Here is a 72,089-nt window from a genome sequence, read left to right on the forward strand (position 1 = left end):
GTAAAGTTTATTCCTACATTGTAAAAAATATAGAAAAGAAGGTTAGCAATAAAATATTTTGGTTGTTAGTAGGAACGTTATTGTAATGCATATAGAGTACAAGAACTGTTACTTGCAAGTGCTAAATCAAAAGTGCAGCCTTCATCATGTGATTGAATGATAAAGTGGAAAGGGGATGGAAAGGAGGTAATAAAGCCAGGGGTGTGAAAGAGACAATGTGAAAAAATTGTTAGAGAAAGTGAAGGGAAAGTTTAAAGCATTAGTTTGTCATTTAATGTTGGACAAGTGTGTGATCCAAGCCTGAATGTGAAAGGTGTCTTTAAAACCCTGTGAAAGAACACAGACTAGTATTACTGTGATTAGGTAATGTGAAATGCTCAGCAATAGGATCTGTACAATATTTGATCATAACTTTTCAAACAAGCTTGCAGAAATAGTCTACAAGCTGTTTTTGAGTTTTACCTATGTAGATGACTGGAGTAATTTTGAAAGAAATGTACAAAATTGTATTTTTGGACTTGCAGGAGGCAGGGTTGTGTAATATTGCCTTTTTCAGGGAATACCAGATATACTTGTATTGTTGCTGAACAAATTTACAAATGATACAGCAGTTCTTGTTGCAAGAAGAAGTTCCGTAAAAGAAAGTGGCTCTGCATTGTGCTTCTAACTTTATTTTTATTGTTTTGTCAGTTTGGGAGTAACCTTTATCTGTTTTTTTCCCTTTTGCAAACGCACAATGACACAGCCCTTCACTAATTATATATATGTACGTATGTGAATATGTATATATGTTTATTTTTAAACAGTATATATGTAGTATGTACACTGTAAAAAACAGCCAGCATTTCACAAGAATTAACTGTAATTTTTCACAATAAAATACTGCATTGCAGAATGTATCTTGTAAACACAGCAGGCTAAACCATCTTCTGTAATAAGACAGAAAATTACTGTAAAATGGTATGTGGATTGGTCAATTTTGCATTGTGGGACATTTTCAGTTTGTGTATGTTCCCACCTTTTTACTTCTATGTGATAAGATAACAGTTACAAGTGAAATCCTAGCTACAGGGGCACTGTTGGAGACCCGTTTGAGGCTGTACAAACATTAGAATATTCAACTTTAAGATACTGAACCTTCACTCAAATTTTGACTATTAACATTTCAAGATAGATACCTGTACATTTCCACTAGTCAAAATTTAAATTAAGGATCTCATTAATTGGGTTGAATTAATTATATCTAAACTGTTATTTTGACTAGGATTTGGACCAGAAGTTGATTGACAGTATGCCAGGGTGAATTGCAGAGGTCTTGAAAAAGAAGGGCCATTACTGCAAATATTGACTTTTGATAAACTTAATGTAATTGTCAATAAAAGTCTTTGGAACTTATGAAGTGCTTGTAATTATACTTCAGTATACCATAGAAACATCTGACAAAAATATCTAAAAACACTGAAGCAGCAAACTTTGTGAAAACCAATACTTGTGTCATTCGCAACAGTTTTGGCCATGACTGCACAAACTCAACGTTTGTATCTAAACTGCATATACTTGTATTTAAATAAGTAAAATCACAATTATCAAATTATTATTCACAGCTCTCTATTCAGTTCTGTTCATTTCAATTTAACATCACTCATTACAGATTACAATGAAAACTATGTGATCATACAGTAGGTAGAGAAACTTATTTACAGTACTATGTTTGGTTAAGTATATAATAATGAATACAGTATGTCTTTTCTAGTAATGTGTACATTTTGGAGGCAAGTGGTTGTAAAATCTCATGAGCATGTAAAGGTGAATGCTTTAGTCTTTTTTGAAATACTGTACAATTTTCTTGGAATGATTTGATTAAATCATGAGAATGCAGTGCATAGCCAACAGGCCTACAGTAGTCTGAATTCACTGTTTTGGTCTTTATGACTAAATATTGATTTGGGTGCATGAATTCATGCTGATGTTTAACTTAATAATGGATTGTAATAATTAGCATCTTAAAGTCATGTGTGCCTAGTACCTTATTTCTGAAGAGCCTTGCTGTATAAACACTATAAGAGCAGTGCAAAAAGCAGCCAAGAGAAACGTGGCCTGGTCTTAATGTTCCATCTCTTAAGTGTCTACATCATTTAAAAGAGACCACCGCAGAGGTGCGCTCTGAACAGGTGTATAATTATGCAATTGAAACTTGCTGGTATGGTTATTAAGCACTGCTGTCTGCTGTAGACATAATTTTGGTTGGTGTATAATTACAAGGTGCTGCTTTAGTGTGCCTCATTTCTTTTGTAGAAGAAAATCACTGACTTAAACTTTATTAATTTGGAGATTTTTAACATAGCAGACATTTCTTGAACTTGGGCGTATTAAATCATTAAATTATATTATACACAAGCACATTGTTATCAGAATATGCCTCAGAAATTCTTAGTTTTTTACCAGATGTCAAAAACTTAAAAATACTGTGGAATTACTAGAAAATACTTCATAGTCCTGAACCCCGTTCTCTATTTTGCTTTTTACCTTAGCAAATGTCATTTCAACTGATTTTTAAATGTTGTGCCCTTAAAAGATACAACTGTTGCTTTATGAAAGTAAAATAATTTCCTGACATATTTCTGAGGCATTGATGTGTGGCATTTCGGTTTGGGTGAAGGAGTGGGGTTTAACATAATCACTACTACACAACAGTTGTTCCTTGAAAAGAACCTTTAAATGTAAGCTCCATAAAAGAGAAGTGTCTTATCAACTGTGAAGGATAATTTTAGTACTTCTACCTAATTTTCAACAACTCTTTTACTGAGCTCACCATTACAATCACTGCACAAGTTTAACAAACTTGATATCAGACTACTTCATACAGGAGCATCTTAACATAAAAGTGAGACACATCAGACCACAATTTGATATGGTTACATTCTTTCGACACAAATGTATCTAAATGAGAATTAATAAAGTAAGAGGAAATGGTAGACTTTGAATGCAGTGAATGAGCTGTGTGACAAAGTGAAACATGAGTCATTTGTCTTCTTTTGAGCAGAATTGTGAGGTTGAAAAGACAACCAGCATTGAAGCTCCTCAAAGCTTCTCCACTCACGTGTCTAGCTTTACTCTAACAAGAAATCGCCTTCTAAAATAAGAAACTGATACATTATTATAAACATGGCAGTACTAAATATTCTGCTGTCAATAAACAGAAAAAATGTAATTAAAGAAAATTGAAGTTAGCCTAACTAACAAAAAAATAAAAAACTAACAAAAAACTGGTGCTTAATAAATTGTATTTTTAGCCAATTATATATTTAGCTAAAAATGTGATCCAAGCCAAGGTATAGGTTAAGGATATTTTACAACAGCTTGCAGATATTTTACAGAATTGGTGCCTAGGCAAGTTAAGTAATTTACTCAGAGTTACATGGTTTGGCAGAGACAGGATTTAAACCAGCAACCTTGTAGTTTAAAGAGAAGGAATTGCTTGAAGAAGGAGAACACACAGCAACCAACAGAAACTGTGTACTTTATCATGGCTAGATGAAAGATAAATAAGTTCAGCTGACAGTTATAAGGTCACCAACAGCAAAAGTGAACCTTGAGAAAACTGAAAAAACATGGCCCTATAGGTCAGCAGTGGCTGTGGGTAGTGATAGGCTGCTTGATACTGATGTGTTGACACCGTGTCGAGCATTCAAGGCGTAGGTGTTTGAAGCACCGCTTCTAGGCTTGTTTCAGACATGCCTGTCACATGATCCTGAGGCACGCTAGCGCCATGACATTGCTGCTTATCCGCAGTCAGAAGCCCTATTGGTCTGCTAACCTGCTGGTCCTCTTTGGCTCAAAAAGTAAAATTAATGGCCGTTCTCCATCTGTGCAGTGTTCTGACATGAGTTTAAATTTTGTGGTTCGCGTAGGTGTGACTCGGACATGAAGCACAATCAAAGTATAATTAAACATATTTTTAAAAAGTTATATAGTACAGTACTTATCTATAAGCTAATAAATACATTTTAGAAACATTATGAAAGATTCACATAGGTTACTACATTTCTTGCTGTGGAGTCTTGTCTATGTAAATTGATGAGCATATTTGGCATATGGCAGCATACGTATTGTAACAGTCCAGCTTCTATTCTATACCATGTTGATCATGTCAGAGAGGCTGAGAGGTGCTTCACGTTACAAAGCCGGCATTGTCATCACAACAGTATATGTGCAAGACAACCCTCATTAAACATTTTTAGAATTCAGTGACTTTCAAATTTGTAGCTGATATGTATTGCAGATTTCCAAAATGCAATGTGAGTAAAAGGTTGTACTGCATCACTAATTACAACTATCTTCAAAACAGAATCAGTGCCATCAACAGCATCTTCTGCAACCTATAGGAGCCTCGGGACTTCTGCGTTAATGAGACAAAAAAAGTTGTAAAGAAACTTTGCAAATTCGTCCAGAGGTGAACGTAAAGATCACTCAAGTACTACAAGAAGGAGCAGCTGGATAAGCACATCCGCACCCAAACTTTCAAAAAAAGCAACTGACTTTGTCAGCAACATCCGTCACTTGTGAACGCATCTTGTCAAAGGCTGGCAAGGGATCAATAAATAAGTCATCTGTACTGCCTCATTGCAGATAAAATCATTTATGTAAATAGAATTATTAAAATACGGGGCTTTTGTCATTTTTGTATTTTTAAATCATCCTACAGTTATGCAATCCCAGTCACTGACACATTTAACGTTCCTTGCTCCTTTCCTGTTGTGTTACCCAATGCAGGCACCTGCTCTCACTCGTCACTGATCATCAACACTGACTTTCATTCAAGGCTTTACCGACCTTCCTGTCATGCACATAAAATAAGACACACAATTTCTCTACATACGTGTTCAATATTAATAATAGTAAAATGGCAATAAAGAGTAAAAACACAAGATTGGAATAATTATGAGAAGAGCCTGGGCATCTGGGTGAGGAGGTGTCTTCTCTCCTGTTACTTGATTGTGTCTGCTGCCCCTCAGTGTATCAACCATACTGACATGCATTACGCTGGAACCAAATGGAATGGAGAATACTGACAATGTACACGTTCAGAAGTGGAATAAGTCGACTGTATACTGAAACATTCCATTGCCAAACATAAAAATGTAGGCAATTCAGTATGCTGTATAATTTAAGAGGCATATGTGTGCATTTCTGTATCATTTTAAGAACTAAGTAAGCCATCTGTTATACTAAACAGTAACTCAAACAATACTTAACAGTATTGGCTAAAACTATTTATAGTGATTTGTCCTTAAAGGGAAGTGCCATATAGTGATCAGAAATGAAAATACACATTTAGGCAGGCTTGAATTAGTTTGTTATATTTTTCCACAGTATAATTTCAGTACAACACAAGTGGTATCCAAACAGTTAAATATGAAGTTTAATATGTTTTGCAGTGAAACTCTTAATATATATGAAATATATAATACATAATATATAATTTTACACTATTTATCAGACAAAGGAAATCACAGCAAGCCAAAATAACAATAATTAATTGGCAGCAGGTATTGGCAGAACTGTTATTTCAGTCTGTCACTGGACAACTGAAGTGTGTAATGTCAATACAAATTACAAATTATAACTAGTGGGTTAAGTGTCAATTGTTTGATAGACTTGAATTAATGTACAGCGCAAAGGCTTAGAATGTGTTGAGGCTTCACTAAACGTCCTTTGAACTTTGCAAGGGAAGCTCAGTGTTTTGAGCCGCACTCCACACTTCATTCTCAGTGCACATATCTGCTCAGTGCTTCAAACAGTGTTTCATTCCCAGTGTGCATGTCTGTTCAGTGTTTTGTACTGCGCTCCACACTCCATTCCTAGTGTTGCCAGGGTGGGATGGATCTTTAATTATGATCCAGGCCTTTTTCAGGCAGTGGGAATTGTAAAGATCTTCCAAGGTTGGGAGAGGACATCTGATGATCTTCTGGGCAGCGGTGACAACCCTCTAGAGCTCTTTCCTCTCTGCTGGCAAACCACACACAGATGCAATAAGTCAGTATGCTTTCTATTGAGCAACAGTAGAAAGACACGAGCAGTTTTTGGTGACATGGTTCTTCCTGATGATCCTCAGGAAGTAAAGTCTCTGTTGTGTTAGCACTCCAATTCAAGTCCTCCTGTATGTGCACACCGAGGAACCAGAAGTTCAAGGCCCTCATCGCACAATCCCTTTCAGTGAAAAGAGGCTGAATATTTATTTTCTTCCTCCTAAAGTCGATGATCAGCTCCTTGGTTTTGGTGTTGTTAAGAACCAGATTGTTGTCTCTGCACCACCCAGATAACTGTTCCACTTCATTCTGATAAGCAAACTCATTCCTCCCAAAGATGAGCCCCACCATGGTGGTGTCATCTGCAAATTTGACAATACTGTTGCTGGAGTGTAAGGTGGTGCAGTCGTCGGTGTAGATGGTGAAGAGAAGGGGGCTCAGCACACAGCCCTGTGGAGAACCAGTGCTGAGGCTGAGGGCTTAGGAAATGTGGGGGCCTAAATTTTCCTTCTGGGAGTGATCCGAGTCCATAATCCAGAGGCAGATGGAGTGAGATGATTCCAGATCTGTCAGTTTGGTCACAAGTTTATCTTCTTTCATAAATGTGGTCGCCTATATTATGGCACAGTAAAGGGTTAAACCTTTATCTTTTGTCTACTTAAATAAGTCAGTACACAGAAAATATTTGACAACAAGTGATGAGGCTTGTTTTCAATTTATTTTTTTTTTAGGGCTGTGGAACCCCAAACGACAGTTGATTAAATGATCTCAAATAACAGGAGCAATAATAATGATACAGTGTAAAAGGGGAATATTTATTAATCCACTCAATGAGTGGATAATAACTCCATAATCCTCACTCCATGAGTGAGGTGTGTTATTTTGTTTTATTTAAACTCTTTTTTTGTCATGTAATACGTACTGCCTGTCGGTATTAGTTATATTTTGTTAGACATCTGACACTGGAAGCCGCTGACAAACCATTCTCTTTGTTACTAATCCATAGTGGAGAAACATAAAAGAAATAAAAGTTTAACAGATGTCATTGAACTCGATTATGAGTTTGTGTACTGTGAAAGCAAATGACCAGCAGATGTCACTAGAGTGGTGAGTGTCAAATGCTTCTAAGCTTTGACGAGATTTCTGACAGAATCATTTAAAATATTTTGGTGCTTCATGAGGCTTCACTCTCAGGTTTTTGTTCCCACACAGTTGCTTAATTAGATCCTAAACCTTGCTGATAAGTGAACTTGTTATCTAATTTTATGAGCTTTTAGTGTTTTTGTTCTGTAACATTAGGTAATTTTTATATTGTAGATTTTCTTGTCTAATATATTATCCAAATTATTGTGGCCTGGAACAGATTAGCAATTCCCAGTCTTTCATTTATTAAAATATATACTTCATGATAAATATATACAGGTTTAAAAGAGATCCAGTTGACAGTAAATTGCTTGCTCCTTTATCATTTATTTGGTAGTAGGTTAAGAAAACAAGATGATATTAAAACAATGAATGCATCTATTTAAGACTTAAAGAAGCAATTAAGGGTTTGGGATTTTAACAAGCAAGTTAACTAAAATGAAGCAAATAAAGTTATGTGCACAATAGTTAGCTTCTAATTAAAAAAATTGTTGTGTAAGAAAAGCCAGCAGCCACTATGGCCCTCTAACGCTGAACTTCAGGATGCATGTGTTACACATAGTTATTGGCACTAGCCATGGTGAGCATGAACTGTTTTGTAAAGCCATTCATTGAGCTGAATATCACAAAGTCTCATACATTATTTGTAATATTAAACCTTGCCTGTCATACTGTAAGCTGGTATAATATATGCATATGCCTTCCAAACCCATTGGTGACATTCCAGGTCAAATTAAACACATGATACTGACTCAAAATTTTCATCACTGCTTCATAAAACTTTGCCTCTCGATCCTAAATGAAAGTTTAATGCATGTGTGATACCTACTGATTTCCTTACTCATGTCTCTGCAGCTGTTTTCTTACTATCAGGTAACACACAGTGTGGTGGATTGCCGGCTTCCTATTCCGGCCCTCACCCCCAGGCCGCCAGGAGGAGCTCTCCCAACAGCATGGACGTGCCCCGAATTCCAGCAGGGCCTCATGGACTATGTAGTTTTTATACACAGCCCTGCTAGATACCTTGGGGACCACTAGGAGTCGCTGTCGGGAAGCCCGTGGACTCATATGTGCCCTATAACCTGGAAGTACGTCCTGGTCACGTGAGCAGGAGAGATGACGTGCTTCCAGGTTGGAGATAAGGACTGTTTACCGTGACCCGGAAGGAATAAGGAACTGCGGACTGTTGGGCAGGAACACATCCGGGTCAGGGTGTATAAAAGGACTCTGGGAAAGCCGAGACACTGAGCTGAGCTGGGAGGTAGGGTGGCGAAGTGTCTGGGCGAGGAGGAAAGAGTATTATTGTGAGTGTATTGTTTATATGAGTAGTGTGGAGTGGAGGGTGCTTGGTGCACTGTGTTATTGTACAATAAAGAAGAATTGTACTATTACCTGGTGTTTGGAGTGGTACCTGAGAGTTCAAGAGGTGGACACACGCCTCTACTGCTACAACAGTTACACAAGTTTTTCCATTCATCTAACTGCTATTCACATTTCCTTTTAATGGGAAAAAGCAATTACACTGATGCCATTTAGTAATTTTGTAATGTATTTTAACACATATTATGCAATGATAATCCAAGTTTACTAGTGACTGGAAGTGAAAAAAAATTGAGTTCAGCTGCTGTGCTAATATTGGAGAATGTCTTAAGGCAATGTCACATTTGCAGTTTTCAGTTATTGCCTTCATTTAGAGGCAGTCGATGGCATACTCCCATGTAGGCCAGCTGCATAACTTGACATACAAGTGGCTCACTCCAAAGAGTCTGTGGCTCAGTTCCACAAAATCAAGCAGGTCTGAGTTTGCCTTTAGTCATGGGGGTGGTGTTGACAACCAGTAAGTGCTCATCTGGAAGTACAATACATAGAACACAATGTTCAGGATATAAGGAATGTAGGTGTTTTCAACCTTACAAACAGAAGAGAAGTTTGTCTGTCTGATGTCTCTTGTTTTATGTACCAGGATGGAATATAAAAGAGTAAAAAAGAGCTGAGATGGCATCTGAACTTGCCGTACTATCAGGGAGCATTTTATTGGCTGTAACAAAGAGTTGCAAGCAGGACTACACTGAAAGATCAGCAGGGAGTCACCAAATATGACTTACCCAGAGATTTTCAGTCTTGGTAATTGACATGCTCCAGTGACAAGAAGTCGTGTAATGTGACATTGGCTTTAAAGAGTTTGTTGTAATGCAAATTTTGTCCAAAAACATTTTCAGAAACCTTTCTTATGTTTTTTTCTACCCTGCAGAACTCAGTTTTGTGCTTATCTTTATTACTGTTTAACATTTTATTGACATTAATATTTTTAATCACTGCTTTCATAACATTGCAATGCCATTTAGTAGTTTGGTTTATTTTCATTAGTGCCAACATTTTTAGTTTTTGTCATCAGTCCCCAACTATTTGTCTATGTTTCTAGATAATCTCAAAGAAATTCACATGCATTATTGAAAATCTTTTAGGGAGTCAGAAAATTTGTGTGGTTATTTTGACTTTCATTCTGGTTTACATGTTGGGCTTTGGCTTTTGGAATCATTATTGTCTTTCTATTTGTTTATATATATTTTATTAATTTTATTGTAATCATTCCATACAAATAGATAAATTTTTACAAAAAATAGGATTGAAAACAAATCAAACCCCACCCCTGAGAAGGAGAGCATGGCCAAAGGAGTAATACTTAAAGCTTGTAAACATACCTAAATTGTTGAGTTTAACAGGGCAGTAAAGATAAATGGAGAAGAAAAAGAAATGCGGAGATAGTTATTTCTTCTTATCCTAAAATATTATTGATTAGATCCTGCCAGGTTTTGAAAAAGTTCTGTACAGATCCTGTAACTGAGAATTTCCAATTTCAAATAATATAAAACATCGGTTTCCCACTGACTTATAAGAGGAGAGTTAGGATTCTTCCAATTTAACAAAATAAGTCTGCGTGCCAAAAGTGTATGCAATCATAGTTTGCTTGTCCTTCTCCACTTCAAATCCATCTGGAAGAACACCAAACGCAGCTATTAATGAGTTAGGAGGGATTGTGACACCAAGGCTGTCTGAAAGTCACTTAAAAATTTTGGTCCAAAATGATGTTAATTTGGTGCAGGCCCAAATTAACTTTCTAGGCTTTTGACCTGACCTTTGTTATCTCTCTGATCTACTGGGGCCAGAGTTATAAAACTTGCATTCATACAAAAACAGGCCCAAAATGTGCGTACATCACTTTCCAGGAAAATGTTGGGATTTATAAAAGAACAATTTACAGGAGAATTTGTGTATATTTACAACAACTCTGAACTATCCATATGTAACATTTTGGAGAAAGTGGGAAATGATGACATTCTTGATAAGGTACGGAAATGCAGTCAAACTAGCAAAATGACTACTCCCGCATAAAGTAATTCATATTACCGAGCTGTTATTGTAATATTTGCTGAAGTGACAAGCATGTTAATCCTCAGAAGTGATTCATGTAATGTCTAGACTCTAGTTGCTTTTTAAGGGGGCCAGTGCTACATATTTGTGCATAAGAACTTTTTTATCAGTTTATATAGGCTACCTGATGTCACTTTTCAGGATTAAAAACATTTCAATCATTTGTTGTCAATAATTGCACATAATTGCTATAATTACAATTGAAAACACTGGCGTGATTCAGTTTCTTCCGTACTGAAAGCTAGAAATATCATGTCCTACAGCCTGTTCATAGGCTTATGGTATGAAAAAATATGGCTTGTTTAGTGCTGTCTTTAAAACGAGACAGATAGTTATATAAGTAGAGAACAAGCTTTTAAGAATTAGTAGGATGACGCCTATAATGATAATTCGCTTATGAGCCTACTTAGGCTTCCAAGGGCTGCTGTCTTGGAACTATGTACTGGATTGGGCCAGACATTAGTAAGGAAACAGACTCTACCTGTTCATACCCAGGATTTTACAATGGATGGCTTTCTAGCAACAGACACCTGCAAGAGGTAATTTAAAGGTAAGGAATATCTCAGCCAAGATTCACTTCCGTTATGCTCACTGTGCTGGAAGACCTAAACCGACTGATGATGTTCCACTTTCAGTTTCCATATGGTTTAAGTGTACAGGCCAACATAAAAAGGCAATTTGCAGCAATGTCCAAAATCAGGAAAATTGACTTAACTCATATAGCAATAAGAGCATTTAGCAAGAATGAAGCTGCTTTTCTTAACCATAAGCAGTTTCATTCTATTAATACACAAGTCATCTGTGATGCCAAGATGAGACAGATAAGTGTTGTGGCTTGGTAGCCTTGTTCAAACCCATGATTCATTTATTTTGAGGTAAAGTAGCACTGGCAGAAGACTTGCGATGGTACTGTATGTGATGACCTGCTTGTTGGTAAGGTAGCTGGCTAAACCCTCAATGTTTCAGGTGGCCTATACTATTAATTGTAACAGCAATCATGTTTTTACATGTGCCAGGTGATAGTGGCTACCCTCTCAGATGCTGGTGCCTTCTGCTTTTTCTCCGACCCCAAGAGTGGAAGAGAGGCGCTATAATGTCATGCATCCTTTTGCATGCTCAGTTGTGGAGCACACCATAGGACTCCTAAAATGCATGTAGCAGTGTCTGGATGTGTCAGATGGGAGGCTGCTTGTTGGTGACAACCCTGCTTAGTTTAGGTGCTTCTACTTTACAGACAAGAACTTCTATCTCACATTCTTCAAAGTTTTTGCTTTTTGTCTGTCTCCACTTGTTGCCATTGTCTCATTTTACAGGTATATCTGTTCATTACTGTATATATGTTGTAAGAAAACAATGGGAACAAGATAAAGGTTTGGGGGGATCAGGCCCCATATATTGTCAGGACTGCTGTTAGGCAAAATATACTTGATTAGAAAAGAGAGTAGCATTTTCGGACTGAGTCATATAATAGACAGAAGAACAGGAGGATTGTCGGGTTTATATGGTGGAGAGGGAGGAAGAGGCGGGTCGTCAATGGGAAGTAACATCATCCCAGGAGCAGACTAATGCTGAAACAGGAAGTGGAGTTATTGTTCTTGCAAAGAATGAGAGAAGGTATTAGTGCACATAATCAGTCCCATTTGGCGCTTCAACAATAACTAGACCCTACTGCTGTCTCTGATGCACGCGTGTATGACAATGTACAAGGTTGACTAACAATGTCCATATATGTTTGATTCAGAGTGGAAACTGGGCAGGGCTTCAGGCCTGTTCACGTATGCATATTTACAAGATGATTGTGGTTAATAAAGGGTAAATTGTGTATGCCAAGTTATATAAATCCTTTGCTTTTGGATATACACATTTTCCTGTTTTTTTTGACATGCGCAGATTTTCACCCTCAAATCTACACAAAGTTTTATAAATTACAACCCTGGTCCTTGTGCTAAATATTTTTCTCTGCCTTTTCCTTTTGTGTCGGAACATTATCATACATTTTGTCTAATGGTTGTGGAATTAGGATAGAGTGGTGTGAGCTTTGAAATTAAGAAGACCAAATCAGGGGGTTGTACTAGCACATGCCCCTTATGATTGAGCTTGAAATTGGGAATCAGGAAGGATTACTTCTTGATAATTAGATTTTACTTCTGCTGAAAGTTTGTGTTCATTTTGTTGGGGTGCAGACACAGGAAATATGGTTTTGCCTTGCGTACGGTTTTTGTGTAGATCTTAGAAATATTATCTTCACCATTGAGTTAAAATTTGAATCTGGTCTGTATTCTTAGAGAAGAGGGAAGAATGACGAGCCAATATATTGACCACAGGTCTTTGACAGCGGCGCATATTTCATCATGTCATGAATCTGAACATCTGCTGCATTCATCCAGACAAGAGAAGAAGCGGATGATGCAGGCTCAACACAGAGCCACTATAGCTAGATTGATCAAGAATGTGAAGAACATCGTTTGGTCAGATGGGAAAAGGTCCCCAACAAAGGTATTTACTGAATATATATTCTATGAAAAATTGTCAAATGCATTTATATATATATATATATATATATATATATATATATATATATATATATATACAGTATATATTTATATATATGTTGCATAGTTTTACTGTCAAATAAAGCAAAGAGTATGCGACATATATATATATATTTTTTTAAACTGTCTTCTAACCTCAGACTAGCATGTAACTCAACTAAAATGAAACACCAAATAGTTAATTTATCTTTGTCTTATTGACAATTAGATAAAAGAAAATCCCAATTAAGTAAAGCTTGGAAATATTTTCTCCTCCTGTATTTAAATATAATAGAAAAAGAGTTTGAATTATATTTTACCTTAAAAAACATGTTTAAGTCATTTACAGCTTACAAACTCGTTTGTAGTTTTGTATGTACTGTATAATGTGTGTATATGAGCAGAGATACATAAGAAAGTTTAAAACTGAGGTTGTGGGTACTGCATAGGCAATGCCTTATACATAGAATAAATTGAAGAGATAAAACAACATTCCCAACCAGTCTGGAGAAAGATTAAATTACTTGAGGGGCCTGGGGTCACTGATCCTCCTTTGGTTTGCTGACTTCTGGACTATGGAGGAAGCAGGCAAACATGCCATACTATTGGCAACTGAATCCAGGTGTTCCTGTGAGTTCTTTAATTTAGTTATCATCAGCTCAGTTGAAAGGTCACACTCCACCTAAAATATGAATGATTGTTTATTGGGACCTGGACAATGTCCATTTATGCAGGATTCAATTTTTTTCTCTTTTTTCACAGTGTCAGATTCTGATTGAAGCAAAGAAATTTCTACATCAGCAGGAAAAAGAGCTGGTTAGGCTTTTGAAACTAAAAGGTCAGAAAATCAAAAATAAACAGTAACGGCCTGAGCAGGAAGAAATGCACTACGAGCAATATAGTTGTTACTGTAGGTAAAATACAGACACATTTGCTTCCAACATCTGGAATGAATAATTTTTTGGAAGAAAGGCTGCATTGGATCCTTTAAATCTGGATGCAATATTGAAATGTGTATACTTATCAAAGGTTACACTATAATGTCTCCTATCTGATAACTGCCGAGTTTACCACTGACAACAGTTTTGCTTTTCTTGCAGAGCATCTTCAGTTGGGTGATAATGGCCTTCGAAACCTAGAAGAAGTGAAGCAGGAATTCAGAAAATTCTATTATACTAGCAGGTAGAACACAATACAGAGTGTTTTACTGCTATATTTCTGGGATTGACTTCTATTCTTTATGTTCTCTCAGGGATTTTTCTGATGTTTCACATTTGAGATAGGATACTTGGTGTCTGAATTTGTTTACCCTTAAAGCTAAGATGCCTTTTCACAGTCTGTGTATTTGTGGTACTGGTCTATGGCAGAATTAATATTGTATATGTATAATACATCAGCACCATGACTGACCTTTGTGGTGTTTTTTTTGTCTGTATCAAGTTTTTTCCATAGGCATGACAAAAGTCCAGTCCGTAAATAATTGGTATTGGTCTTCTCTATCACTGACTGTTATGACACACTGGTACCCTTTTTATCCATCCATCCATCCATTGTCCAACCCGCTGAATCCGAATACAGGGTCACGGGGGTCTGCTGGAGCCAATCCCAGCCAACACAGGGCACAAGGCAGGAACCAATCCCGGGCAGGGTGCCAACCCACCGCAGGACACACACAAACACACCAAGCACACACTAGGGCCAATTTAGAATCGCCAATCCACCTAACCTGCATGTCTTTGGACTGTGGGAGGAAACTGGAGCGCCCGGAGGAAACCCACGCAGACACGGGGAGAACATGCAAACTCCACGCAGGGAGGACCCGGGAAGTGAACCCAGGTCCCCAGGTCTCCCAACTGCGAGGCAGCAGCGCTACCCACTGCGCCACCGTGCCGCCCCCCTTTTTATTTTTTACATAATAATTATTAAATGACAATCACTGAAAATACTAAACCGGTATTTTCAGCTAGTTTACTCTGGTAATAGCAAATAAAGTGCATTAGAAGCAATAACAAATAAAAAGTGAATTTCTTATTTTACAGAACTCCTTGTATTTGATTTGTCTTTCACAAGCTGTTTTGTCTTGGTAGTGTCCTATTTGACTCTTCTTTCCTCTTTTGTACTCTTTATTGTGTATACTTTATCAGAATTTCTCAAATCCCATAGACTTACCACTGTTTATAAGGTATTTGAGAGGTCTTCTCACCTTCTCTTCTACATCTATAACCTCAACAGCAACAACATTTATTTATATAACACATTTTCATACATATGATGTAGCTCAAAGTGCTTTACAGGATGAAGAAAGAGACAATATAAAAAATAAAATTAGGTAGTACTAATTAACATAGAATAATAGTAAGGTCCGATGACCAGGGAGGACAGAAAAAAAACCCCCAGAGGGCTGGAGAATAAACATTAAATCTGTAGGGGTTCCGAGGCCACAAGACCGCCCAGCCCCCGCTAGGCATTCTACCTAACATAAATGATCTCAATCAGTCCTCATGGTTTTCAGGCTTCACATGGAAGAACTTGATGATGATGGTCATGTGGACTTCTGGCCTTTAATCCATCAATGTAGGGACATCAAGGTGCTGTGATCGGGTGGTGGTGGCGCAGATCGCCACCACAGAAAACTGGAAAAAGAACAGCAGAGAAACTAGGGGTTAGTATGGATTTTGGAGCCACCATGAATGATAATGATAATTAAATGCATATACAAAATATCAGGTTTAAACTAAAATTAAGCTATGAGAAAGCCATGTTAAAATAATGTGTTTTTAGCAGTTTTTTAAAGTGCTCCACTGTTATTATCCTGGTAAATTTCTATTGGTAAACTAATCCAGATTTTAGGTGTATAATAGCAGAAGGCTGCCTCACCACTTCTTTTAAATTTAGCTCTTGGAATTATAAGCAGAGACTCATTTGAAGATCTTAGGTTACGATTTGGAGTGTAAGGTGAAAGACATTCTAAAACATAGGATGGAGCGAGATTATTTAAGGCTTTGTAAACCATAAGTAGTATTTTAAAGTCAATAATAAATGATACAGGTAACCAATGTTGTGACATCAAAACTGGAGAGATGTATTAGGATTTTCTTTTCCTAGTTAAGATTCTAGCAGCTGCATTCTGCACTAGTTTCAATCAATTGATATCTTTTTTGGGTAGTCCTGAGAGGAGTGCGATATAGTAATCCAGCCGACTGAAAACAAAAGTGTGAACTAACTTCTCAGCATCTTGCAATGTTATAAGAGGTCTAACTTTTGCTATGGTTCTTAACCTCAGGCAATTAAGTAGAGTAAAAGGACAAGCAGGAGTTAAGTTACACATTTTCATAATGTACTATTGATAATATTCATAAAATAATAATAATGAAGCAAAGTACATGTGAATATTGCCAACCATGCAACCTGATAAATGCTAGATGTGTAGTATATTTACTCAGATGTCTCTGGTCAAGTCATCATTTCTAGTCAGCTTTCTTCAGGACAGGCCTGTCTCAGTATAGCTACTAAGTTGTGCTCCTCATTGTGTTCTCTTCACCCAATGCTGTGAGAGAGATATGTAGGTAAAGGTGAGGTAACCAGCTTTATAACATTCTTACCAAAAAAACAAACCAATGGGACGTCATAGTGAGGAATGACCTCCAATTCAAAACCAAATCAGAAATGGCCATACTTTAGACCAATAGAATTCAGGTACAAGTCATCCCCCAGTTGCTTTGTTTAGTCAGTTTATGGCTTTCCTACAGGCAGTGACTTATAGGCTCTAAGTCCAAACACAGTTACCCTTGCCAAGCTGGACTGATGCTCCATCCACCTCACCAAAAATTCACCATCCTAAGTCAATCCTAAAGACTGGGGGTTGGTGAGGTAAACATCAAAGCACTACTGTTCTCATCAATGAAATAAAACATCCATCCATCCATCCATTATCCAACCCGCTATATCCTAACTACAGGGTCACGGCAGCCAATCCCAGCCAACATAGGGCGCAAAGCAGGAAATAAACCCCGGGCAGGGTGCCAGCCCACCGTAGGAAATAAAACATGTCTCCTGAAACACATATTACATTTGCTTTGTCTGATTTACAAATAAAGACATACAAAATATTGATCAACCTATATGCTAGAAATCAGTTCACAATTTGTTGCAATTTGAACTAATGGATGTTCTAACAATAAGAGGTCAGTAAATTAGTTTCTAACATTTTTTTTAACATTTTGCATAGTTTAAGAAAATCACCATCATTTACCTAGGCAAGCTGACAAGTAAACAACTGACCATGGAATATGCAGAAAACCTTTAATAGTTTTTTTTTTTTCCCACTTACTCATCAGTTCCCCATCTGATCTGAAGTCTTTACAAAAGCAGGAGTGCCATGTAAAGGAAGTCATACCAACCTCCGACTGTGAACAGAATCTATTGCTCCTATCTTCTGCTAATGTTATACTGCAGGAGGGGTAAGAGACTTCTACCAATATCTTTGTAATACGTATGTTTCCTACGGACAGGAATAGTATATCACAGCTACTTATACAGAAAGATGTGTCTCATTAAAATATTTTTTTCTGGCCTAATTTGTGATGGATAAATGAACTAAAGTTATCCTAATCAAATATTTTGCATTGTGCAGAGAAAACACCCGAGTATTGATGGTACAGATGCTTCTGCTTATACTAACTTCAGCTTTCACCTCTGAAGAAGATTCTCCTGCATTTTGGTGGAGGTGTAAGACATAAATTCTGAATGAACTCTGTTTAACACCTCAGTAATGAAAGCAAGATAAGGTGTTATGATCCAAAGATAATGAGAAGGTATCAAGACTAAAACTCTGGATCTGTACTACTTTACTGTAGGGACATATTAAACTGAAAAATAAAGACTTCATGTAGTGCAGATGGGGTTTGAAGAGTGGGGAGGTGTTTAGGATTTCTAGATTATATTAAGAGGTACCAGTAGGCCAAGAACACTGCATTTATTGGAATGGACAAAGCAAAATCTCATGTGTAGGAGTTTACAGAAGCCATGAAGAATAACTTTTGAGCAGTCTCAAAAGGGATTTTGGAAACCATTATGAGCAGTAGAATACTGTATATTCTAACATATTCCAATAAGAAAGAAATTACACTACTTAGTATCTTCTTTGATTTTTGTGGATGATATTGTCTTCTAGGCCTTAATCTATGATATTCGACATGCACTGGACCACATCATAGCTTTAGTACTGCTATGGAGGTAAAGACAGTATAAATGTTCACTGAGAGATGGATAGACTACCTCACAAGCTACAGGTATATTAAACTGGCAAAGATCAGGAAATCAAATGAACCAGAATACCAAAGCCCAAAGTGTTAATCGAACCTAAAGTAAATATTCTGAGCAAAATAAAGTCATTATTCTAAAAAAACAACCTCGCAAAAGGTTTATTTTTAATCTAAAACATTGAATGCTAGGAGAATCACATCACTATTTTATACACCCTCTGGTTGATAACATGACAAGAAACTAGGTAGAGGGGAGTAACTTCTTCAAATGGAGTAGTTGAAATACCTCAGTGCACAGGTGTCGAATTCCAGTCCTCGAGGGCCGCAGTGGCTGCATGATTTCATTTTCATCACTATTCTTCATTAGTGAGCCATTTTTACTGCTAATTAACTTCTTCTGCCTTAGTTTTAATTAACTTGACTCAGGTCCCTTAGTTGTCTCTTTTTCCTTAATTACTAGCCAAACAATAATGAGACAAACAAGTCACCATATGACCAGCTCACCTGTGCCCATCACACAATATCTGAAAATAAAGAAAGGTGAAGGTCTCAGTAAGGTTGGTCTCTCAGGTCACCAAAACATTTTGACGGTGTTCTTAGAAAAAACAGAAAAATCAACAAGTTTGGAAATATCTGCTGTGGCAGAATGAGAGCAGCAACAAGCCATTGAATTACATAACGGGCTTAATTAACAGCAAGGACCAGCTTCTCATTAAGAAACTGGTTGGAGTGAAATTAGTTGGAGTTTGAAATCCCAGTTTTGCTGGTCATCTGTTGGCTCGTTTCACGTCTCATTTCTGTTTGGCTGCCATTTAATGAAGAAACAAATCAATTCAGGAGGACTGAATCCTTAAAAACAGGGCTATTGAAATGAAGGGAAAAAGAGTTAATTAGCAGTGAAAACTGATTAGGAAAAGGGTTAGAATGAAAACCTGTAGCCACTGCGGCCCACCAGGCCTGGAGTTCGACACCCCTGCCTCAGTGTATTGTTTATGAGTGGAGGTGTTAGTTAATTTGGCCAATGAGTTACCCCCGCAACTTCAGTGTACATTGTGCAATATCTTGGGCAAAACATTCTAATTTTCAGTCAGTCTACAATATACTTAACTATGGTCATGAGTTTTTGACCAAAAGAATGAGAGTGCAAGTGCAAGCAGTAGATATTACTGTAGGTTGCTGTGCAGAATTTCTGGCCCACTCTCTGTTAAAGTGTGAGGAGCTTAACAATACAGGAGGACCTCAGAGTGGCAGCAGTGTTTTTTTTGCATCAAGAGTTTCTCTTTATTTGGTGCACCTTTAGATACCTCTAAAACAGCCAGAATTCTTGGAGTCACTGATTCAACAAGGTGAAGACAGTTTTCTGGCCAAATCTTCATCCTGCAAACACCTTGTTCTACTTCATACCAACAGATCTTTATTAATTTGATGTAGGGGCTCTTGTATAGTGCACTGGAGTAAACTAAAGTCACTGTCATGCTTGTGAAACCAGAGGAGATGATTTTCTGACATTACAAGATGTCAGAAAAGTGCTATTAATTTTATTATTTATTATCTTCCTGATAACATCATCAGTGGTATGTAGTAGAATGAATGTATGTGTATTTTATGTTTTATTGTTCTTTTCATTAATGATTTAATGATTATTTCTCATGTCTTTCTGTTATTTCTGTTGGTTTTATATGTAATGTTATAATTATGTTCTGTTTCTCTAAATGTACTGATGTGCCCTATCTTAAGGCTATTTAAACTGAGTGCAAAATCCTGAGAGTGAGAACTATTGCCATTTATTTATTTAATTTTTAATATTTTTCATCAAACATAAATACACTGTCAAATGGAAAAATAATTTTCAGTTTCAGTGCTTTGAAACAAAAATCACAAAGAGCAAAATTTCAGTGTAGGATTTTTGGCAGTAAAATTAGAAAATCATTCATATGTTTGTATACATTTGCAAGGTACTTTATTTATAAATATGTATTTAATTGTATTTTTAATGCCAAGGTTATGTTCCTGGTGGAGGAAGACACAGGGGTCTCAGAAAGGCTAGAAATGACCCGATGGATCACCTGCTTTTGTAGTTAATAGTCAATTGCCCAATGCACAGTTATTAATATTAAACATATTGGATACATATTGTGAATGCTGTGAGGTCACACAGGACAACAATGGAGCCCAACGTGTTCTTGAAATGTGGTTCTTGATTTTTTCCTTACTTCAATTAACCTTTCCTGACTTAAACCAAAAATGTCAACCTGGGTGGGTACCTTGTTACTTCTGACTACAAAGTCGTGACAAAGTTCTTGTTGTCCTCTGATTCAGTACAAATTCAGCTTTCCATTTATGTCAGTTCTGAATGATAATACATCAGATAAACTGTGAAAACTGTGTGCAAATATAAAAAAAGTACCATAATTGCAGAAGAAGTGCTGAAAATTCGTGGAAGGGTGTCAGATCATTGAAAAGCTCAGCAATATCATAAACAGTATAATTATATATTTTAATTATATCAGTGATATATAGTATCACTTGCAGTTCTGATTGAGCAATTGTTTTCAAATCTTGTAATTTTGTTTCAGTATATAAAGACTAAAATGTAAAAAAAGCTAGGATAAACAGGTGGGCTACAATGCAATCTGTAAAGGCTATACTTTATAACAGAGTTTTCTTCCCAGTAACATGGCACATAGACTAATATGACATGTTGTTGGAATCGACAGATTCTCTACATTTTCATGAGATCTGGAGCATCACAATACAAAGAACAGATATATAGTAAAACAGTAAGTGGCTCTGTGGTTGCCTACATGCATGGTCAGATAGAGTCGATTTATCCATAATGCGTGTAAGTAATTATGCCTGTTCTCAGGGCACATAATTGGGGGAATAAGCTGTATCATGTTACTGAAAGCCCCATAAGAATATTAAATGGTACATCCAAAAAGGAGATGCAGCCTGTGCTAGGGATACATAGAATTTCCTTAGAAGGCTAAAATTTCCAGATTTAGGGGGAAAGTGAACAGAGGCTGACATTACCATCTTGGAGACTTTCAGATCAGCAGATCTTAGCTCATGGTTCCAAGTAAGAAGAGTAGAGATTACATTTCTCTTTAGAAGGACAGGCTATGAAGATGTGGGCTTTTTATGGGAACTGAAGCTTGGACAGTGTAGAAAATTAGTGACATTCATCACCCTGGTTGTGACTGCAGTGACCTCGATATGAGGTTAAAAGCCTCACAGTATCCACCAACTTATTAAGCTTAGAAGAGGGAGAAAGATAGAGAACAAGAGTGAGATTAAACAGGAACATTATCATTACCTTCTTTATGTTCCAGATTATTACCAGTCCACAGGAGCTACAGTACTATGAAGTACAGAAGCAAGTCAATTTTGTCTTTTCATGAGCAAATAAATGGCCTTTAAATGCCTTAAGCAGTCTTTTATTGTATATTGTAATCTTATATAATGATCTTCATTGAAAAGTGCTTAACAAGCAGTAGTAGCGGTATTGTCATGTATACAGAGTACAGTGAAATTCTTACATGCACATCTGAACAAAATGTAGGACATGCAATCATTCAACATATTACAGCAGAATGGAAAAGATAATTGTTCTGTTTTAAGTTAAAGCCCGGATGTATAGGGTGACTATTTAGATTTACAATGCATATTCTCATTTTCTTGAGAGACAGATCAAAGGAGCTCTCTCTCAGCATTTACCTTTAGGCATATATATAATGTGTTTCTGTACATAAAAGACTTTACTGTGGATGCAGCAGAATCCCTGCTGCCTGAGTGGAGTATGTTCTATACGTGTGTAGTTAGACATAAAGATATGTGTGACTCCAAATTGGTCCATTGTGAATGTGAGTGTAGACGTGTACATTTTAGAAACCCTTATGAGGAACTGGTGTGGCATTCAGCATTAGTTCCTGCTTTGAAAGTCGCTGGCCCCCTGTGATGCTGAATTGGTGTTGTGAATGTTAATTATTTTCTTTCTTCTTTTAAGAGGCTAGTTCTGTAAATGACTACTTGTTAGTTTGGATACTTTTATTTTTATTCAGTATAATAATTGTTATATCCTGGTTATCATAACATTAAAAAAGAGAATGACCCTATCACAGTATATACATTCAGCAATGCAGCTGACACAGAGGATGTAAGGAGGTTCTCATTTATTACATTACCAAGCCAACTAACACACACATACATACACCTTCATAGTACACAAGTCACACAAACTGCATGGTGAAATGCAGGGTGTCTATGATCATCTAATTAATCATATGGACCTCAAAGAATCTGAAAATCAGAACATGGGGTTGTCTGGGAGAAAAATATTGTTGCAGTTCCCGAACAGCTCTTCATAGGCAGGGTGGGACTAGCAATGACAGCAGCCTATCTAGAGGTAAGGAAAGTGTGTTCTTTCACCTTGACAGGATTCAGAAAGCTTTCAGAGAAAAAGTAAAAACCTAAAGCCTCATGCAGCCATTAAGGCTTGTCATGATCTCAGTGTGCTTGATGTGTGGGTGTGTTTGTGTGTGTCCTGCGGTGGGTTGGCACCCTGCCCGGGATTGGTTCCCTGCCTTGTGCCCTGTGTTGGCTGGGATTGGCTCCGGCAGACCCCCGTGACCCTGTTTGGATTCAGCGGGTTGGAAAATGGATGGATGGATGATCTCAGTGATACTGAAGACTGTGGTGGTAGATAACAGAAAGTGATGAAAATTTGGTGATGCAATTACTCTGGCAGAGTTAACACATGAAGTGAAGTGTTTTTGCTTTCTGTGATTGTAACTTACTAGAGCTCAGCACTGGCCAGTGTCAAGTTGGCATGTTGGTACATGGCATGCAATTGCCTTAACCTCAGTTATGAAAAAGCCATTATTATGTTCCAAAATGCTGCTTCTAACTATGCATGTTTAATTTAAAGTGACAGTTCAGTATGATGCTAGCTTGAAGTAAGAGCTGGCAGTATATGTTTACAGATTGTATAACCTTGTATGATGTGATTCGTTAACTCAAGATATATATATATCCTAAGTGATAGTGTTTTATATACAGTAGGTATTTTATTGTATATCCCATAGTAAAAGAGTTAGATTTCAGCTGACACTGGAGCCCTGTTGAGAACTCCTAAATATAATGGAGGTACATCAAACTTTGACTCATACACAATTCAAAATTGTCAAAATAATAGTTTCACTCACAGGGCATTTCAAAAATGAATGTTGTGAAAAAACAATAATTGTTGGGATTTTTATTCTTTTACTTGTAATTTTAATTTTTTCTCTCATTGCCATGTGGCAAGAGATTCCCAAATCATCTGTTGGGTCATGAAACCATGTGTTCCAAACATATTCCTTGGTTAAAGACAACACAAAGCAGCAGTAACCTTTAACCAGGCAGAAAGGATTTAGCATGTGTTATGTGAATCATAGGTGTATTTTTGTATTGTTCATGTTCAGTGGAACAGGATTGTTTGGCCTATCTTTCAATGAAGCTGTCAATCCATTTTATTTATGTTAACAATTTAATATGTGATATGAAATAGATAAAACGTTATCTTAAGTTAATCACACATTTTAAATTTTAAACTGAATTAATTATGTAGGTTTATATTGTCTTCTATTTTTCATCGCCACATTATGTAACTTATACAAGTTCAATAGAAAATAAAGATTGACTATAGCAGTGAAGAAGGGTCGCAGATTGTGTAGCTCAAAAATGCTCAAATTTCTTGTTTCCTACATTTTAGACAGACCATTAATATTTGGATGATGAAGAGGCCTGTGGTAGCTGAGGAGACGTCCTTCCCATTAGTCTCAAAGGCTTTTTCATGCCTGTGGGATTCTGGGCAACAAAAAGTGGTGATACCCTTTGTCAAAGCAGAACAGATGTCTTTTTCCAGACAAAAATCCGAGGATCTTGTTCAAACTGAGTTGAAAAACAACCATGAGGCTTTGAATGAGGTAAAGCCTATTTGTTTAGGACAGTTTTTCTTTTGTACAACCCTTTCCACTGTTAACAGCTTTCTGACCTGCAATTGGAATTGAAAAAAAAATCCTAACTTTAATCACATTGGGTGAGAGTTTAATTCATACCTCTGGTAATTTGTGCCCTATACTATATATCCATTATGACCCTGAATTGTACTAAGTGTCTTCACAAAAGAGACTGTTAGATAAGGCAATAAAATAAAAAAAAATCACCAGGGACCTCGTGTATAACACAGTGCGTAGAATTCAAATTAAAACATGGCATACAAACAAAGCTGGTAATGTGCGCGTACACACAAAAAAATCCAGATGCATAAAACTGAGTGTATACCAAGTTCAATGCACTTCCTCTTTATAAATCCCGACTCACCCCAGAATTTCACATCTCTTATATATATTTCTCTTCTGGTTCGTCCTGCTTCCACTTCAAAACCTATCCCACCCACACGCAGCCGACACGGCATTTCTCGATTCCTATTCGTTGTCTTCCATGTCATGCACTATACTGGCCTGCTGAGCGTAATATATCCAACAAGTACTCGAGGTACTGCCACAACGGTAAAGTAGCTTTACCACCTTTGCGGGAGCCACCTGTGTCTTTACAACAGCTTCTTACACAGCAAACATCAGAAGCTAAAAATTATCGTGAACACATTTGAGAATACAACTCCTCTCTAGCGTTTGCTTCCATGGGTGCATATATAACTCAACCTCCTGGCCATGGACCATACTGTTTTAAAATACATGGTCAAATTTATCACCATATCTCTCCACTATACGCTAACACTTCTACCTCTCCAGGATATGGACAGTTGTATGTTTTTGACACAGCGGAAGCTACTGAAGTACGCTTACAAAATAAAGCAAACTCTGCATGCAGTGAAAATGTACTTCTCCAGCTAGATTCCATGCTCAGAACCATTAACCCCTTCGCTAAATCATACAAACACATGCATGAAATCGCTCAGTCCAATCCAACAGTATCTGTACAAATGGTTTTCAAGGAAAACCCTGGGCAAGATTTATGACGATACAATGCCCCGACATTGCAGCGATTTACGTCGGAGAAGATGGCGAAACACCTGCCGAAAGGGACATTTGCATCTATCTCATAGGCAACTCCTGTAAACAGATTTCCATGCTCAATATGAATTGCGATCCTATGGTTTACCCACTTTTATTCCCTTATGGAGACATTGGCTGGCACAAAGATTTACAACATGTTCCCAATAAAAGAACTGCCAAGTGAATAATGCTTACTCAATGCCAATTTTACGCGTACAGATTAGCAATGAGGAATACATTTAGTATTTTGCAGTCCAGTGGCAAACTATTCCAACAGTACGTCGTAGATCCGTATCTTAAAACAGAGGGCGTGCGTCTCAACTATCTCAGATTACATCAACAAGATCTGCGCGTGGAACTATCAGACGCATTGCAAGCAAACACTGAAAATAACAACGTGCGTGTAGGCAAAATGAGATCATATTACCATCTATATTTCCAGGAAGTCCAAGATACATGCAACAAAACTGGATGCCATGGCCATAGTACGTAAATTCGGAAAGCCTGATTTATTTATCACTTTCACAAGTAATCCTACTTGGCCGGAAATTCTACATGCACATTGCGTCTTTCAAGAAGTATTTATTTCTACTTGATTTCTGAATTCCTTTCTCACCGTTTACCATTCCTATTCTTACACCACCGTATGCTACGGTGGACGTCGGCTAGTATTTTAACAAATCAATATAAATAGCCCCTTCCATGCAGTATTTTGTTAAAAGGCAATGGCAAAGGCACATGGAAAAAAAGAATTTCAGTGAAGGTGAAGTGGAGGCAGAGAAAAACGTATTATTTGTTGGCCTTAGCAGTGGTATAAGCAACAAGAGGAAGTTGATTGAGTGATACATCGTGGTGGAGATGCTCGAAAGTTCAAGTTCAGAAAGTCGCGCAGTGCCTGAAATAAAAAAGAAGTGGTGAGATATCAAAGTTGACGTGCAAAGCGATTCATAACTCACCGTCTGTTTATTCTGTTTCAGACAATATTACAAACTTTGATCCACATGCTGTAGGGAATCCATTCCCGGGAATTCAGGAATCCTGGGCTCCCGGGAATGACACAGTGCACGGGCATCTCACATGTGAACGGTTTTAGAACGAGTGACACTTATTTTTAGTAAAACTACCGCAATATGTTGACACCAATAAAAGACTAACCTTAACTACAAGAAGTTCATGCTGTCATATAAATATATGTATCTAGTTAGTTGCGGTAATAAGAGCGTAGAAAGCACAATGAGTCGAGCGTGCGGTTGTCCAGGCGAGAGCGCACCTTCGTGCAGAGTGTGCCAGCTGCTGAGAAAGCATGCTCTGCCTCCACTGAAGTAGGCGGTGCAGTCATCAGATACTGATATACATGTTCTAAACAATGCCCGTGCTTGTCGTTGCTCTGAAACACCGCCATTTCAGCTTTTACTGATGCCTCCAGTTTCTTGTCATCATTCTGTGATGGCAAGTTTCTTGACACAGATAATGCAGATGCAACAGACTGACGCATTGCAATTTCAAGTTGCTGTTCAAAGCTGTTGTCTGATGAAGTGCAAGCTGCAGCTATGGCGCCACCTTAATTATTTTTAACTATAACTCTGTTATTTCTTGATCGATTTTTACACTTTTACACGCTATATATACGAGCTTGGCCGTTCCTGTTCAGCCGGGAATTACAGCAGTTTCATTCCCGGGAATGGGAAATGTCTGGGAATCCGGGAGCCTGGGAATGGATTCCCTAACATGATGCACACACACATCTGCCATGGAAACTTCCGGGCGACCATGTGGCTGTGTGCTGACTGAAGCTGTTCTGGAGTCACATAATGCAATAGTGGATGCTGTAAGAGATGTGGCCAATGAACCAAGGAATATAATCCATTGGCTGATCATTTGGTGGGTCAGGGTCAGGTTCATCATATCGCATCTTTTCAGGTACGGTCAGCCATGATTGTATGCCAGATTAAGTAGCATGCCACCTACTTGCACAATGTGACACACTTTCTGTACACTATAAATCAGCACATTAATAGAGTGGAAAAGCTTTCTATTTACATAAGCAAATTAGTTCTCTAAAGGTGCCTTTATAGTGTAGTATCAGCACTCAGCGCCACAATGGATCAATTCTCTGCTCATTACATGGCTCTTTGAGGTGACTCGCTATTCTTAAAAGGACTGCTTGCCTTTTGCCACACTAGTTGGGAAAAGCACCTGTGACTGTGCAGAGTTGCTGTTTTTATAGGCTCTCCTGATATAGATTATGTAATGCCAGCTCATTCTTTTGGTGATTTATTCCTGGCTGATGTAACTTGTGTGGCACAGTTGCAATAGCATTGTGCGTGTAGTTTACAGCTCTGAATACATTTGGAAAACTGAACGTTGCTGCGAATTGCGCTTTGATGTTTCCCAGTTAAACCACAATGTAAGGAAATCTTATATATCTGGATGACAAGGGGATAATACCATCCTATACAGCTGACATGGCGCGACTCATTGATTATTTGTGAAATTCCCGATCATCAACAAGTTCATGTTTAAAAGCTCCTGCGGCTAAAAACCCGAGAGTGGACAGAACTTGCAACGGAGCACAATTCTGGCCTTTGTAAATCCAGTGGCAATTAAGCACACAGCTCCAAGAGTACAGCTCTTGGAAGTCGCAATCGACTTAGAAGCCAGACATCACTGTCTATAAATAGGCTCTCTTTTCTAATTCTTCCATTTGCTATTTCTTCTAACAATGCTAAAGCAGCCATGGTAATTCGAAAAGTTTTGCCATTCTGTGCACCATTATATTGTTACAAAATGATTACAATCAAGTAAATTAAATTTGTAAACGAAATGGAAGTAATTTTGGTTAATTTGATAATGCTGGCATCATGGATGTGAATATTAAAAAGAAAGAAAAACAACACAGAAATAATAGCACTGCTTTGATGCCGGCAGTATGCAAAACTGAGCAGAAAAGTGCGTACGCAAGGTGGCTGCTTTGAAAATGTGTGTGGCTTTATGGCAAGTTTTGTTTTTATACATCTCGAAGTGAGCTTGGGAATGGGTGTACACAACATTTTTTACGTTGTAATGTAATGGAGTTGAAAGGGGCTGTTTAAAATTGAAATTTAGTGTCAGTATCACTGTAAATTGCATGAGATTTCTGTTAGATCTTGCTGAACAATATTTTATGTGAGTGTTAAAGGACTGTGCTAAATGAGAGCAACTCTATGAAACATGCTTATACTTAAAATACTCATTTGCAGTTTTGCATTATCAAATTTATAATAGGATTATTACTGATCCAGTTAACTGGTTAATTTGCATTGGGCATTAATAAGTAATTACTCTTCTTGGCAAGGACAAAATCCCTCTTACCTCTATTTTGTTAACCTAATTTTTCCTAACCTAACCTAATTATTCTTCTATACATTTTTGAGTTTGCTTTTCCATTACAAAATCACAGGTGATATATCCAATTCTCCCAGCATCAGGAACAAGGCAGCAACCATTCCAGGACAGGACATCGTTTTTTTTTGCTGCGCCTCCTCATTCACACCATCAGACTCATCATTTTTAACACATTCATTTATTTTTACCTCAGTTTTTCCAGTAAACATTCATGCGTAAGCAGGCATTTATCCATTGAAAACTAGTTCACTTACACATACAACATCACTCAGTCATACTGGGCAAATATAGAAACAACACCCATTCATGTATTTGGGATCTAGGGAGAAAACAGAGAAAAATCTTGTGAAAATGAAGGAGATATGCAGTCTACACTCTGACACTTACTCTTAATTACTTACATTTAAACTAATTGCCTTAGAGCTGTGAGGAAGGAATACTAACCACTGTATCACCAATATTATTATTATTGGTTATACATGTCTTCAGGTTAATGGATGCTACATGAGCTTACTTCAATTTATATTATTTTACATTACATCTATTTTTTTATTTACCAATAAAATCATTCAACACAGGACCACAGGGACTAGGGCACATTGCTTTGTGCAAGGAAAAAAACAATGCTGGCATCGGAGCTGGCATTCACTCACCTATCGACTCTGACTTTTACAGGACCAGCATAGAAACACCAGGCAGGCTGGGATATGGGAGCAAACTGGACACAAAGAGAACAGGACACTAGAGCAGTGAGGTAGCACGCTAAACAAGGGCCCACTCTTCCTGTATTACTAATTAAATATTAATTGGCGTATCTGTTCTGTATATCAATGCACTAATTTCTTTGTAACTGCAAGATAGCTTTAATGATAGAAAGTGCAACTTGCTAACAGAATTCTTGGGTACTTGTGAAATTTATTGAATTCAGAAAAATTCCCTTATGCATGCCTGGACATTAATTGATTTGGGACTGTCAGAACGTATTAATTTTCTGTTGTATTTATACAGAAATTGTTGGAAACCTTATTGATCTGTTTAGATACATTCTTTTCTTTGGGATACTGCTACAGATTGCATTTTAAACGTGGTACAAAATTAGCACTTTGTTTAGTCAGAGAGTATTTTTTTGTTAATTAGCTCGAATGGTAGCCAAAAATGCATATTTACAAAAATTTTTCATTCCATAATAACTCCCCCCATAATCATGGATACCATTTAGGCCAGACTTCATAAACATTCCAAATAAAAGATATTGTTAACAAAAGAGAAGGTTAAGCTTTGAACATAAAATATGATAAAACAATAAATTCCTGTTGGAGCTATTTTTGCATTTTAATAAAACAAGATTTTTTAGTATCTTGTCTATCTACTGTAATGGTTCGAGATTCCCTGAACTGCTGCCTCAAACTCATGCTTGCAGCTCACCTTCCTCTTACAGGAAACAGACTTTATACCCCTTCCTTGAGTGGCTGGTGTCTCTTCAGTTAGGCCACATATTAGGGCTGTGCATCATCTCTGCCAAGAGCTGTCAAATTTAGTCTACAGGCATTCCATCTTTGTGGTCAAAAAAACAACCATCTGAGATATATCTAATCTACTTGAGATCCCAGTCTTTGTTCTTCAACAAAAAACAAATATTGTGGCCTGTCATCTGATTAAAATATTTGAGTAAATTAAATATGGTACTTGTTAAAACTTATTTTTCTCCATTTCAAAGAGTGTGTTAGAAATACCTCACTTTTGCAGTTTGTAAAGTCTACAGGTGGTGTATGCAAAAGTCTTTTGCAGCATTGTCTAATAATGGCACCAAATCTGTCTATTTGGCCATTTTTGGTCACATCTGGGAAAAAATAGAATTAGTGGTAAAGCCTTATTTTTCATCCTCATGGGCAGAAGTTGGAAATGGCTACTGCACGTTACACTTCCTTATTGCTGCCCAACTACACCATTTCCTGCTCCAAGTCAAAATTACAACAGCAGCTCTTTGCAGTGGTTTTGGCATCCAGTCTTTCATCAGTTGTTATTAGGTTACTTTCCATCTCTATCTTTACCACTTTAAACAAGAAAACCAAGTCAAAAGTGGATATATAGGTTGAACTGTTGCTCATTAAATCTTAAAACATAAAATACTTCCAGCATGAAACCAGGGCTGATCTCTTATACTGTATGTGTATGTATATAGCATAGTTACATAGTTCACTATTGCATTTTGTGCTGTTTTTCCAGAGACTCACCACCTAAATAAAAAAAATTCTTCATAGTGTTATGTTTAGAATCTTAGGATACATACTATAGTTGATTGAGATAAAAATGATGGGAAAATATGTACCTAAAATTCATTCTGCCTCCATTCTTTGGAAAATTCTTGGTTCTTTGTTATTCTTGGTAAGTTTTTTAGGATGTAAAATGTTTGGAGCGGAATAACTCCTAGCTGGAGTTCCACAGCTTTAGAGAGTAGATTTATTAGAATGTAAATGAAAAGTGCGGCGTTCATAGAAATTAGATCATCTTAAATGGGTCCTTCAACAATCTTCTGAGTTTCGAGCACTTGCTAATTGTCAAAATACTTTTCAAACTCAGTGCTATTTGTATCTAAAGTCTTATGTGACTCATGTTATAAGACAATGTACACTCTTACTCTCCGGTCAAACTCGTGTTGCTGCACTGCAAAGTTGTGTCTGACTCTATGTAACTATGGCTTTCATCCAGACCATATGTCTCAATTATACGTGCAAGACTTGCTTATTTGTGTGCATTTTCCTATTAAATACAACCTCCCATAATTTGCAAGTTATATTACATAATTATAGCAGAGTGAATTTTAAGGTGTCGTGTATGGTGGAGAACTCCTCCGCAGGCTTAATTTAGGTATGCAAGCGGTTCCCAAACCTTTTCCGTTCGTGGTGCACTTAATGTTTCAAGTTTTTTCCACTGCGCCCCAAATTAAGCCATAGTATAGTTTATAGTTTTATAATATATCTAATATATATGTTAACAGCTAACATATATAAGAGGTGAACGTCGAATGGCCACCATCAGTGCAGACACCAATGCTCTTTGTCCATTCCAAATCATTTTCAACCATAAATGTATCCAGGATCTTGAACAAGTCTTGAGCCTTTGTACTTGCAGTGATACTTTTACAAAAGAGAATGTCCTCCACAATGTCATTACCATCTACGAGCCTCACGTAACAAATCAAATGTGAATCCTTGTTATTATCCGTGGCGTCCTCCAGCTGCAAGTCAAATTCCTTTCCTTTCATGTTTTTCAATTAATTAATCATTGAGATCCTCTGCCATGTGATGAATTCTGCAACTGATAGTGTTGTGCGACAAAGGCACATTTGAAAGTAGTTGCCCCACAGATTCGCCAATCATAATGTTCACCAAATCTATAACAGCCAGTAGAATTGGTTGTTCTATGATGGTATGGGGCTTTTTACACTTCACAACTGTATATGCAATTTTGCATGAGGTTAGTAGAATATTGTTCAGTATGGTCAAAAGCTGAGAAAAAGTACCTTGTTGTTCTTTTAAATCTTTCAACTTTCTGGTAAGGAAGTCCCAAGATTTACCAACCATGTTTGAATGATTGGTTTCTAAATTACATTTCAGCTTACTTGAATGCATGCACTCTGGAGCCAGAATCTTCAAACACACTACACACAGCGGTCTCTCTTCACTTTTAACATATATTGATGTAAAGCCAAAATCCATATAATTTTCATCATATTTACGATATTTTCACTTCTTCACACACCCGCCCAATCACAAAGGATAAAAGTGTTATATGGGATTTTATTTATTTCAAAATATGTGCAGCATTGAAAAGTAAGCACATCTGGAAGCCATGTTGTCTGAAGCTATTGCATTTTTCCAACTGCATATTCCTTTTTCAAATAACCTGCAAAATTCAAATGAAGAAGTGATTAAATTTTACATGTAGTTATTTCAAAACATTTTTACAAGATTTAATGCAAAAAAACAAGATGCAATTGTTACTGTGTGCTAACAGATACCTTGCCAAATATGCACTCATGAAATGGTATGATTTACAGTATATGGCAGTAAGTGTGTAAGTGTGAAGATGGCATTCAGTAATAGTCTCTAGTTTCGAGCAATCTAATGGTCGCACTGTCATTCAGGCCTACAGAGACAAAGTGATTTGATACAATTCAGTAAATGAGTTTAAAATCCTCACTGTATTATTTATGCCATTCTAAATGTAACAGATGTTATTACAAATCACTGTTTTTATTTGACTACCAATAAAGATCCCTCAAAGTCCTGGTAAGCTAGGTCTGAATTGTAATCTGATCAGTTTTTTGTATGTGTTTTGCACATTCTTATAGCCTCTAAATATGTTTTTCTCAGTGAGCTCTACAATTTTTCTGTCATATCCCAAACACATGCAATTTAGGGAGAAGGCATTGCGTAATGTGAGTAAGCTTTGGTGTGACTAATGCTCTTGGCACAGGTTCCGTCCCTATGCTCTGAAATGGATTAGTCGGATTTTATAATAGACTGGTAGATTAATGGGTTTCAGGAAATAAATGGACAGACTTGCAATAAACAGTAAGTTATACTGTATATAATCACACATGTGCACCTAGAGGCTACCCTAAAGGCTCAGGTAAGACTAACAATACCACCCCTCAGCAGTTGGGGGTGCTGAAGTTAACAATATCTCCTTTCTTCTCTACAACTCTGAATGTTCCCCTAGCAACAATGCCTAGACCCACCCCCGATGCATGCACCAAGCCCTGCCCTTTCCAGGTTTAGTTCTTTATAAGCCAAGATTGCCATTTGCACCATTCAGTGTCTCACATGAAAGAACTCTTGATCACTTTGGGCCTTAATAAGACCTTAACATCAATTTAAGGTGCATCCACACCTGTTTTTGTTCCTTTTCAGAGTTTAACCTGGCTAGTCCCCCAACAATTTGCAGTGGTGTCCATCAGTTTTGTCACTACATGTATACATATGTACAGTGTATACATATACTGTATATATAGCTACAGTTTACTGATAGATAGATAGATAGATAGATAGATAGATAGATAGATAGATAGATAGATAGATAGATAGATGATTATTTAAATTATTTAAATACATGCAATTAATTTCTTCATTCATGAAGGTGAACAGATATGCTATATGTTGCCCATGAATGAAAAAAAAAAAAATCTGACCAAGCGTAACCTGACAGCATCAGGTGGAAGTCAGAAATCGGGAAAAAATTGTCTGCACCACCAGTGAAAACCATCTTAGTAACCTTCAAAGAAGCTAACAACAGAGAGCAGAGATTTAAAAACAAAAATATTGATGCTTACCAGTTTGCATATATTAACGATTAGTAAAATGGACAAGCTTCTTATTCTTGAACTGGAAATAGCTGACCAACTGCTGGTTTGAGAAATAATTTTGAGAATCTATTACTACAAGAAAAAGGTGGATTTCTTTGTCATTAAAGTCAATAAGCTTTAAAGGAATATTCCAACTAAAAATTATATATATTTTTTAATATAGTACTTACTGCATGTAGTTTATAATGATGACTGGGAAAAATGTTTTCATGTAGAATCTTTATATATAATCTTCATTTGGATCTTGATCTTTGTTTGTCCGCGAATTCACTGCCTTGTGTGGTGTTCCTGCTGTGTTCAGTAGAGGGCAGTAGTGATGGAGGAGGAGAGGAAGTGAGGGGGAAGATCGTTGGATGAGGTTGGAGTGTGGTGATTAAAGAGGATTGAACTAATGGAGACTACGTGCTGTTTGTACTGGCTGAATACACAACACCTTGGTTGTTACTTTTGTTTACAAACACTGTCGATACCACTCTTTGTGTTTAGATCTGGCGTCGACACCACTCTTTGTGTTTAGACCTGGCGTCGACACCGTGCTTTGTGTTTAGATCTGGCGTCGACACTTGCTTCATTGTTGAGACTGTGGTTTTTTGTGTTTCTATCGACCGTCGTTGGCAGCACTTCGTCCAAATCGAATGTTCACCCACTTCTTGGAGTCGGCATTCAGAGTATATAAGTCGGGCACACTTCTGTGATTTTCCATCAGTCGGCATTTGGAGTTCAAGAAAGAAGCATTGGTTCTTCCTTACTCTTTGGATTGCCACAAAGCAACCTGCGAGATTGGAGAAAGGTTGAGAAGAGATCGTGAGAGGAAACGACAGCGTCATGAAAACAAGACGGACTGTGAACGGAGAGAAGCAGAAATGCTCCTCCACCACCACATAATTACTATTCGGACAGTGATTCCGAGTAGGCCATTCCTATCGAATCAATGTCCAAGGGTTTTGTTTTGTAATTTTGTTTCCCTTATAAAAAATCATAATGCTGTGCGATGAAGGGCCCAGTTCACGACTGGCAGCCGTGTTTAAACAGGGAGCCCTTCACAGACAACTTTAACACGCGCAACGTAGTTGGGCACACATGGCTAGTGTGAGAGAATAAAGGTTATGATATAATAGAACCTAATTGCGGTCCATGTTATACAACAGAAAACAATGTAAAAACAAAAATTCTCACATTACTTGTGTCACGTATCCCAATTGTATGCTCAAAACTTGCAAGACACATGCATTTTTTGTTAATATATTATTAAGAGTATTAATGTATGCTGCTTTTTCTGGAAGTAATTTAATAATACTTTTGCAAAATATTACTTTTCAATATATCTCATTCTGCATGAAAATCTAAGATTAAAACTTTTCTTAACCATTACTACAAACTTCATGGGGTAAGTAATACAGTATATATAAAAACACCATTTTTGGGTAGAGTATTCCTTTAACTACTAGATTACTGTTTTTTATCAGTATAACAGCTTTAAAAATCACAATTTTAAAGAACCCTTTCAAATTTTCAGTGTTCATTTTAGTAACCCCAAGCTCAGCCAACAAGCAGGTTTTAACAGCTTGTTTCTTATGTGGCCGCTGACTTGACACACAATACCTAAAACAATAAGGTGTAATGAAAAATAAATATTAAATTCTCACGTATTCCATTTTTTTATTGACCAGCTGTTTTTGCCTTCAGTCCTCAACTGACACTCAAAACTACAAATGTCAAGTTGTGTGCCTATTCTATTCTAAATTATCGTCCATTGGCTGCATTTTTTTAAAAATACTTGCTTGAGCAGTAATCACAAATTATTTTATCTGTTTTTTTTCTCATTTGTGTTACAGGGAGGCAGGCCAAACTGTACACTATTGTTCTCTTTTTTTGATAATGTCACTTTACGTGCCCAGAGAATACTGTTTTTATGAATGGGTGAATGTTCAAGCGTCACAGTCACTGAAGATTGCAGTCATGCTCTCAACTACTTTTTGTTGTAACTATCAATGAATCATGTGCATCTCTTGCTTTGCAGACACACTAAGTAAAAATGTAAAATTGGTAATAATAATAAAAAAAGTCCTTCGGTGGGTTGGCACCCTGCCCGGGATTGGTTCCTGCCTTGTGCCCTGTGTTGGCTGGTATTGGCTCCAGCAGACCCCGTGACCCTGTGTTCGGATTCAGCGGGTTGGAAAATGGATGGATGGATGGATAATAAAAAAAATGTAAATAAAAAATGCATATGGTGCAAACATGTATGTAGCACTTAGAGTAGTATTTTACCTACAGTTACATTTATATTATATATATGCACATGTGGAACCTCGTTGTAACGAGCATAAAAATATTTCAGTGTTAACGGAAATCTTGTTATAAGGAATATGGGGAAAATACTGTACGTATACTATTGTGATCGGGATCGCTGGCGAATCACTATCTCTAGTGGCAGCGGTGCAAGGACAGCTCCGTAGCCACTCTCAGGCTTACTATGTAATGTGCTTGTTGCATGATGTTTAGAACATTTAACACTGGGCTTTGACCTTCTCTTCCTTGCACTATCCTGGTCTGCCACAGTGGTGATTCCGAGTCGCTGGTGTTCTTCTAATCTGAAGGTGGAAGCTAAAGCAGAACGATTGCCTTGTCACGGCTCCTATCTCATGTGCTTGAGTGCTGAAGTAACAACTCCCATTTTAAATGAAGTCTTGAGACTGTACCTGCCTTCTCTATACAGTAATAAAGTACCTGTATTTTCCTTGGAAACCTGTACTCACCTTCCTGTCACTCATGCAACTCTGTGACACAAGCTTGAAAATACCTGTATAAAAAAAAATATTTTATTTGAAAAAGAAACGCTAGAAGCATTTTTTTATAGAAACATAGGTATGAATACAGACTGAAAATTACTTTTTTCTCTGTAAACTGATTCCATTTCTCAGTTTTTTTGTTCATCACAAAGAAAATTTTGAGTAGTGCTATGAAACTCAAACAGTACAGTACACACACAACACAAATACCTATGCGGTGGAGCCCTGACAGCTATGTGCATGATATTGTGCCTACACTCTAGCTGAGCCTTGCCGTGACTGCCTGAGTCTGTCACTTTCTTTTGGTCTAACGAGAAAGAGACCACTTGTTGCAGGGTTCCCGAGATTCTGAGAAAGTATAAGCGTGGCATTAAGTATTTTTTGCATCACATTATTAACTTTGTTGGCTATTTTTGGTCTAAAAAGCAATTGTTATCCTGACATTTATGTTTTGTTAAAACGAAATCCGTTAAACATGATGCTGTATGAACATTTGTCCTGGCCAAAAATAAGTATTCGTTATTCTGAAAATTTTTTAACTTCAGTATTTACTATAACGAGATTTGACCTGTATTTATATTATACTAGCCAACCCGCGGCGTAACATACGCCGCATAATTATGTATTGATGGGTGAACACTTGCTGAACAACACAGTTGTCCAAATGGGGTGGGTTTGTGGATACCACTGTGAGTGAATGAAAAGATGGACCTCTGGAGAGAGCAACATACAATTGTCCGTGACTGAAAGTGGGATCGTCTGTGACGATGGAGGCCACGCTGGTGAAAGTTACTTCGTCAGTAGGGATAAGTTTCAGCACTTGTTCATTAAGGTGTAGCGAGTCTTCGTTGTTGACGCTTAATATAGCTTGCGTACTGAGTTGTTCCGGAGTCACAGTTGAGAAACACTTTTTTAACGTCTTTTAAGCACAGGGAAAAAAATTAACATGTGAAACATCCGTAATGTAATAAGCCACCAAGAAAAGTAACATTGCAACAATGCACGCTACGATCCGATCGCTGTAAACAGAAGTGAAAACAAAATCGAGGCCGGTGCATTCTTTAACTGCCTTGTAGCGCAATGGTAGTGCTGCTGTTTTGCAGTAAGGAGACTGTGGAAGATTTTGGGTTCGCTTCCCGGTTTCTCCCTGTGTGGATAGCACTTTGAAGACTGAAAACACCGGTTTATCAATGTAATGAAGTATTATTATTCTTATGCGTCCAGCGCTCTGTCTCTCCCGCGCCTGTATGCGTGTGTGTGTCGCTCGCTCTCTCTCGCTCGCAGCACATGTTCCTGCAGGCATACCAGTAAGTGAATGAAAAGATGGAACTCTGGAGAGAGCAACATACAACTGTCCGTGACTGAAAACTGGTTTTGGCAGATACATGCACATCTTTTTGAAAGTTTGGCCCTGTGCCTTATCAATTGTCATCGCAAAGGCAAATCTAACAGGAAATTGTCTTCGTGTTAAAGTAAAAGGCAAATTATCCGCGACAAACTGTTTTACACGCTGCATACCAACCGTGGCATAGTATACACCGCATAATCACACCGCTTTTTTAATGTTTTTTAAGCAGAGGGAAAAAATGAACATTTGCAAAATCCGTAACGCCGCTTTCAGTAAGTACAATGCACACGCGTTTAATTTGTCAGCCACTTTTTGCCAGCAGTCTTTTCTGCTTTGGGCTGCTTTTGCAGTGTTACCGCTTGTGCATATTAAATCTTGAAATCCTTCGAGTAACTAATTAACTAACTAACACCCACCCACCCAGCTTGTGAGAAAAAAATGTGTCCGTTCTTTCATCATTTTGTTGCAGCCTATCAAAGACTTGCTGATCATCTTTTCTAGACTCAATATACAGTGGAACCTCGGTTCACAACCATAATTCATTCCAAACCTCTGGTCGTAAACCGATTTGGTCGTGAACCGAAGCAATTTCCCCCATAGGATTGCATGTAAATACAATTAATCCATTCCAGACCATACGAACTGTATGTAAATATATTTTTTTAAAGATTTTTAAGCACAAATATAGTTAATTATTACACCATAGAATGCACAGTGTAATAGTAAAAACATTGAATAACACTGACATAAACACCCAGGCTCCCTGCTCAGCTGCATGGCATGTGCAGTGCATGCGCAGGCTCTCTCTCTCAGCAGCACGGCGAGCCTCCCCAGCCCCACCCCCCTCTCTCCCTCTCTCTCTCAGCAGCACACAGCCCCCTCTCTCTCTCTCTCTCCCTCAGCAGCAGGCGAGCCCCCTCTCTCAGCAGCACGAGAGCCTCCCCAGCCCCCCCTCTCTCAGCAGCACGTGAGCCTCCCCAGCCCCCCCCCTCTCTCTCTCTCTCAGCAGCACGCGAGCCCCCTCCCCCTCTCAGCAGCACGCGAGCCTTCCCAGCCCCCCCCTCTCTCTCTCAGCAGCACACGAGCCTCCCCACCCCCCCTCGCTCTCTCTCTCAGCAGCACGCAAGCCCCCTCCCCCTCTCTCAGCAGCACACGAGCCTCCCCAGCCCCCCCCTCACTCTCTCTCAGCAGCACGCAAGCCTCCCCAGCCCCCCCCCCCCCTCTCTCTCTCTCAGCAGCACGGCGCACGGCGAGCCCCCTCTCTCACCAGCACGCGAGCCTCCCCAGCCCCCCCCTCTCTTTCTCAGCAGCACGGGAGCCCCCTCCCCCTCTGTCTCTCAGAAGCACTCGAGCCCTCTCTCTCTCTCAGCAGCACGCGAGCCCCCACCCCCTCTGTCTCTCTGCTTCGGGCATTTCTCCCCTGTGTAGTGTGTGAGCGAGTGAGGAGAGAGAGAGAGAGCAAGCCAGTACGTTACAGTGAGCGAGAGCAGGCTCGAAGGCAATGTGTTCCTGTGGTATAGCGGGTCCATAGCTCCCCTTCAAAAGGCCATTTTTAATCAGGCGACTGACAGTAGTGAAGTCAGGCACAGAGAAGGTCAGCTGCAGAGAGAGCGTCTCGACTGTTGCAGGGCCTGAAGCAGGTGAGACGCTAATGAAAAAGAGGCACAGGGCTTATTGGTTTTTAAAGACTGCTTCCTTCATTGTGTTTTAACTTCAGTTTTAAAGGATTGCGCGGCTCTCTCTTGCGCTGCCTGTGTGTGCCTCTGTCTCCCTCTGGCGTTGCCTCTCTGTGTGTGTGTGTGTGCGTCCCTCTGTTTCTCTGGCGCTGCCTGTGTGTGCGTGGCTCTCTCTATCGCGCTGCCTGTGTGTGCCTCTGTCTCTCTCTGGCGCTGTCTCTGTGTGAACCAAGGTTCCACTGAGGTTGACTAATGAAAAGTCAACGTGACTTAGAGCTGCAAGTGTACTGTGGCACAGACAAACAGAAATGACAGCATGTTTCCCTTGGCGTCGCGTCCGAGTTGGTGGGCGTGGCTCTGTGATTCTTTCGTTGTATCCAATGGTCTAAGAGTTGGTGGGCGTGGCTCCTTCCTGCGTGCGCCATTGGCGTCTTACTTGTTGGCGGTTTAGTGAATCCATAGTGCTTTCCATGGTCGGCTACTTGTCTTTTGGCTTAGTGAAATATATATATAGATTATATACTTGCTTTTAATATAAGTATTGGAAAATTTGAGAGCCTTAGTTCTAATTGAATAATGTTCATGAGGAGAGTGCATAAGACAAGCTAATTGGGTCACTTTAATATCAGTTTTAAAATGATTTGCCAATGGGCTTTCCAAATATAACATTTTACAGTATTTGATTTCCAGCCGGAGGCATATTGTACTATCCGTCCTTTGTCAACTTTCGGCATGTGACAAGTTGGGTAGACTTCTTGACTTGCTGAATCATAACAATGGAATATTTAGAGAGAACATTGGTCTGATTGTATTCAGTGTCATGCTTCACATACGTTAAATATACTTCTTTCTGAGAAACATAACTCCCACAAAAACTACATTATGAATACAAAACAATATTCCAAGAAAGCCCTGAATCCGTTAACTGAATTGTAAAAGCCAGAGAAAGGGGTCATGAATAGTCCTAGGCAGTGAAATTCCTTCAAACGTCAGCTACAAAAAAAAAAAAAAAAACATGGAATACTGTAGATACAGTAGGTACATCAACCAGGTGATGATCTGACTAAAACAGTTACTAGTCACCAAGGTCACAAAGGGGTCAATGGGATCACTACAGAAAACTGATCTGATTTCACTCAGATAGATAAAAACTTCATTGCAACCCTGAATCCTGAACACTGAAATAGCATAAAAACAGAAAAAGACATTATTGAGGACTGGCCAAGACAAAGCCTTGAATGTAACTGCAATTGTAGTATTCTTCTTACTGAAATGCATGCAACATAAAACTGATCTCATTATTTTTTCTCCTTATAAGTCAACTAGTGTGGCTATGAACTTTGCCAATAACTACACAATAGAGACACATACAAAAAAAACCATTGCAGAGTTTCTTTGCAGCCTTTGTCGATTTTCGCAAAGCGTTTGACTCAGTTTATTGAGCTGCCCTGTGGGACCTCCTGAGGGTTTGCGGGATCCCCCCGAGGTTGCTGGCCTGTACACTGGTACTGTGAATGCTGTGCAAAGTGGAGGCAGGACCTCTGCGTTTTTCCCAGTTGATTCTGGGGTTCATCAGGGGTGTGTACTTGCTCCTACTCTGTTCAGTGCTTGTATGGACTGGGTGTTGGGCAAGGTCGAGGGGTCCAGCGGCTGTGGGGCATCTGTTGGTGAAGAAAGATTCACGGATCTCGACTTTGCTGACGATGCTGTGATCTTTGCGAAGTCAATGGAGGCTCTGATCGGGGCGCTCGAGAGTCTGAGTGAGGAGTCTGAGTGTCTGGGCTTGCGAGTGTCCTAGATAAAAACCAAGATCCAGGCCTTTAATGACCTCTTGGGCACAGCCATCAGCAGTGTGTCTGTTTGCGGAGAGAGTGTTGACCTTGTTGAGAGGTTTACTTACCTTGGCAGTGACATTCATGTCTCTGGTAACTCTTCCTGTGAAGTCAGTAGACGGATTGGGAGAGCATGGGGGGTCATGAGGTCGCTGGAAAGGGGTGTGTGGCGCTCCCGATATCTATGCAAAAGGACGAAGGTTCAAGTCTTTAGAGTCCTGGTGCTTCCTGTCGTACTATATGGTTGTGAGACATGGACGCTATCCAGTGACCTGAGACGAAGACTCCTTTGGTACTGTGTCTCTCCGGAAAATCCTTGGGTACCGTTGGTTTGACTTTGTGTCGAATGAGCGGTTGCCCATGGAGTCCCGAATGAGGCACATTACCTGCATTGTGAGGGAGCGTCAGTTACGGCACTATGGCCAGGTGACGCGTTTCCCCGAGGGTGATCCGGCTCATAAGATCCTCATTGTTGGGGACCCAAGTGGCTGGACCAGGCCAAGGTGTCGCCCACGTAACACCTGGCTGTGGCAGATACAGGGTCATTTCTGGAGGGTAGGACTGGACCTCATGTCTGCCTGGGGTTGCCAACCGGGATCCCTAGCTGTGCATGCTCCCCAACTTGAACTTGAACTTGTTGTTCTTCAATCTAGTGATGGTTGCATTCAGATGTGTAATATCTGCATGCTCATTACAGGACTCACTTTGTACTACTCAGTTTCCTCATTCCAAGAGGGACTTCATAAGCCCAGTGGCCTGGCGGGGATTGGGAAGATTAAAATTAGACTTTCCTTTTCTAGTCACCCCAGTGCCTTTTAACTTCCTTCATTGGCTGCAGAAATTAGACTCATTGCTTGTCCCCTTAGGCTATGACATACAGTATTAGTATTTATTCTATTGGTTTGTCCACCTTGTTGCATATGTTGTTAGACATAAGCTGGGCAACTATTCCTTTTGTTCCCCCATATCTGAAGTTAGACATCCCTATAACAGTTGTGGACTGACACTCGCAATTTGACTGTAGTTAAACTCTTTGTTTCTCTCTACCCCCATGTTTGTTTTTGCCACACACAATTTTTTTTTCCATCGTCCCTGGAACATTGCCCTATGTCTCAGCCAATTGCTTTGCTTTCCTTGCCACCAGCTGCTTCATACTGCTGTTTTGCTGCCAGGAGCACAGCTTTTGTTTCCACTATTTGTGGCATGGTGAGCATACATATGCAAAATTTTTTACAATTCAGTTTATTCTTGTATAGTATTCTTCATTAAGTACAGTCTCAAAGTGCTTATACCTATTTAGAATTATGCTACACTCGGTGGGATTGAATTCTGTTTTGTTAGGTTTTGCCTCTTTTTGATCCAACTTTCTTTTTTTAACTTTCTGATTTTTTTTCTTTTCATCCTTTTTTTTCTATAGTTGAACCATGAAATCATTTCTTGTATAAGTTTGACTTGATATAGACAGAGAGTTTACAACAGAGGACAAAAAACAGAAAAACAAAAATATCAGTCAAATTAATTGATTTACAGGACAAGATGTTAAATTCCTTGAAGATTCCAAACTAATTTGATCCTCGAATCGGGTTGATTTTCCCTTTATGTTGTCAACTTCAGGAAGTTATTTGGTTTGGGACAAATCCTCAAATATGTACCTCAGTATCATTGGGAGTTTCTGCCTTTTAAACACCAGACTTCCTCTTCCAAGGCAGGTTCACCTTAGGCTGAGCAGACCTGGTTGTGTGTCCCACAGCCATTTGTTTATTTTTGTTAGTGGTCATTTGGGATCCCAACTGGTGTCCTTTCTATTTAACCACACCCAATAACTGCTTGCTTCCCCTGCATCAGATAGTGAAGAGCTGTCCTGTGACTTCTACCACCTTGAGAGGGCTCATTATGGAGCTAATAACAAATCCCCTTCAACCAACTTCAAATGGGCACACCTTTACTTTTCAGCTTCTCTCTTCTACCTGTGCTGTAAGATTGACATATTGCAGCATCTTTCATTCATGAACCTTATCCATAGAAACCTCCCAGGGGACTGTAAGGTCAATAATGAAGACTCTGTGTTGAGAGTTGGACCATAGGACCATGTTTAATATAAAATTGATACTGGCAATTTGTGCTGGAAAGGTGAGCCTCTGGCTTAGTATGATAAGTATATTGAGTCCCTGGCTCTGTCCAGATAGACTTTAATGGGGATTGAAGATTAAGTTCTCTGTTTTTTAGTTCCCAAATGAAAGAGAGTTATCTGGGCATTTACAGGCATGGCATTATTTTGTTCTTCCTTTAGCACTTGATTGTGTCGCCAGTTATATCTGTCTTGTATTAGGCTAGTGTTATTATAATGCACCACAATATGCTTGAGGGTAGCATGAACTGAGCAGAGGGTACAGGCCAGATCCCTTCCTAGCCAAAGATTTAAGTTTGTTGGAGAGTGCAGGGCATCATACATAGCTCTAAAGATAAAGCTTGTCCTATGTGATCACATCGTCCACAGATCCTTCCAGGCAATTCTCTTCTCATTTACCTCCCATCTCATTCATTGTGCATCCTTGCTTGGCCTGATGTACCTGGCTGCTTCTTCTTGACGGCTCACTTCCTCCACAGTATTGGTTTTTTCAGATAGTTTTCCTTATTTCTAGGCCAAGGACCTCTCTGTCTTGTTGTCCCAGGGCTGAAACTGCATTCTTTACAGCTGATTCTGGAGTCATTTGTTTACCTGTTTGTAAAGATGGAGCAGCACCTCTTGGAATTGCCAGTGAAAGGGCTCTGTTTCCTTAAATCTCTACAAGGTAGTGCAAGCCACTTTCCCGTATATGAGCTGATCAGACTCTTTATTTTGCTGACAAAGAGCAACTTCATAGATTTTGAGTGGCTACATAATTTGGGGCATTAGGTCAAACTGATGATACCACAATTTCAACTTCCATGGAAGAGCAGTGTTATTTATTTTCTTCAGTACAACCTTCCTGAGTTGTTGCCCTTACTCAGTGTCTTTGAGATTTGTGTTGAACCCATGTCTTAAGACGTTTGATGGGTTTCTTCAGGATATTTGGTAATAGCACTTTGTTAATGCAAATTCATTCATCAATAAAACTGCCCTTAACAACAGAAAAACGATGAGATTTGTGTGCTTTGATTCCCATTCTTGCCCAATGGATGTTACAGTGAAGTGCATCATTCAAGTATGCGATGCAGACCTTCGCTGTTGCTATTGTGGTCATGTCGTCCATATATGATCTGATTAGAGGAAGCTGCAGCCCATTCTTCAGGCATTCCCCTCCTACTACCCAATGTGATGCTCAAATAAAGAGCTCCATTCCAGGTACTGCCAAATGGTGGTATATTCCTTTGTAATGCAGAACTGGAAATTTTGAAAGTGAAATTTTACAAGTTGTGTGACTGCTTCTGGAACTTGGAAAAAGTAGAGAACCTTATGGGGCACTGGTCCAAAAGCATTTGATAGATCTAAAAATACCACTTTCAACTCTTTGTTTTCTCTTTTACCCATTTGTATTTCTTGTCAGATAATGTTTGTGTGTTCTGAGCATCCTGAGAAGTCCTGTACTCCACCTTTCTGCACTGACGTTCTGCTCTTTGCAGAGTGACAAGACTCTGCTTTACTTCTGCCTTTAATGCATTAAATCCTTCCTTTTTAGCTTCTGTGGTCTTCCTTCATTGTTTTGTCATCTTTCCTTCACAAGTCTCACCGTTTCCTGTTGTCTCCTTGATTTAGGTCCACCTGGTTGTTCTTTTTGCTTCCTCCGTTTCTTATTCCTCAATCCAAATATCTCTGCTATATATGATATCTCCCATCTTCTCCAGTTTTCTTTCCAAAGATCTCATATGTTCCATGAGTAAAATAAAACCTATGTTGATGGTCTCCCACTTTTTTCTCTGACAATGTTTGATCCACAAGATTTCAGGCTTGGTCCCTTGGATTTCCCTCTCTACTGCTGGACATGGTTGGTTGGGCCTTGGACTCATAGGTTTTATTGATTCTGTGCTTGATTTTCTCTTGTGTTTGTAATGCGGATATCCTATGGACTGTGGGGGTTCTCCTGCTACTGGGCTTCAGTCGATTGATTTGACCTACCTCTTAAAAAGTGGTCAATGTGAAGCCCCTTGCCTTGATCTCTCAAGTACTTTTTCTTGCCTTGTTGGACCTTGAGGACCCACTCTGAGGTGTTTTTGTCCAGATAAAGTTGCAGCTTTTAAGTTTATATAATGCCAGAGCAGATAGCTTATCAAGTCAGGTGCTGATCATCTGACTCATTGCCATTTTTGTTCCTAAGTCTGTTACCATGTGATTTTACACCCTTGCTCTCACTGACTCGAGGCTTATACTTTGTCTTGATGTTTCCATAGTATGTGGTGGATGGCTCCTACATGCTGAATTGTGGTTGGATCCTGCTGACATGAGTAGTTAACCCATGCCAGCTCCTTTGGAGTCTGTTCCCTCCAGCCAGAATTCTTGACAGGCCATCACTAGGTCTTTCCCTAGTTGTCAGCTGCCCTTTCACAGGGTTTACAGGATTGTTCCTGACATTCAGATTGATTTATAGGACTAGGTGTTACAATCCCAGGAGGATTCAGCACATTATTCTTGAAGAAAATAAACCTCTACAGGTCCTTGATCAGTTATAACTGACAAAGTTAACAGTTTTGATGACCTAAGCTACCTGACTTCCCTCCCTGTTTGAATATTCGACAGTGTCATAAGCATATGCTGAATTGTTGATCTGGATAGCCTAAAGTAAAATGAGAAACTCTGGTGTTGCCACAGTAACAGGTGAATCTTAAGGCTTTCAGTATCTATGATGTTTTTTCATGAACAGAAGTAGTAGCTTGAAAATGTAGCAATTGCACCAGGTGCTGCAGCTGAATAGTAAGAAAAGAAAAATTAAGATCAGTTTATTATGATTTCCAGGCTTTTATTTTTGAGAAAATTAATTAAAATATTTGCAATATGTACTTCCTAAAAGCAGCTCTGACCAGGGTATGCCAGACAAATTACTGAGTCTTCAGTTTGTAGTGAAATGCCGACACAGAAGTTGTGTTACTTGCACAAGCAGGTAGATCCATAAAACCTTTCATAAGGTAAAGAAAAACTAATCTTCTGAAAAATAAAAAAAATAAATCAAATGCAACAATGAATTAACAATCCCAGTAGAAAAGATTTTCTAAAAATGATTTATTAGATTACAGTTGTTTGATTTTAAGGCAATTAATTGTCAATAATACTAACATCAGAATGTGTTTGTGCTTGACATTTGTTCGCTTTTTAGTAGAGTACTTTTTCTTCCAGGTGATAAAGTGCAGACATGCTTAAAAATAAGTCACAGACAATATTACTGACAAATGTACTTTATGTTATGTCAGTGTAAAAATTGCTGATTCTTAGATGTTTCTCCAGGTATTTATCCCTTATGTTCTATAGATGCGCTGATCCACCATGGATTTTGATGTTTGACCATGCCTAAACGTTCCCCGACTCTGGGGATTATTGTGTAAGAAAAATGACCAGGAGATTATAAAAAAGCAAGAAGTTAAAAAATTAGTGAAGGTCAAAGAAAGTCCAGAAAGTCAGAGGGGGACTGAGCAATAACATAAGAAGGACAAAATGAAATTCAGGGTCATAATAGTGTTAGAGGTAAAAACCAGGACACCAAAACATTAGAGCCTACTTGACATTGTAAATATTGTACTACTTGAGAGAAAATGGAATGAAGAGATGACACAGAGAAGTTGGAATTCATGTAGGGTCCATATCTAGGAAGATGGTAATTAAATAATAAAGCTCAGGATGTTTAGCCAGAATTTTGGTCAGAGAACAGAGTCAAGCAAAACAAGACAGTAATTAGAGGACAGAAGAGAACAAAATGGAACCAGTAAATTAAAAAACTAATAATGACACAATTTTTTGTCTTTTGTAAATCCAAATCTATGCATGGCTTTTTAAAATATTGATCCAGGGACATCATGATGTGTGACCTCAGGGGACTGCTTCCCAGCAATTGAGCATTACATTCTAGCAACCAGTCTTTAACATGGTGGTGTACTGACTTACAGGAGTAAGTAAGAGAGATAAAAATGACCCAGAGATACATGTAAACAAGAAACAAGCTGAAGTCAAACCCATCAGTCAAACTAATCTTGTGCCAAAATTAGAATTACAAATTCAGAATTGCCCAGGCCTACCTGTATAGCAGAGGCAAAGTCAGAAATTACAAAGTGGTGGGGCCTGTAAACAATTGGGTGGGCAAGTCATAAGTCTAAACCACAGATAAAGTGATCAATCTTGAAGAACTGTCAATAAAAGCACATTATAAATGTAGTGAATGATTGCTTATCAGTTATTAAGACTACTCTGACAAAAATGAAAGATTAAATTAATTTACATAGCTTAAATTTCTCAACACAAGTATATACAGTACTAGGGAAATTAACACCAACAGTTTATATTATGTATGCAAATATTATACAGACAGTCGAGGCATAACTATCAGGCTACAACAACATCCATGAAGTAAATAAACAGCTTACTAAAACTTGTATGCGGCATATATCATTCAGTATAGCAAGTACGCTTCAGGAGCGCCTGCATCCCACCTTTATTCCCCAACATTACTGAAACACCATCAAAACTAAACGAAGAGTCCAGATTTAGTGACCCTAAATCTTCAAGGATTTTCTCTATAATGCTGTTAACTGCTTGTGTTTCTCCACAAACCCAAAGGCTTTTTTTTAATAATGTATCCTTGAATAAAGTGAATGCACACAGCCACAACTCTCTTTTTGAAACATCATTTACATTCATTAGCAATAATAGCATAATAGGCATTAGGACATGTGTGCACATCTTTTTTTTATTTTTCTTAGGAGTAGGCAAGTAGCAGACTCATGTAAATCATTTTGTATATCAGAGCTCAGAATATTTGCAGTTTTTTGGCAGTTTGTCAAGGTGATTCTTAATTTCAGAATTATACTTAGCCAACAATTTCAACAATTGCAAAAAATAAACTTGGCTTAGTGCCTCATCTGCTTTCTCTGTGCTGTTACAATGGAGTATCTTATTTGCCACAGAATGTTTCGATATCAAGAACCACTTCAATATGCTCACAGTTTATTTCTACAAAAGATATAGTTGCATTTTCTCTGTATAGTTGATTTAAAAGCGCTTTGGTCTTGATTTTCATGCATCTGGCTGTATGAATCAAATCTTGCTTGTGAATTTATGTGCTATTTACTAACCTGGTGCTTAAAACATAATCGACTCAGGTGCATCTGTAAATCCATCTTCAACAAATGCAGTTTTCTAATCGCAGTGCAACTTCAAAAAATGCCTGCATGTTTTACAAAAGACTACATTTCCAACTGTGTCGTATGCCAAGCAGTTACACTTAGTATACCAGTAAAAAGAAAAAAAACTGCATGAATATTGTGGTAACTGGAAATTTTACCAACTTTAGTTGAGTGTCTTGTTCATCCAACCCTGACACATCAGATGGTGGAGTTGAGCTAACTGCCTTATCTGGAGATTCATATTGAGTTTGCAATGTTTCTGCACTCAGTGAGGAGCACCTTAGGCTCAAGACACACAGTAGGGCCTACTTCACCAAATGTATGCATCTCTATGAAGAATTTGATAATTGTGTTTTGTTTTCTTAAATTCACTAGAATGGAATTCAGTATAGCATGAATCTGACCACTCAAAGTTAGTCCAAAGCATTGGAAGCAAACTACCAAACAAGGTTGCATTTTAAATGGGTAGGCTTAAATAATAACACCAATAATGTTGCTTTACCAGCACTTTTCAAAATTATTCATCTATGGGATTTTAGTATTCATTCAACATTGACTGCAATGTCTAATCATTTGCCAGGTTCAAAGTGATCTATGATTTGGGAAGGCCAGGCTTCTGAATGGGCAGGGGTTTCCCTAAACACCCCATAGCTTTGGCACTGCTGTATACCATCACTCATATGTAGTCACACACATACATACATATGGGTGATCAAACAATTTTATTTTGAGCACAATCCTCATAGACAATAATACATAGGTTATGAAGATTTTTCTATGCCAGTCAAGTAAAATGTTTTGTCTTACTTTTGCAAACACTCACCTGTAGCCAACTTTACATCTTTGTCATTGGTATAATGCATTTGACTTAGGTGGCCCTTTGCCTTCAAAGCCAGGTCTAAAGAATAGGTTGGGTGTGGCATCTCAGTTTCACAAATCAGCCATTGCAGTTTGTGAAGTGTGAGTGGGGGGCAGTGTTGTGAAGCAGAAAGGGGTGATGTTCAAAAGTTTTACTTGCCACTCTTTTCTATTATACAGTATTTACATATATGCAAACATATACAAATTGATTTTAAGTCCAAATTCCAACTGTTTCACTTGGATAGAAGAGCCTGAAAACAACTCTTATCATATGTCACAACACATCCAGTCCAAATTTTTTTTCATGCCTAGATGATAGTGGTTTGAAAAAATAAAACAAAAAATAATACATAAACAGAAAGGGAGCATTTTAAATTTGCACCCCTCCTTCAGAAATAGCATAGCTTCCTTAATTAATATAGAGGTACCCAAACAATGGTTAACTTTGGTACTCTTATTCCACTTTTACTTAATGTTTCAAACACTTTGTTGTACAGTACATTTTTGATTACTTTAATAAGTCTAACCATATTTTTTTATTTCTTTTTTTTAATTCTTAAAGCTAAGGGGAAGCAATGTTAGCCCAGAAAATTCAAACATGCTGTATATAAGCTTTGCGGTGAGTAAGCTGACTTTATATGTCACAACTTGGTATGCCAATCAGAATGTTAAATTAGAAATTAAATAAGCTAAATACTGTTATCACTTTCACTAACATAATTTGTAGACAACAGATATACCTGGGGGAATTGCCTAATAGGACTATCCAGAGGATAATTATTAAAGATTGCTTTGTACAGTATACTCTGTTTGAAAGAATTGCTTTGAGATAGCGATTGTGAATACCCAAGGACAGGTATAGATATAAGAGATTATTTGTTCCCAGTGCTATACATTTATTAACTAATTAAGTTAACAAGTTAAATCTGTCTAATAGAAGAGACATTTTATTAATTTTTGTGTATTATTGGAGAAGCAAATTATAATATACTTAATACAGTATATCAAAGGTATGTTTAGTATGAATGTAAGGTGTTCTGTTTATTAACTTCTGTATATTCTGGAAGGCAATAAAAATCCATTAGAAGGTGTACAAAATTCTGTTGTCTTCATTTTTCAAATCTGATTTGTCCATTATAGTATTTTAGGGGGCCAGGGTGTTTCTCTACAGATCCAGACACAAGTCAGCATGTAATCATAGATGATATGACAGTTTAATAACACTGGGTCAGTTCAGAGTTGGCAATGAGCCTAAATTTCACTTCTTTGAGATTTGGAAGGGAACCAAAGCTTCTAGAGAAAGCCTTCACCAAACACTGGAAACATTCCACAGTGTTCATACTAAGATTTGAACCTAAAACTGGTGGTGTGTGTGAGATAGCAACCCTAACCATTAAGTCACAGCATCATTCCTATCTATTTTGTTTGATTCTGTTATATTCAGTCACTCTCCCACTCCAAGGATGATAACTATAACTAAATTAAGTTGGTTTAATGAGAGGCTTGTTAAAGAAGGGCATTGCAGACAGAAAACAGCGAAACAGGGAAGAGACACTGCCAGGCAAGGCAACAGAAAAGACACAAATGCATACTCTGGCAGAAACAATACATAAGTTTATGACAGTGCAGTAAAAGGGCAACAACCATTTAAAGATCAATATCTGGTGTCTCAGTCTCTCTCCCCCTCAAAGCCTGGAGATCTTTTATCATTTCTATGTCCATCATGGCTTGACTCTTCATGCCCATTTTACTCTGTATCCCTGCTTTCTCTGTAGAGATGGCCAACTATACCTGCTATCAGCTTCCCATTAGCAGTTTATTTTCTGCATTTACCATGTCTGTACAACCTTTTAAATGCACAAGGACATGAAAATTTCCAGCTCTGTAGAAAACTTTGACTGTTGCTTGACTTGTAACTCTAAGCTGAATCTTTTGTAAACCCAGATGTGGTATATTGCCCATCCAGTTAAAGGGTCCAGAGCCTGGTTCATCACCATTGTATGCAAGACAGGGACTAACCCAATATAGGAAGGTCAACTCAGATACAGTATATACTCACATTCTCTCACAGCAGACCAACTTAGTTTCCTCAATAAATATAAATCCTTGGGATTTGGGAGGAAACTGGAGAAAACTGGGAGAAACATGCAATCTCTGCACCATACTCTGGTTAAGGTTAGAACCCTGGAGCCATGAGACAATAGCATAACATACTGTTGTGTGTGACAAACAAGAAGTTCAGTTATAAATCACAATATATAAGCAGCTTTGGTATTCTTAAAAATGGACTGCATTATAGACATTTTTAATTGTTTTTTTACATTTAATGAGACAGCACAATAAATTTCATGCATTGCATTTCATGTACATTTAGAAAATGTAATCAATTATTAGAACATGATGAAGTACTTGTGCAAAAAATATCAAACAACATAGTATTCACATTCTATTGTGTAAATCAGCAACATCATCCAGAAAATTAAACTGAATATGTGGACATTTATCTTGTAGGAACACCTACAGAACACCTGTGATATGGCTTTTAAAGAAGAGGACTATAGGCTTCTGTCATTGCCCAGGTTGGTGGAACAGTGGTTGACATAAACTGGTGGTGCTCACCATCACAGTTGACTCCATTTTGCTTGAAGTGCTGTCACAGGTCATGCAGAGAGACTTTTTATATTATTTTATATCAGAAAATATGTTGAAGCAGTATTTCAAGCAGGAATACACAACTTCATATATCCCCTTTCACCCACTCAAGTTTTTAACAACTCAAAACCAATATTACCTTTTTTAAAGTCTCCAGTCATATTATTTATGGATGATTTTTCCATCCTGTCATATAAATATTGCTATTTTCTACTTTATGTATAATTTTTTTTCCATAGGTTGATTTATCTTGTTAGGGCAAAGAGGCAATCCTGCCAGAAGACAGAGACTGAGAGTGAAACTTAGTTTGTAGTTGCGGATTTAGTTACAAAGCATTGAATTGATTGAAGTGAAAGACGGAGGGAGACCTTTGATAAAACTCCTTCAAAGAAGATACAGTACAAGAAGGCTAAGTCTTCACGTTTCTTTTTTCATGCAGACAGACAATAATAGGCACAGAGATTTAAAATTGAACCTTCAGAGATACTCAGAGGAGAGCAGCTTGAAAGATGATCTATAGTACAGATTCACATTTCTCTTAAGTATCTGGGAATGTTCACGTGGATGTTCATTTATGGAATGCCTGGATGAAGGTTGTAGACACTACCTGAAATAAACTGATTAATATCCCTTTCTTTTACCATATATCAAATTTTACAAGTGGGAACAACAAACGAAAACAAATTAATTAGAGGTTGAAAGTGGCATAAAGGTCATAAAAATAAACAAAAAGTGGAAATGGGAAGTTGTGAAATGCAGTATTGGGTTCTAAAACTGCTTGAGAAAGTCAAGCCAAAAAAAAAAACAGCTTAAGCCTCCTTGATTAATGGATTCATACAGAAAAAGTCTGAAGCTGGGGTATGTAGAAATTGATGCCATTTGGGCAAACTTTTATAATCCATCTAAGCTACAGAATACTTACTTGCAAGATACAGTAAGCAAAAATGAATAGGACTGGGAGATATGGAATAGTCAAAACAAAACCGTGAGTCAAACCAATGTTTCGTCAGAGCAAAAAAGGAAAATCAGATTCCAGAAACCAGAGTAAGACATTTGTTACTGGGAAGTCCATCCGTCCATCCATCCATGCATCTATTATCCACCGCTTATCCGAGGTCGGGTCGCGGGGGCAGCAGCCTAAGCAGGGAAGCCCAGACCTCCCTCTCCCCGGTCACCTCCTCCAGCTCCTCTGGGAGGACCCCAAGGCATTCCAGGGCCAGCCGGGAGATATAATCCCTCCAGCGTGTCCTGAGTCTGCCCTGTGGCCTTCTTCCAGTGGGGTATGCCCGGAACACCCCTCCCCCCCAGGGAGGCGTCCAGGGGGCATCCTAACCAGATGCCCGAATCACCTCAACTGACTCCTCTCAATGCGGAGGAGCAGCGACTCTACTCCGAGTCTCTCCCGGATAACTGAACTCCTCACCTTATCTCTAAGAGAAAGTCTAGCCACCCTGTGGAGAAAACTAATTTCGGCCGCTTGTATCCACGATCTTGCTCTTTCGGTCACTACCCAAAGTTCGTGGCCATATGTGAGGGTAAGAACGTAGATCAACTGGTAAATCGACAGCCTCGCCTTTTGGCTAAGCACTCTCTTCACCACGACGGACCGTTGCAGAGCCCGCATTACTGCGGATGCCGCACCGATCCGTCTGTCAACCTCCCGCTCCATTCTTTCCTCACTTGTGAACAAGACCCCGAGATACTTGAACTCCTCCACTAGAGGCAGTACTGTGCTCCCAACCCAGAGAGAGCATTCCACCCTTTTCCGGCTGAGAACCATGGCCTCGGATTTAGAGGTGCTGACTCTCATCCCTGCTGCTTCGCACTCGGCTGCGAACTGCTCCAGTGAGAGCTGGAGGTCACTGTCCGATGAAGCCAACAGAACCACGTCATCCGCAAATAGCAGAGACGAGATTTTGAGGTCACCGAACAAGACCCCCTCCTCTCCTTGGCTGCACCTAGAAATTCTGTCCATATAACTTATGAACAGAATCGGTGACAAAGGGAAGCCCTGACGGAGTCCAACCTCAACAGGAAACGAGTCCGACTTATTACCGGCAATGCGGACCAAGCTCCTGCTCCTCCTGTACAGGGACTGGATGGCTCGTGACAATGAGCCTTGTACCCCGTACTCTTGGAGCACACCCCACAAGATACTTCGAGGGACATGGTCAAATGCCTTCTCCAAATCCACAAAACACACGTGGACTGATTGGGCAAACTCCCATACCCCCTCCAGGATTTTGGCCAGGGTGTAGAGCTAGTCCAGTGTTCCACGGCCGGGACGGAATCCGCATTGTTCCTCTTGAATCCGAGATTCGACCTTTGACTGAACCCTCTTCTCCAGCACCCCTGAATAGACCTTACTGGGAAGGCTGAGGAGTGTGATCCCCCTATAGTTGGAACACATCCTCCGGTCACCCTTCTTAAAAAGGGGAACCATCACCCCGGTTTGCCAATCCAGAGGCACTGCCCCCCATGTCCATGCGATGTTGCAGAGACGTGTCAACCAGGACAGCCCCACAACATCCAGAGCCTTGAGGAACCCAGGGTGAACCTCGTCCACTCCAGGGGTCCTGCCACCTCAGAGCTTTTTAACTACCTCGGCGACCTCAGCCCCTGTTATGGATGGCCCCCCCCCGTCCCCCAGCTCTGCTTCCTCTAAGGAAGACATGCTGGTGGGATTGAGAAGATCCTCGAAGTGTTTCTTCCACCGGTCAATAACGTCTACAGTTGAAGTCACCAGGGCCCCATCTCCACTATACACAGTGTTGGTGGAACACCGCTTTCCCCTCCTGAGGCGCCTGACGGTTTGCCAGTACCTTCTTGGTGCCGACCGAAAGTCGTTTTCCATGGCTTCCCCAAACTCCTCCCATACCCGAGTTTTTGCCTCTGCAACAGCCGATGCCGCCACACCCTTGGCCTGCCAGTACCCCCTCAGCTGCCTCTGGAGTCCCACTGGTCAACCAGACCCAATAGGACTCTTTCTTCAGCTTGACGGCCTCTCGAATCTTAGGTGTCCACCACCGGGTTCGTGGATTGCCGCCACGAGAGGCACCGACAACCTTGCGGCCACAGTTCGTTCTGCTGCTTCGACAATGGAGGCTCGGAACATGGCCCATTCAGACTCAATGTCCTTTGTCTCCCTCGGAATGGGGTTGAAGTTCTGCTGGAGGTGGCAGTTAAAGATCTTTCTGACCGGTTCCTCCGCCAGATGTTCCCAGCAGACCCTCATTATTTGTTTGGGTCTGCCTGGTCTGTCCGGTAGCCTGTCCTACCATCCTACCAAGGTCGCAGATCTGATGACATGATTACAAAGTTGATCATTGAGCTGCGACCTTGGGCATCCTGGCGCCAAGTGCACATATGGACACCCTTATGCTCGAACATGGTGTTCGTTATGGACAATCCATGACCAGCACAGAAGTCCAACAACTGAACACTACTCGAGTTTAGATCAAGGAGGCCGTTCCTCCCAGTCACGCCTCTCCAGGTTTCACTGTCGTTGCCGACGTGAGCGTTTAAGTCTCCCAGCAGTACGATAGAGTCCCCAGGAGCTGCACCTCGCAGCGCCTTTTCCAGGGACTCTAAGAAGGCTGGGTACTCTGAACTGGGGTGGAGTGGTGGCTCTGAGGCTAAGGATCTGCGCTGGTATCCCGAAGGTTGCCAGTTCGAATCCCTGTCACTGCCAAAAGGCCACTGCTCTGCTGGGCCCTTGAGCAAGGCCCTTAACCCGTAATTGCTCCAGGGGCGCTGTACAATGGCTGACCCTGCGCTCTGACCCCAAGGGGTATGCGAAAACTACCAAATTCCTAATACAAGAAATTGTATAAGGCGAAATAAAGAACAAAAAAAAACAAAAAACTGCTGTTCGGCGCATAAGCTCAAACAACAGTCAGAGTCCTTCCCCTAACTCAAAGGCGTAGGGAAACAACCCTCTTGTCCAATGGGGAGAACCCCAACGTACAGGCCTTGAGCCGGGGGGCCATAAGCAAGCCCCTGGGAAGTGATAAGCAAAAAGCAGATAAAAGGGTTATTTTTTTGTCCACAAACGCAGATAGGGAATAGTCACCAGAAGTGACATTTGAACTCGTTCATGCAATCTTGCCTGTTACCACGACCCCTGTGATCACAACGCTGGTAACCAGAACCTGCATCATGATGATGGGATCAGTGTGCAAAGAAAATAAAGATGATGTCATGGCAAGACACTAAAAATATTAAATGCCACCAATTTACAATAAGTGCAAAATCCAACATTATATTCATGATCCTCAGGTTCCAAAACCCCAGAGTGTCTCAAGTAATGCAGGGACAACTGCAAAAAATTACAAAAAGACTTGATTATAATATACACCACCCACCCTGTATGCGGTAGTTTCAGTTGTTTTGGTTCTGAAAGTAAGCAGTTGAAGAGGTTTCAAATATTGGACAAATACAGTATGAATTTTTAAGTTTTCCTTCGTAGCAAAAGATAAAATCAAATTAGGTCTGAGTTCATTATAATAAAGTATACAGAAAAGTTGCAGGTGAACGTTCCAGATTTAAAACTTTTTTATATTTTGAAAAAAAGAAAGAAAAAGCCTGTAAAAGGAAAAAAGCCTTTAAACTACTGAAGAACACAGTTTCTCCCATGTGTAGGTGGAAATAGCAGATCTACATTTCTTTACATATGTTAGAGATCTATCCTTGATACATCTGGTGACATCTTCTTTTCCTCTTTTAGGATGTCTAAACATTACTCAAATAATAAATATATTATTGAAAAATTCTCAAATAATCTAATTTTTCAGTGTGGCACTGAGTAAAGCAAGAGACTATACTTGTAGCTACAGACTCAGGGCAGGTCCATCCCACATGAGACTTGATAGTGCTTGGAGAAAGTTACTGGTAGTTTGCTTTAGTTAAGCACATATGTGAATAAAAGCTGGGTTTCTTGGCTGGCTTTTATCAAATTCAGAACCCAATTTGCTCCTTGCAAAGCTACTCGACTTATTTGTGAAGAAAGCCAAGCAATTCTTTGTGAGGTACACTAAACATCACAACAGCCATAAGTTAAATGTGCCGACATTAATGCTAATGTCAATGAAACTCAGGCACAGTGACAAGTCTCTCTGTAACTTGTGACTATTTGTAAAGAAGAATGAATGTTTGCTGTGCAAAAAAATACGCAATTGGATGAAATCTGAAATAAATTAACTAATTTCTATTTCAGATAGGGAAAAAAATACCATGCTGGTTTCCATCACATGTTCTGTCCTCTTTGGGGATGCTTCCATATTAGATAACTAAAAAATTTTACATGAGGAATGGGAGCAGCAAATAAGCTGTTGATTGAACATGATTGTGCTCATCAAGATGGATGTTGAGGGCAAATAGTAAAATATCCTTTATTAATCATTTTTCAATCTTTATCTCTTGTTGCTATTTTTCAGTCACCATACTTTGATTTATATATCCAAAGTTTGTTTGAAAATTAAATACTTTGTGTAACTGTAGAAAAATGTAATAGGACAAACACAGCCCCGATCCCTGTGCTTACCAACCAACTTTCTTCATGACAAAAATATTTTTTAGGTGGATTATTACAAATCTTACATAGTGCTGTAAACACTGAGAACCTGGGTTCTCTAATCCATGTAACAGGCTGGATTTGGACTCTGTGTTCATTTGTGACGTATGCAGGCTTCACAGTGAAGACACCAGAGTCTTTGTGTGAGTGCAGTGTTACTTGCTGCGTCACTATGGTGCCACTGGGCGATGCACTCCTGAGTTCTTTGCAAATTTCCCTAAATGATCTGGAGGCAATGTACAGTATGTTTCGTCATTCAAGGCACGGAGGCGTATTGTCTAAGGCTTTTGGCTGTTAATCATCATTTTCCATCCCAGTACAGACCCCTGTAAATGTTTCTAGTGTATAGAAAATGTATTGCTTTTAATAAAGGTGATCTATTAATTGAGGTAGTTGGTTAACCTGCCAGTGCACAGCTTGGAAAACGTTATTATATGAAAAGGTAGCCCACAAATCATAATGCAACTTTTGTGGCACACTTATCTATTGTGATGTTCGGTATGTCCACATATAAGGAAGTCTTGTTACGTGTGATCCACACTGTTGGTGATGGGTTTCGGTGCATTACTCCTAGTGCCAGTAGTACAGCAAATTTCAACAACTGTTCAGTTGTGCATTTCTTAGAAGCACTTGCAATAGGATATTGTTCCACTAATATCACACGTGTCATTCTGAGCATACAGCTCTATAATTAAAATATATTGCTCCAATGAATATGGCATGTCATCTCTCTAGAATGAACAGGTAATAGAAGTAACAAAACAAGTGTTTTTTTGCATCTGGGATGGGGCTTCTTACTTTTTAGTGCACCACCCTGTACTTTTAAAGAACGTTAGGATGGCATTTTCTATAAAAAAAAAGCACAATATAAAGTGTTCATTATTTCTTTTAAATTCACTGTATGTGAAAGTAACTTTATATAAATCAAAGAGTTGATTGATCCTTGCCTCATTAATTTTTGTTTGCTACAGTAGAACATTTATGGCACTTTCAGTAAAAGATGTACTTCATGGAGCTGAAATATTCTATACGTAAATATGTGTTACCGTTGTCCCGCTGTGCAAACCTGAATTGCCACAGTGAAGAGCTGGTACATTTCTCCACCTCCTATTTCTGAAAACAACCATAACCTTAGGCCAGAAAACAAGAAAAGTAAACTGAAGATCTGCTTGCAGGAAAAGATCATTAAATTCAGAAATGTGCCAATTTTATTTTTTCATTTTGTTCAATTGTTAAGAATCTTAGTTTTTCATGAAAAGAAAGATTCAACCAGGATTGCAACATTTACGTTTTTTTAAAAGTCCATCATTAACACAATCTAACTGGAGACTGGAAGATACATCCCACCCTGCCGCTGACATTATAAAGCTTCAGATAAGAAATGCATGTCCAATTAAGATTAACCTCCATACATTATGGGAAAAGGCAAAATGGCACCTGGTGCTACAGTTCATAAATTATTATTGAATATTAATAAATTGCTTTCACAATATTTAACAAGCATTTGTGAATCGTAGCCACCTGGCCTGTTTAACAATTGACTAGAAGTTAATCATAATTCAACATGAGTTTCAGTTTTGAAATTTGTCTAATCAATGGCAAGCTTTAAGCATTACAAGTTTTCATAGTGATCTGCAGCATAATTATGTTTAATGTTGTGTTCAGCCATTTTAATTATTTATGTTTAATGTTGCATTTAAACTTCTTAAATATTTGTATAACATGCATATGGTGCAGCAATCCACCAAAATGAGATGCACATCCTTTAATATATTCTTGTTATCTTCCTCACGATTCTATTTCAGGCTTCAATACCCTTCTTATTTCTTCACTTTTGTTTCATAACTGCACAGTGAATCCACTGTATGCCACATTGCTTCTTTTCTCCACTCCTGCGATTTACTTTTTCTGAACACCTCTTCCAATTTGCCTTGGGATTACATGACAATGTCCTTTAGTTTCTGGCTCCCTGTAGCTACTGATTGTGTTTGCCTTCATGGTAGAGCCACACTTCTCTTAAATTTTGAAAATACTAAGGACAAGTTCAATGTAATTGATTTTCTGCTGTTTATCTCTCCTATGTTTTTCCATGGAATCTGGATTTAAATTTAAATTTATTTAAGGGCTTTGATCATTTATGAAATGGGCCATAACACACATAGGAACACAGTGTGAGGAATGAAAATAGAAAATAAATTAAAAGAGGGCGAAGTGCTAGTGTGAGTGTCTATTATGGTATTTCTTTTCTATTCTAAAAGATGGAACACCCAATATTTGAACATTCTCCAGCAGGACTGGCTGTGATACAGTATGTGTTGATGTCCAGTCATGCAGTGCCATATCAGTGATGAGTTTTTCTTCCTCTTGCTTGTAGCTGCAGGCGGTTTGTTTCTGCCATTCTGATTATATGCAATTATCAAAAAAACTGTCTAAACTATTTCAACAAGCAGAAGATAATACCATCTTTGTATTTTTCTAGCACTTAACAAACATTGTTTCCCTGCATCTATTAACTCTTACTGTAGTCAATGACACTACAAAGAGTTGTTGAGATTATGTGTATTAACATTTTTTTAAAATATTGAAACTTTCTCTTCAACAGAATCATTTCCCACCTGCTTTTCACCACAAGTACAGTACCTGTATGTCTTCAACATCCCCAAGACCTGTGGGTTAGATTACTATAATTGTAGAATCAAAACTGGCAACAGAATCTAAGCCTTAGAACATGTACCGTTATATGAATAATTTTATCCATATGATCAGTACAGGATTACACAGGTTTCTAAACAGATACATTTCTCCTTTTCTCATTTTGCTAAAAGTCAGGTAAAATATACTGGCAGTCTGGGTCCACTGGAAAATAAATCTGGGATATGCAGAGAGGGGTTGGATCTCATGAAGGCCACATCGTCCAAGGAACCCGTTTACTCCCAGGTAAGTAAATGGTAGGCTCAGAAATCACACATCACATAGATTAATCCGATTTTGGGTTCCTAGAAAAGACTAAGTTAAGGTTATTTAATGAGCAATCAGTTGAGGCCTGTAACCCACAAACCCCAAAATGCCACAGCCACAATTAGAAAATAAATCAATCAAATGCAAAAATTACCATGACATAGCTATTAAATATGAATACATCTAGCTGTAAACTACCAACATTTTCTCCGGAACCCCAACACCCTTAACGCCACTTGAATGATGTATGATGTGTTAATCTGAAAGTGACATGTTTTAACACACAGCCAGTTTACTCCTACAATCTTCAAAACACAAGAAAGACTGAAGATAAAAAATGTGAGGTGGATGCAGTACTTGCATACTGGATGTATTCCGAGTGGTCACTTCAGTTAGGTTCTCCTGCTCTCCCCATGTAATTGAATACTCAGTTAGCACCATTAAGTGCACCACTTGGGCACCAATTGATTATAATTCTGAGTGAAACATGGCATGACTAAATAGTAGTAACCAAGAACATAGTGGGCATTGTGTGAATTTATAACAGCAAGCCTCCTACAGTTTTTACACATCATAGTGCCATTGCTGTATTTGGAATAGGCCAATAACCCTAAAACATTCAGGTAGCAGCAGGTTAGTGGACGGACAAATAATATAGATGAAAGGGACTAATGAAGACTGGCAAGACAGGGTGAAAAATGGGCTACAGATAGTCAACCAAAAGTGTTGGGACTTGTCACAGACAGGGTTTGCATCATTATACAGTGCAACAAGAACTCCATACTTGTCAGTATAAAAACAAAAGTTCATGGAACAGAAATCCTGGAGGACTGGAAAAACACTGCCTAATCAAAGTAATCCCAGTTCCTTCAGATTTTTGCTGGAAATGTAGAAAATTCCAGGGTGACACAGATATCAAAATTTAGAGTGGTTTTAGTGGCATTATGGTGCTGGGTATCCTTTGGTGACATGTACTAGATTCTGTGATGTAAGTAAAGGAGCATTTGAAAGACACAAGATATCTCTAGAAAGAACACTGTGCAAATGTCTTAGGCTCTCTGAATTTTTTTAAATACATTTTGTCTTAGATGTTTATATTTTTATCTTATTCATTAGTATGTAGATACAAAAGAGCAAATTTCAAACTTCCAAACATTCATCGTAGAAAAAAAATAAATGTCACAGAGAAATCTTTGTGTTTCATTAAAGAAAGTCACATATTAATAATACACCAGTTGTCAGATAAAGCCTTGATTGCTCTGTATTTATGTAGACCAATGTGTGATTACAGAACGATAACAAATAGGGGCTAATAATCAATGTCATAAAGTGCTGATTGAACCAAATTGACAAACTGAAACAGAAACGGGTGTAGAAGGAATCAGACTGGGCAAAGTACAAACAAATTAAAAGGTGTGTGTGTGGTAGATGGAACAATTCTTACACCATTGCAATAGCAAGCATTTCAACAAGATACAAGGTGGTTATCCTGCACCAGCAAGGTCTATCCCAAGCAGTAATTTCACAGCAGAGATTTTGAAGATGTGCTGTTAAAGCTCTTCTGAAGATGCTCAAAGATCATGTCAAAGTTGGGAGGTTGGGCCACATAGACACTGGAGTCCAAATCAAACACTCAATAGTCTGGAGACGTCTTGTCAGAAGCGGACTTCAAGAAAGAGTTGCTGATAAAAAGCCATTCCTCCAAAGTTGAAACAAAGCTAAGAGATTCACCTATGCACAAAACATAAGCACTGGGATTCTGAACAACTGGAGTGATGAGGAAAAATTTGAAACTTTTGGCTCAGACATGAGGCAGTTTGCCCATAGAAGAGCTGGAGGGCACTACATCAATGAGTGTCTGCAGCCAACAGTTAAGCACGGTGTAGGTTACCAGCAGGAATCTCTGCAGAGGAGTTGACTATCTGGCCAGAATTAATGTAATCTTCAAATGCTGTGAAGTACAAATATGTTCTCATCCATGAGACTGTACCATCAGGGAGGTATCTGATCAGTCCCAATGTCACTCTCCAGCAGGACTATGACTACAAAATCATAAAAAAAAACAGCTATCTGCAGCAAAAGGGAATCCTGAAGCACAAGGGACAGGTAAGAAACAGAAACAAGCGAGACAGCCATTATAGATAGATAGATAGATAGATAGATAGATAGATAGATAGATAGATAGATAGATAGATAGATAGATAGATATAGTATAACTGGGTTAGGTTCTTCAAGCTTAGAACAACCTACCAGATGATTTTCTTATAAAACTGCATGACAGAGGACCTAATATATACGATACATATTGATGACCTTTAGTAACATTTCATTTCAGTATTTTTAAACACATCTTCACTTGACAGATTTATGTTTTCCAGTGCCTAAGACTTTTACACAGTACTATAGTTCCCAATCAGGTGTATTCTTGACAGTAGAGTCTATGAACGGACGTTTTTTTGTTTGGGTAGAAAAATGCTCCATGCCACAAATTTAATGACTTGGAATAATATTAGGTTTGAATGTCATTCATTTCGGTATGACAACACAAAATATCATACTAATTAAGTCTGTTTTTAGTTTAGATTGTATTGTATTGTCTTGTAAAACACATTGTGTTTACCATTTTGGACAACATTAGCTTTCATGTGCGAGTCACAGAAAATGGTTGGTCTGTCTTAAACTCCTTAAATCTTTGTTTTTCCATGAGGCCGCTGCATTAGGCACTGTGGCAATCTGCATGTTATGCTGAGTCGCCCAGCATGTGTTCGCACAGCTATATTCGTGGTCTGTGTTGGACTGACATCCTTTCACAGGTTGTCTTGTGCCTCACACGTCTGTTGCTTTTGGAAGTGGATCTGATCTTGCCAGGTTTCTTATATTTACATTTATTTGCTAAGCAGACCCATTCATTTAAAGCAACTTAAAAATATGGTCTGGAACCACATTAAGGTTGTTGTTCCAGGATAGCCATTTACCTTCAGCTTTAAAGTTAGTTAAGCTAGGATCATTTGTATTAAGGAACATAATCTGACATGCTTTAGTAACACTGGACAACACTAATTTTTTTTTTGAAGGTTTGCTTCCTGAAATATTTTTGGGGATTGTGACAGAAAGCTTTAATCTGAACAAAAATATAATTTCAGATTGACCGTTTCCTGTAGGGATTTGAATTAACAACAAACACGAACTTTTATTACATTTGGGGTGTTTAATCACTTAATGATGCTGATACACTGCATTAGTTCAATCAGCTAACAAAGTTTTGCTGCCGATTTTTGTTTGAACTTGGCATCTGATGCTCCTCACTTCAGTGTCGAACAATAGTCAGCCAGTACTGATGAATTCTACTTGCCCTCATACTGCTGCAGCATTGTTGCAATGTCCCGATGAAACCCTTCACCATGTTTGTGACTAAACAAACCAAGATTGGCATGGAAGAAGTCCAAGTGTGAACTCCGATCATGAACCTTTAGCGACATGTTGCACTTCATGTATGCTTGAACCATGTTGTTGACGAGCTGGATTTTGCAGCTGTGCAGTTGCCAAGAAAATTCCCAACAACATCCTTAAATGCCTTCGTGCCATTTCCTCCAGCCCCACTTAGCAGGTCTTCAAACTGATTGTCACTGATTAAGTGTCTGATTTGTGGACCAAGAAAAAATGCCTTCCTTATTCTTGGCATCAATTATTCTTGGAAACATCGGTTTCAAATGTCAAAATCCTTCACTTTCTTACTTACTGTTTTCACAAAGTTTTTCATCAGTCCAAGTTTTATATGAAGAGAATGCAAAAATAGCTTTGTTGAGAATGATACATGTTTTTATGTGCCACACTTTTCTGCCCTGGAACCAAAGCCTTATGGAGTGGCCAGTTCTTTTTAATATACAGTAATGAGACTTCAGCATGGCTGTCACATTCGCTAACAAAAAAAACAGTACTTGGTATATCCGGCCTGCATTTCCAGAAGCAGTTCCACTGCTTTTAGATCACAGTAGATGTTCCAGTTGCATTTATTGTACTGTACCTGCATCTCTTTGAGAGGAAGTCACAAAAATAGGTGCTTGCAATAAAATAGTACAACAGGACAATTTAAAGGTGAGTTTTGTGATCAATGGACCAGAATCCATAAGAAACACCCAAAAGTTTTCAGGAAGCAAAGTACTTTGTTGCCTAGTGTGATATTAAAGAATCTTCTTAAATTAAATAGTTTAAATTATCACATTTTTCTCCAAAACCCAAAGATTTTACACATTTTAATGAATGAAACAGGGTCTTGTTTTCATTTCTGTTCTGAGTATTTTACCTAACTTTTTGTATAGTCCCCGCTTTATGATGTCAGAGGCTAAACGAAATCTGTTTGTTTCAAGGTAAATGACTGTCCTGGAATAACAACTCTGCCATGACTGTAGCAGCAACAGAGAATCAAACATACAGTAGCAGACTCGCCTGATGCTAGGGTACTCTACAGCAACCAATACCAGAGCAATAAAATGAACAGGTTCAGACAATGGACGGATGATGGTTTCTGTAGTGTTTCCCTTTGAGGCTGAATTCATACTTCAAATAGAACTGAACTGTAAAGCTGGAAACCACATCCACAATAAATAGCATCTGTCAATTGTGTGCTTCCATGCTAAACATGTTTGAAAATTGCAGTTCCTGTCCAAAGTGTTTCATATTATTTCAAATGCAATGGTAAGCTGTGCAGGGAGCATTACAAAACAACAGTGTTGTAGTCGATACTGAAACTCATGAGGCCTCAATTTATGTAAGAGTGATAAGGACTAACATATACTATCATCAGACAGTACAGACTGAGTAGTAGTTACAGCCTATTAAAAGAATTATGCTTGATGGCCAAACACAAACAATTTTGGCAGTCCACATACAAATTTTTCTTTAGTCAGTGTGCTATGAATAGCCAATAGATGCACAACAGTATAAAGCAGACTCATTCTTTTTAATTGACGATATCATTTTGTGCATGGAGCAGAAAAACCATAATGTCATCTTACTGATCACAGGCAGTCCCTTATTAAAGGGAATAAGCTGTGCTTTTAACATCTGTTAACCACATCGGGCCTAGTTGTACATCACTTTGAATTAGCTCAACTCTTAGTCACTTGTTCAATGCACTGGAACAAAGATTTAATCAGCCTGGAATGAGTGACCTGAGATACACTGAATTAGATGTACACAATACATTTTGAAAATACATCAAAGCAAAATGGGAAGCCAGAGAGTGTCATCCTTGAGAGGATTACCATTAACTTTTTTTTTTTTTTTTGTAAAAGTGGGCAATTTTCAATGATGACCACTATATACGAGTGACTGTAGGGGTATGAATGATGGTACAGGGTGAGAGTAGAGCATACCATATTAGAACGAGCACCCTGTAGTGTTACTGCCTGTATATTACATAGATATCTGCCCCCCATACACAGATGCTACCTGTCTCAAAGTTAAATATAAGGTGGCTAACAAGTGGATACTGGATTAAATTCAAAAGGGTTTTTGGGAGTTTTTAGTTTACAACAAACCCCACTCCTACCACTAAAACCTGCTTGTCTGATAATTTGCAGGAGACTTCCCAGAATGTTGATTGCGGCACATTATTTCTGAGATGCATGGAAACGCTTGACGAGGAGGATTTCTAACAACGCAAAACAGCATTTTATCAACAAAGCCTCTTTTATATAGCAATGAAAAGTGTTTGTTATTGAACATGCAACAATTAACTTATTAGCTGCTATTTAAGGTTTAAATGAATGTTTAATGAAATGCTTTTTGACTCCGAAAGGATATAAATGATTTTAGAGAACATGAATTTTGTATTTGAAGTCTTTCAAGAATAAAACACAGTATTTATGATGGAAGCAAGTCATACATTCGATTGCCCTCAGCAAACTGGCAACTTATACCAACAGGCTTTTGGTAACATGCATGAGATATTCAGTGATGGCACTCAGTCTCCATACCAAAGTCTTATTTTATGCAATTTAGATTGCAAGAGGCTGCTTCATCATGCATACTTTGTGTGTTTTTGGAAAAGTTGATGTTGGCAAAGTGTTTTTTTTTTTTAAACTCTGGAAAACAAAGATCTCAAATTTAATCTGGGATTCTTGTGGTCAATTATATTTACAAGACGCAAAAAGCTGTGTTACAGCTGTTAGGATTTTAGAAGAAGCTTTGTTTATGGTTTGCTGTTCCTTTTGCACATAAAGTACCAATAAAAGAAAAATATTAAATGGCTTGTGTGCATTTAGACTGTGTTCAGTACTGGACACAACCGGTGCTGGTAAATTAAAGTGCACTAGAGAGTTATATGAAATAAAAGTCCAAAAAGTTTTTGTATTTTTTTTTTAATTTATTTAGGTAGCAGCATATCTATTAACACTGTCCTAAACACTGACACATTCAAACCTTCCTCTCTCTTTTTTTTTTTCCACCTTGCTTGGTACGTTCTTTCACACACACACACACACACGCACAAACACACGTACGTACACACACACATTCATTTGTCCACACTACCTTTTCACACATAGGCCTGATTTCCAGCTAATGTGCAAGTTTGGCTGCATTAGCCAGACTACAGCCGTGCTGGCCATTACACAGCACTATCATGTGGGTAATAAAGAAAAGGACCAGACTGGTTTCACCTTTCCCTCCTTCTTTGTTTGAAGACAGTGACAAACCAAGTAGCTGTATAACCTCAGATTTTAAGAGGTATCAATACATGTGGTCCTCTCATTAAGGTTTGGCTCTGAATCCCCTTTTTCTCACACTTGGGTAGTGCAAGTTTTGTTTGTTTTTTTTTGTTTTCTTTTTTTTAATACAGTTCCCACCTGCGTTTATTTTAACATCTTTAAAATGTAAACATGTAAGAAATACAGACAAATAATAAAAAATAGACAAAATGACCATTAGTCCCCAAAGGTCCCCAAAAAAGAAAAACAAAATAATATATATTATTTCTATTTTCCTGATAGAAAACAAAAGCAAGAATAAGAAAAAGTGTTTGTTTCCAGTTTTCAGTAGCTTTCGAGGCAATCAAGTCACTAGTTGCCAGATTTCTCTTACAGTATGTTATGCACTGTCGTGTTGGTCGCTGCAGATGCACAAAACCTCACACTTCTTGGTATGAAGAAGTTCATGTCATGTATTTTTGGAGAGCAATTGTTTTAATTTTTGGGGGTTCTAAGGTATAACTATGGGTGGTGTCACCTCCCCAAGAGCCTCATAAATCAGCCCTGCAGACACACACCACACAATCCACTTGTGCTGCCTGATGTGGGCATTAATGGGAGGTCAGCTGTTACTTTTCACAAAATATTGACAACAAAAGAGAATGTACTGAGTAAAAATAGGCTAATTTGATGTAAGTTAAACCAGTGTTTTTAAAAATACTTGGAATAACAATTTTAGCAGTTTAATCGATAGGTAAAACGAGTTTCAATTCTGAATAATGGGACATGTCTCACGTTTGTAGCATATGCTGATCTTGGAGCCAGACTTCCCTCTTGGGCTGCAGAGGCTCAAGATGAGTTGCACATTACACAAGCAGTGATTTTTAACAAGGGTTGAAACCCATCTAAGGGTGAAGTCATTAAGTTCCATCATCTAGTGAGAGACTCATGCCAGCGGTCAGCTTTGGCCAGCTTTGGTTCTCTTCTTTCTTTTTAAGGTTTTAAAGCCACAGAATGACTGACCAATGTAAACAACAAACACCAAGTTTACATTTCTTAATGAAGGACTTAAGAGGTCACAAAATTTACTCAATCTGACAACTTACAATGGAACCAAAGCTGAACGTGCCTTCACATTACCCCCAAATCCTACACAATGGCACTAAAAACTGAATATCAAAAGAAAACAGGGAGCCTGAGGATTCATGTTGTAGGCTCTGTTCGTCTCCAGCCTTAGAGTTGTTCAGCGTTTGTATATAATAATGAGATTGTGGGTCCAGGCCACCTTTATTGAGCGTTCCTTTTACGACAGCTTGCAAAAATAATCAAGCAGCTTCTAATAATTTCTCTGCAAATGTCTGTCTCATTGCCTGTTTCTCTTCACAGTATAACTAAAGGCAGACATGAAACCTTCTTCTTCTTCTGTGAACCTCTAGCTGTTGTTCTCCGCTGTCATATACTTGAGAGCAGCAAAACCATAACGGCGAGACATGTTCTGTTGGAATTCTTCTTTGAGGGTCTTTAGGCAGATGCGGTACTGCTTATTTGAGCGGAATTTGGTGATATCAAAGCTAGGCGCGTGAGGCATGTGGATCATGTAGGCATTCGGCAACACAACAAATTCATATTCCTGTAGAAACAATAGAAAAGATACATATGTAGATTAAAGTGATAGGCTGCAAACTACAAATGATTTAGAGATTCTGAGAACTTTATGCTTTAGTTAGGCCACTGTCTAGTACTCACCAGAACAAAAAACACAAATGTACCAATCTCTTAAGTACTTTCTTAACTTCATTCATTTAAAAGCACTTTTTTTTTACATATTCAACATGTTCTGCATATATAACATAACTTTATTTTCTTTCACCTACTATATAATATCCAGTCTTTGATGTGATCAACAGTCTTATTAAGCTTCTACTACTGATAACCAGGACTTCTGCCAAGAAAAGCTTTAACTTCAGTCAATTTCAGCATATTGTCCCCAGCATAACACTGCATTCATAGGTGCAACACATCAAAACATTTCCAACATTTTAGCCTCATGTTTAATGTTGGGCCACATTTACTGTACAATGGATTCAGAACATATTCACACCCCTTCACTTTCTGCATACTTTGTGTTTTAGATTTAATTTTGAATGGAATAATTTACCATTTTTGCCTATCAGTCCACAATCAATAACCCATAATGACAAAACAAAAATGTTTTTAGAAAAAATTGCACGCTGGCAAACAACACTGAATAATCAAAGGCTGCAACTACTTTAGCGTCAGACCCACTAATTAGTAAATAATGGATTAATTAAACAATTAAAACACCTGGAAAAGTAGAATGAAAATCAAGATGAAAATATTGTTAAAAAGAAAAAAAATACATTATTACCATATAACTGCTTGGTACATTTTTATATATAAATATATTTTACCAAACTTAGTTTTCTAGTGTTCCCAAAACACAGAACTTGGGAAATAACAGTTCACTTAATTAGCCCAGGAGCCCAATGAAAAACAGAAGCTGGTTGGAACAAAAGCCTGCAGCCACAGGGGGTCCCCAGGACCGGGTTTGGGAGGCAATGTTCTAGACCAGGGGTGGGCAAAGTCATTCCTGGAGGTCTGCAGTGGCTGCAGGTTTTTGTTCCAAACCCACTTGCTTAATTAGAAGCCCTTATTGCACAAGTGACACTTCTGCTTCACTTTAGTTGTCTCGCTCGTTAAGATTTTGAGCCCTCATTGCTTATTTTAGTCTTAAACAGCTGAATTCTCAGTTTGCAATGGCTCCTTAATGGCAATAACATGCAAATCACAAAAGAAACCAGCATTTCTCCATTTAGCTTGTTACCATTTACACCTGTGTATATTTATTGTGCACTATTTGGTTTAATTAAATACTTGAAAGGAAAGTGAAGAGAAAAAAGTGAAAGATTGTGTATTATTCATCCATTTTAGACTTCAAATCATTTGGGTGATATCCTTAGAAAGGAAAAAAAATCTAGGACAAGAGAATGGCCTGACATAGCTGAGTTAAAGCACTAACAAGCCATGAAATTAAATTATTGGGAAGGACTGTTTTCTAATTAAGCAACTGGGCTGGGGCAAAAACCTGCAGCCCTCCAGGACTGACTTTGCCCACCCCTGTCCTAGACACATCTCAAGGATAACTAAAGCAAACAGGATGCACCTGACCACAATTTGGAGTTCCACAGCAAAGTGTCTTAATACTTATGTGTAGGAGAGATTTCAGTTTTTGATCCAGCTTAATAAAAGGTTAAATATCTGTGTGTCCGTGCTGATACTATGTCTCTGTAATTACAATGGATGGCAAACTACAAACATTAACATTGCTTTTACGAATCTCATACCAAATAGCACATAACTGAGGGATATGCATTGCATGGTGCATTTCAAATGTCAATACTGTGGTCTATGTTGATTACTTAGATTTCAACCCATCTTAGACAGGTAGCACAGCTAGTATTTTTTTTTAACAAACTAAAAAACCTTTCTGAAAACATATTTTTCACTTTGCCATTATGAGTTACTGAGTGTAGACTGATGAGCAAAAATGGCATATTTATCCACTTAAAATTAAATCTAAAACACAATAAAGTGTGCATTAAGTGAAGAGCTCAGAATCATTTTTCAACCCACACATATTCTACTGTTTAGAATTTGCTGAGACTCAAATGTTAATTAAAAAAATAATCAAATGCAAAAAAGGAATTTTTAATAGAACAACTCTCAGAATTTATTTATTTGTATGCAAAAATATTAGATATAACCAAAATAAATACAAATCAATGTTTATATGATAAAATGTATTTTGTGAAGGCTCCGTAATTCTTAGTTTTTTGTTGTAATACCCTTGTATTATGTAATTATTTTTTTAACAGAGGGCAAATACAAAAAAAACCCATTGTAATCAACAGAAAACTACATTTAGAAATGAAACATGGCCCACTGTCCAACTTTACAACTTCATGTTATTGTGAGCACTGTCTGATCTCATACCCCTATAACTCAAACAGACAACCATTCTTTCCTTTAAGATTATGGATGAATTCAAGATAGCTTATGCCTCTTAACCATCTTTCAAAAGGCTTCAACAGCACACCTTCATTCGACACTCCTCTATGAGAACAATATTTTACCTGTGCATCCAGTTCCATTATATGTGCCACCTTGTTCCAGCCAA

At 38.5% G+C, this 72,089-nt stretch overlaps 2 protein-coding genes across 2 annotated transcripts in view; one reads left to right on the forward strand and one right to left on the reverse strand.

Moving 5' to 3' along the window:
- The first annotated feature begins 12,895 nt into the window (after positions 1-12,895).
- Positions 12,896-45,462, forward strand: LOC127526795 (uncharacterized). Its single transcript, XM_051923598.1, has 6 exons — positions 12,896-13,100; positions 13,898-13,973; positions 14,236-14,317; positions 17,473-17,595; positions 24,152-24,365; positions 45,382-45,462. The coding sequence occupies exons 1-6, from the start codon at positions 12,903-12,905 to the stop codon at positions 45,460-45,462; spliced, it is 774 nt and encodes a 257-aa protein (XP_051779558.1). The 5' UTR covers positions 12,896-12,902.
- A 22,218-nt stretch (positions 45,463-67,680) lies between these two features.
- Positions 67,681-72,089, reverse strand: part of large1 (LARGE xylosyl- and glucuronyltransferase 1) — a 518,602-nt gene continuing 514,193 nt past the window's right edge. Inside the window, exons 14-15 of the mRNA XM_051928585.1 lie at positions 72,046-72,089; positions 67,681-69,521 (exon numbers count right to left, since the gene is read on the reverse strand). The exon at positions 72,046-72,089 is cut by the window's right edge and continues 152 nt beyond it. Coding sequence (XP_051784545.1) covers positions 69,324-69,521; positions 72,046-72,089 — 242 coding nt within the window. The 3' untranslated portion in view covers positions 67,681-69,323. The remainder of the gene's footprint in view (positions 69,522-72,045) is intronic.

This window comes from Erpetoichthys calabaricus, chromosome 1 (genome assembly GCF_900747795.2).
Source record: "Erpetoichthys calabaricus chromosome 1, fErpCal1.3, whole genome shotgun sequence".
Taxonomy (NCBI): Eukaryota; Metazoa; Chordata; class Cladistia; order Polypteriformes; family Polypteridae; genus Erpetoichthys; species Erpetoichthys calabaricus.

Excerpts from the sequence above, each read along its gene's own strand:
- LOC127526795 (XM_051923598.1), top strand. The coding sequence starts at position 12,903 with ATGACGAGCCAATATATTGACCACAGGTCTTTGACAGCGGCGCATATT. Across the intron at positions 14,318-17,472 it reads AAATTCTATTATACTAGCAG|TTCCCCATCTGATCTGAAGT; the intron begins GTAGAACACAAT and ends CTTACTCATCAG. Across the intron at positions 24,366-45,381 it reads ACCATGAGGCTTTGAATGAG|ATAATGTTTGTGTGTTCTGA; the intron begins GTAAAGCCTATT and ends ATTTCTTGTCAG.